This window comes from Anomalospiza imberbis, chromosome 12 (genome assembly GCF_031753505.1).
Source record: "Anomalospiza imberbis isolate Cuckoo-Finch-1a 21T00152 chromosome 12, ASM3175350v1, whole genome shotgun sequence".
Classification (NCBI taxonomy): domain Eukaryota; kingdom Metazoa; phylum Chordata; class Aves; order Passeriformes; family Viduidae; genus Anomalospiza; species Anomalospiza imberbis.
This window is the reverse complement of record NC_089692.1, coordinates 776,852-848,940: the sequence shown is the minus strand read 5'-3', so window position 1 is coordinate 848,940 and position 72,089 is coordinate 776,852. Positions and strand designations below refer to the sequence as shown.

The 72,089-nt window shown below is 41.9% G+C and overlaps 1 long non-coding RNA gene across 1 annotated transcript; it reads left to right on the top strand.

The window, feature by feature from the left end:
• Nucleotides 1-38,818: 38,818 nt before the first annotated feature.
• LOC137480945 (uncharacterized) lies at nucleotides 38,819-54,713 on the top strand. The gene is made up of 3 exons (XR_011003197.1): nucleotides 38,819-39,076; nucleotides 40,542-40,691; nucleotides 53,968-54,713. It is a non-coding gene; the product is annotated as an uncharacterized lncRNA (long non-coding RNA).
• The last annotated feature ends 17,376 nt before the right edge of the window (nucleotides 54,714-72,089 follow it).

The following is a 72,089-nucleotide window of genomic DNA, read 5'->3' as shown; positions in this document are numbered from 1 at the left end:
AAAACCAAAACAACAAAAAAAAAAAGAAAACCCAAAAACCCGCACATGCTACAAAAATTTTTAGGTATTGGAACATTAGGTCAGTTGTGTGCAAATTAATTTTTCTGGGGTTTTTTCCCCTTAACAATTTGTTCAGTAACAAAATGTGAAACTTCTTCCTTATGTATCTGAATCTTTCCTTTGCCATGCAAACCCCTCAGAGCCCGTCCCTCTCCTGTGCCAGGTTTGCTCCCTGGGCTCAGAGGGGCTGAGTGACAGCAGCACTGAAGGCAATTGGAGTGGTAGGGCTTGTCTGTCCCTGTTCTGGACTCATCCCTCCTGCAGCTCAGCTTTTCTGGTTGGCTGGGTTTCTCTGTCTTGTCTCCTGATGTTCTGCATGCAATATGTTGCACTTTTGCCAGACAGTCCAGGCTATTCCACCACTGTATAACTGTGCTTGACATTTAATTTAAAACCAAAGATACCATTCTGTAATAGTTTGTTAAGCTGTGCCTCGGTCCCAAGCGATGAAAGTCACCTGATTTTCAGTGGAAGAGGCAATTCACTGCTCTGGCTGTATTTTCAAGATGATTCTGCCTTGGAATAGGAATGTAGAAAGGTTAGGTGCCGTTCTCTGTCATCCACACTCAAAGTGAAGGCCCATGATTTATGAGTTGTCAGCACAAAACTAATTTCACTTCAAACATTTTCATTTCTTACTGGTCTGTAAGCTCTGAAAAAGCAAATGTGTGAATAAGCCTAATTATTATTCTGTAATTGTGTGGAAAAGAGATTTTTGTGTGAATAATTAACTGCATGGCCTTGTATTTCTAAAGGGAACAAGGAATCAAGGTAAAAATAATTAAATCCATATTTATACCAAAGAATTTTTTAAGCATGAACTAAGGGCTGGGTCTTGCAATGTTCACTTCAGTTACTGGCTGGAATATTTGTCGGAAATGAAGCCTTTTGTGCAGTTTGTTTGTGTATCTTTAGTGAAATAGAAGAGCCAAAAAATGTCTCAATTCCATGAAAAATGTGGTTGTATCAGACATACCTACAAGCTCCTCAGTGTTTTGTAGCCAAATGTCTACATTTATTATAGAGGGCGTTGCATGCTCACAGTTCAGTTGTTTCTTCCAGGACAGACAAAAAGCTGAGGAATTTCATATTCCCCACAGTGGAGCACTTTGCCTGTAGTGATTTTGTTACTGACCCCTGTGTAAGTTCCACTGTGACCTCAAGAAGTATTTCTGGGATGTACTTCACTCAAAATTATGAAAAATGGACATGAAATGTTGGTTGTGTCAAAGCAATGCTGAATATGGGAGGAAAGCTGGGCAAGCTGGGACAAAATTTCTGGATGTATTCAGGATAACAAATTGTTATCCTGTTTGTTAAACTGTTTCCAGGTTTCATTATTTAAAACATTCTCTGTGACAATATCTAGTCCAAAACACAGCATGTCCTGTCACATGAGTGTGTGAAGAGGCTTGACAGCATAAGGGGTGTCACAAAGCTGTACCTTAAAGAGAAGATAAGGACCTACATGATACGTGACCTGGTGGGATCTGAATAGCTGAGGAGGGTTGTTGTGCTGCTGATCACAATGCAGATAACTCCAGCTGCTTCCTTCTGTCTGTGTGGGTGACACTGCCAGCAGGGACAGGCAGGGAGCTCTGCCTGCAGCAGGGACCCTGGCTGATAGAGGCACTGAGGGAATTTCTTGGGAAATCATAGAATTGCTTAGGTTGGAAAAGGACATTCAGATCTTAAATTAACCCAGCACTGCCAAGACCATCACTAACCTATGTCCCAGGTGCTACAGCCGTATGGATTTTAAATCCCTTTAGGGATGGGGAGTCCACCCCTGCCCTGGGCAGCTGTGCCGGGGGGGAAAACCCTTTCTGTGAGGAAATTGTTCACAAAATCGACCCTGAGCCTGCCCTGGCCCAGCCTGAGGCCGTTCCCTCTCCTCCTGTCCCTGTTCCCTGGGAGCACAGCCCGATCCCCCCGGCTGTCCCCTCCTGTCAGGAGCTGTGCAGAGCCACAAGGTCCCCCCTGAGCCTCCTTTGCTCCAGGCTGAGCCCCTTTCCAGCTCCCTCAGCCTCTCCTGGGCTCCAGCCCCTTCCCCAGCCCCATTCCCTTCCCTGGACACCCCCAGCCCCTCAGGGTCCCTCTTTGTGAGGGCCCAGAGCTGGCCACAGCCCTGAGGTCCCCAGCAGGGCCAGCACAGGGGACAAGCCCTGCCCTGGGGCCACTTGGGCTCTGTCCAGCCCCTGTCACCAGCACCCCCAGGTCTTTTTCCTCTGGCTGGCTTTCCAGTTCTTCTGCCCCAGCCTGGAGCAATTCAAGGGGTCATTCTGGAAGAATGTCCAGCTTTCCTGGACAGCTGAAGTCTGTCCCAGCATTTGCATGTTAATTGTTAATTGTGAGCCAACTGATGCCTCCTGGTAATATCTCAGAGCAGTCTCAGCCACTGGGTGCTTTAAACCATAACCTACATTTTAGAAGTACAGTGTTTATTTTGGAACTAATGGTGAATCTTAAAGCATGTACCATTTGCAAACCTTGCTGGAGTGAGTGAAACTTAATTTCACATATTTCAGGCTCTCTGGCACTCTTGTGACTGATCCATTGTGCCTTGGAGGTGACTAATAGCAATTAAGAGCCAGAAGATGCTATTATGATGCTCTGTGAGGGGGCAGTCACTGTTGAAACTCTTTCAATTTAACCACTGAACCAGTGGTTAAAGCATAAACTGGCCCATTTTTAAGGCTGTAGTATTTAATGGCAGGAGTAGCTGTGGTGCTTCAGGGTTATGTTGCTGTACTCACAGGTCAGCACGTGCCAAAACACAAATGTGGTGTTTCTGGAAGGATGGGTTTGGGCTGCAGTGAACAGTGATTAATGTGAGGTGTTGCTCTGGGCATAATGGTTTGGATTTGGGGAGTGAGGAGGAGCCTTTCGGATTCATTAGGGTTGCTTTTTTCCTTCCCCTGAAATAGGCAGAGTACGGGCCCCTAAGCTGCTAGAAACGGGACCACACTCCCGGTACTAGAAGTGCTTTCAGCATTTATTATAACAAGAAGAAAGGCCTGAAGCAAGGGGCCCGCGGGCTGAGCAGGAGCGCTCCCGTCGCAGATGCTGCAGCGCCGGCGCTGGGTCTGCTGAGCAGCGACGTCCCCGACGTTCCAGGGAGAGCGGCACGGGTTCACTGGGTCAGATGCCCCTTTTTATCCTGTTTCGTGTCCCTTTGGGTTGGTTTCTGTTGGGATCCTTCATTTGCATGAAGGTTTAAGGCGCTTGATTGGCCCATGACAGTTCTGGCCAGGCTGGCTCCTTTCCTGGGGGTGGTGCGCTTTACTTAGGTGTAATACGGTGCGTTGAGTACCGTATTTCTTATAACTGAAACATAAACTGCAAGGGATTTAGAGATTTTAGAGGAGCTAAGATTTTAGTTAGAGATAAGCCTTACTAGAGTTAATTAAAATAAATGAGTAGGCCCTGATGAAGTTAAGAGTTAGTAGTTAACTAATAATTGATTGCTTGTCAACACAATGTTTAGTTAGCTGGGTTTGTAATGAAGAATATAGAACCTGACAAATAGCTTTTAGGAACATAAGACAATCGTGGGCCTTTTCTGTTCTGAAACCAATTGAAAACAGGGAATGGGAGTTCTACCAAGGTTCATTTGTCATATTTGCATTGAAAAGGTAGAAAGGTCAGAATGAGGAAGACTTCATTTACTTCCTCATTTTGGGACCCCTCCCCATGAAAGGGACCACCGACCCATTTCAAGGAACAAACTACGCATGCTTAATAGCTTTTGAAATGATTAGCATACGGAGCGAGGAATGAGATGTACCAAAATTATGACTATGCATTTGTATTTTGGGCATTCAATACTTGTATGCATAAAAGGACTCTGTAATCACCTGAAAGGTGCAGCGTGTATTTGGGAGCTATCCCGCATGCTGCCCGGCGCCGCAATAAACATACACTTTCTAACTTAAACTGTTAGAGAGTTTTTGTCCATCACAGGTGGATATCGGTACTAGATCAGTATCCATATTTCTTTAATAAATCATAATGACCCTTTTAACCCCTTTTACCATAACCAAACTCACAGTGCATGCTCAACAACTATCAACTGTTTTACAACCGTTTCTAACCTATTTTTAACATTAAATGGTTGGATTACACCTCTTTGGCATTCGTGTGTGTTGGCATTTGTGGGTTTGGGGTTTTTACCCCTGTCCCTGCCTGGGAATTGTCAGGACATGCTGCTGACAGCTGCCCAGGTGTTCGAGAAGCTTTGTCCTTTGGGTTGTTGGGCTGCAGCAGAACCTCAGGTTGCCCTGGAGAGGTCTGTGTCCCCACTAGGGAAATGTGCTGGAACTAAATTTGAATAAAAGCATAACAGAAGAAGTTCTTTTTGCCACCTCAATTGGCAAAAGTTACCTGTAATGTGTATTTTCAGATTTTTGAGGGTTTTTTGCTTGTGGGGTTTGTTTGTTGGTTGTAGATTTTTTTGGTTTTTATTTTTTTTTGCTTTTAGTGGGATTTTTTTGTGTGTGTGGTTTCTTTCTTTTCTTTTTTTGGTTTATTTTTTGTCAGTATTTTTTGTGGTTTTGGGGTTTTTGGGTTTTTTTTTTTTTTTTTGGTTGGTTGGGCTTTTTCTGCGGTGGTTTGTTTTTGTGGGGTGGTCTGTTTTGTTTTGGTTTTTTGTTTGTTTGTTTTGATTTTTTGTTTGGGTTTTTTCCATGTTTCTTTTCTTGGAAGAGGAGCATTTTGTTAGAAACCAGAAATCTGCTTTCTGACTGACTGATGAGGTCAAAATAAGAGAAATCGGAGCTCTGTGGAGCACTTCCAGAAGTTCTTCTTATGCTTTACCTTGATTTGAATCTTTATTAGAAACAGAATTTCTGGTTTGCCAGAAATTATGTAGAGATCTTAGCTTTGTCAGGCAGACATTTAAAACTAATGTTATAGCTGTGTTAGTTTGAAATATGAGGAAATATCTGGATGAGACATGATGGAAGCTGAAGATGCTGGAGGAAAAAGACACTGAAACTTCACACAGGAGTACCTCTTCAAAGAGTCCATTTCAAGGTGGTGATGGAATGGGGTCTTCAAGTAATATTATTCAAATAATTTGACATGAACTTGAGGAGATAGTACTAAAAAATCCAGATTTTAGGCTTAAAGGTCGAACACGCTGCATTAAACCCAGGAAACTAATTTATATGAGAACAGATTAAATACCTCCTTCCAGCTTTCTAGAGCAGGCCACTAAATATTTTTTAATTGTGGCTGGTCAATAGTTACTTAATCTGATTAATCACTGCCAGCCTTTAGCAGCTTCCTGCTGATGAATGGAGGTTGTTAATGCTTGTTTCTCTCCCTTCTTTTGCCCTGCCCTGCTCCCTAAGAATGACTGCTTTTGTATTGCCACAGGAAACCTTCAGAGGCTTTCAGGAAATTATCCCTGACAGCCAAGCTCATGCTTACAGTAACAAAGCCATCCATGGCCATGCATGTGAAAAATAATGTTATTTTTCATAGCAATTAATGTACAACTGTGGTGATTTATTGAAAATCACTATGAATAAACCTGCCCAGGATATTTGCTTCAGTTGAGATCATAATCCTCATTTTCTCCTGAATCAACAGATCAAACTCTTTCAATCCCTCCTTTTCTTGATGGATGGGATGTGGGATTCCTCCTCCCACTTCCTCCCCTCTCCAGTTCTGCATTAGTGGCTTTTGTCCTTTTTCTCCTCTCAAAAGGACAGTGGCTGAATTCTCTTTTATTTCAGGAGGTGTGGAAAGACAGAAGCTCCAGGTTCTCCATATCCAACAGAGCCAATGGCTGCAAACCTCATTTCTGTTAATGAAAACATCCAGATTTGGTTTTTAGAAGGCTTAGAAAATGTGGCTCTGACATCAGCTGAGCTATTTCTGACCTCAGGATACTGGAGGGTTCTTCAGAAGATTTTCCTGTCACCAACTTTGACTTATTTCAGGCTTTGCTGAATTGAGGCTGGCTCAGTGCATTGATACATACATTGAATTAATATTTTTGTAATTGCTTGGGAATTCTCTTGCATTTTCTTAAATGAATACTTCAGAATTCCATAAGAGTATATTAAAAAAGTTTCTTACACCCGTAACTGCTCCATTTGTTGGCATATAGAACAAGCCAGAAGATTTAACTGCTGTGTGCAGAATGTTAGCTACATAATGAATTACTAAAAAAAAACAGGTTTTTTCCTGGCTGTTCTTCCATTTGGAAGTGCTAGTGGACACTCATGCTTAATTGGAACTGGAAAGCAGCTTGCAAATTGGGTTTTGGGTGTAGTTTGGTTGTTAAGTCAAGCTTGCCAAATTATTTTGTTGCATTTTTTTGCTAAAATCTGGTGGTTTAGAATGGGTTGCTTTGACTAAGTAAAAAAAGTGTTGTAAAAAAAGAACAAAAGCAAATACAACCAAAACTCAACATTTGGTTGTTTTAGGGCAAAATTGCCTAAATGAGGGCTTTTAGTGCTGCTGTCCTGAAGGATCCCAGCACAGAGCTCCTGTTCCAGCCCACGTGGGACATTTCCTCTCCCCACCAGCACTGCTGCAGGAGTGACACCATTATTGTTTGGCAGGAAAAAATGGATAACACTTTGTCAGATCCCTGTTTTCTCTTTGGTAATTCTTGTTAGAACTTCTGGAGACAAAGAACTCAATTTTTTTGTGAACTGTTTTCCAGGAGCTTTACAAAGTGAGAGCTTTGTGTGCATTAAGAAAAGAACATTCTGTGTCACTAAATGAAGACAGCAATGAAGCTGGTTTTGAGAGGGTAACACCCTGTGGGTACACATTATTTTGGAGGTAGATCTTCCAGGATGGGAGCTTTTTTCCAAGGGCTGCTCCCCATCCCAACAATGTGGAAATCTTCAAAGGCGCTCCTTCATCAATATGCAAATCTTCAAAAGAGGAATTACACAATAACAAGAAAACTCTCAAAGGGAAAGCAGTTACCCAAAGATGTAAAAATCTTTGTCTGGGGACAGCTCCTCAGTGATTTAAAAGTTTTTCAAAGTGGAAATCACCTCAAGCAATGCAAATTCTCTCCATGCATGGGAAAACACTGTGTCATCTTTAAAGTGGCAGGAAGTGTTCTCTTGAAAACGCGTTTTAAATGGTATTTTTCAGAATTTTTGCTGTATGGACAATCCCACCACTGTGGGATACCTTGAGGGTGATGAAGTTTTTGAGTTTACCAGAGGAGTTCTGGTTATGTCTTTATCAGGCAGAGATCAGGCTGTGAAGCCACTTTGAGATAAGTGTTTTTTATTAGACTCTTAATGGGGAATTATGAACTGCTGGATGTGGTTCATTAAGCACCTATTTGTCAACTCCTTTATATTTGCATTAGATATATTATTTATGTTTATTTTGGAGCAACAAGTCCAACTTTGCAAGGACCAGAAGCCTTGCTGCTATGACAACAAAAGGGACAGCAGCTGGGGACAGAATTTGTGTTATCTCCTGCTTGTCCCAAATGTCTGGTGATGGGAGGCTTCAGTGTCCTGAGGGACAGGGAGGCACCCCTGGCTGCCAGGTACCTTATTCTGTGCACCTGGCAGCTTTTTTATTTCCTAAAGATCAAGATATGTTCTTAATAGCTGTAATCCAAGGTTTATTCTGTAGTTTTTGTGCAGCTGAACTGCACTAAAGTTTTTTTTTTTTTTTTTCTGGAAGAGCAGCACAACACTCATCCTTACTGCAGCCATGTGCTTAGTACTGAGCCTCTTTTGAAGATTTCAGGTCCCAGTCCTTAAAGGAAGTAAAAGGAGCCCTGCTCTGTCCAGTCCCTGAGGTGGTGTCAGGTGTTGACTGCGAGTTTGTCAGAAAATCATCGTGTTGTCCCAAATAAAATGAAGATATTTTAAACCAAGTCTATCCCAATTAGCCAGACAATTTTGGCAGCCACCAGAGGTCCGTTTTAGTAGCTGTCAGCTCCTGAATTCTGGAGCCCTGCTTGCTGTGCCTGCCCTGAAACCTGGTCCCTTTGCTGAGCTGTGAGCATGGAAATGGCAATTTTAATCCGAGGTGTAAATAGCCCAGCTGAGCAAGTAGAACTTCCAGGGAAAACTGTATTTATTTAACTGGCTCTTTGCTCACTTGTTGAACCTGGTTAATCATATTTTCAGAGAACAGCACCAGCCTCTCTATATATGATGACTGCAACATATACCCTGTATTTCAGTTTGATTTTGAAATATCACCCAGATGATTTGTGTTTGCTCTTAAAGCTGTGCTGAAGGAATATAAAGGAAGTCATTATTCTCGTTCTGTTTAAGCTGGAGATTTACTCCATTTCCATAAACCTAAGATGACAGCCTCTTTTCAAGATAATTCACATACTGTGCATTGCAAGCTTCCTGCTTATGATATCTGAAAGGGGAACAGTTAGAAAAAGAAAATAAAAAGCAAATATTTTTCACACAGTAAGTAGATTTTCCTCCACATATCTGGAAGGGGTGATGCTGCTCTCAAATGACCTCTTAGGTTTTGGGGTTTGCTGCCATAAAGTGAAATACTAAAACTTTAATTAATAATTATTAGTAATGAGGAGAAATTTTAGGAGTCTATTTTAAGTAGCAGTTATTTTATATCATAGCATTGATATGTTGAGGACATATCCTGTTCAGACATGATTTTGTTATTTTAGAAAGCAGTTTATGGATTCTGTGCTTGGAAGGTGACCTGGGGGATAACATCTATTACAGTTCCATATTAAAAACTCAAGCTGGCTTGTGTTAAAGGAAGCTGTCGTTCTGCCCAGGAAATGTGGGCTCTGCTAGTGGGAAAATACAGAAATAGACCCTGCTCTGTACCACACTCCTGTCATATTTTCCCTCTACCTGGCAAATTCCTTCTGTTTGCATAAACACAGTTATTGTGGCCATTGTATAAAACCACGATCCACACAAACACAGAGCACTTTCTGAAATGGGTTCACAAGTGTGGTAGAGGCCTGGGGGAAAAAACCTGGCAGCTTTCAGCAGAAGGATATTCTCTATCAGGTTATAATATTTCCAAAACACTCGTGTTGTTTTGCTCTGTAAACCTGAAAAAAAGCAAAATAGAAATCCTGTGGCACTGCACTGAAAGTGCAGTGTGTGGGTGGGCATCCCAGTGCTGAGTGCTGGCAGATAATTCAGGCAGTCCCTTGATGACCTTAGCCCCAAAAGCAGGAGTGGAAAATGGTGAAAGACAGGGAGGCGCAGAGGAGCTTCAGAAGGTGTTGCTAAATGCACACAATTCTCAGCAAAAGAGCTTTTAATAAGATGATAGTTTGTTCTTGAGCAGCTGTACAAGCTCTGCCCATAGCTCGGGGTCTTTGGGCAGCATGGCTCCAGTCTGGTGCTCCCAGGCAGAGGAGGGAAGGAGGACATCCCCTGGGAGAGCCTTGGGAGCAGGGATGGCAATGCTCCTCCATCTCAAAGGGTGAATTTAGTACCTTCCAGTGACTGCAGAGGGGTTTGTCCTGTGGGTTTCAGGAGAGGCCTGGAAGGTGAGGGGTGGAGGAGGGCTGACACAGATGTTCTAGGAGGTAAAAACTCTTGTATTGCTTTGATTTATAGCAAAACTACATTAAGGAACTTCTGGGATTTTTCCTTTCTTTGTCAATACAGATATGTTACAGTGAGTTTAAAAAGAACACAAAACATCCAGGTATCCAAGCTGAGAGAAATTGGACTTCATAACCGTCACGGTTTGACGCTGGTGCAATGCCAGCGCCCCCATGAAAATACACCTTCCCAAAATAAATACTGTGAGATGTGATCAGGAACCGAGCAGAGCAGGCCCAAGCTTAATAACAAAGGAAAAAAACTTTATTAAACTACTACTACTATAAAAGACACACACACTAAATCCAGGATGAAGATCTTCCAAAACACTCTTCCTCCTCCCACCCAATTTCCAACAAACCACAGTGAGACACCACCCAGGATTCCTGATCAAGTTGCCACCCTCCAGATAATCAATACTCAGTCCCTCAAAGGAGAGAGAAGTCTCTCTTCCACCATAGACACCCCAGAAAACACAGTTGTTATTTTTTGTGTTTCCATGTCACACATGGCACCGCCCAGAGAAAATCTGCCATGGTGACACTCTCCTTTTCATGTTACAGTGCTCTCACCACCGTGCATGGACAGACTGCTCATAGGGCTCCTTTAAGGATGCTTTGCCAAGGACCAAAAGAGACAACAGTTCAGTTTCTCATCTTGGGACAATAGTCCCCCCCCCCATTTCCTTCCTCCCCTGGGGCCAAGGGTCTCAAGAACAGAGATCATCTTCCTCCTGAAGAAAGAGGGCGTCACCACACCCTCCTCAGCTTTTCTCTGTCCTCTCCATTCCTCTGTTGGTAGTCGCTGAAAAAGGTCTCTTGGCCCACCACTGCATCCCTCTAAAATGCAGGAGAATTTAGTTCAGTCTATGGCTAAAAAGAAAAGTCTGGCCACAAGCCACTCCATCATCTCCTTCCACCCAAAAATTTCCTCTTCCAACATCTCGGATCCCAGACTGTCTCTCTTCTACTTCAAATCGAGGAGGAGTAATATTTTACAAAGCCTTCATTTCCCAGGAAAGGGTTAAAAGTTCAGACTCCCAGACGGCTGAAATCTCTGCCCAGAACTTTAACTCCCACGGCTGGGCACCTTCCCCCCACCTTCTCCTTCTCCTCTGCCAGAAAATTTCCAGATGCTGTCAGGCTCTCTGTCTCTTTCCCTTTGGGGAGGGGAACAAAGACCTCTCCGTTTCTCTAGGGGAGACCCTGCAGTCTCCGACGGACCAGAACCAAAGAGACAGTTCCCCTGGGAGTTCCTGCTTTTAACCCCCTGTGTTCTCAGAGGCATATCCATACCTTCAGTGGTCACACCAGGTGCCAATATCCAAACCTGACCACTGATTGGTTTGACCCAACTTCCTGAGAAAATTCACTTCTGTGTCAATAGCATCTAAGCATTCTTACTTAAATTACTTTTTTTATTAAACATATATATGTATATATGTATATATTTATATATATGTGTCTGTCTGTTTATCTATCTATCTATCTGTCTCCAATCCCAATGCCATGAGAGACATTAATTTAGCTTCCCACTGGATTTTCCACTCCAGGCTGACTTTGTGGAACAGACTGGTTGGAGTGTAGTAGAACTGTCAGAATTGGAAGGTACAGGTTCCATGCATAATGCTGTTTTTTCATCCTATTTTTTGCATATTTTTCATATATTCTTCTCATAGGCAGTGGCAAGATGTTTAGAGATGCTATTTTTATATGAAAAAATGAACATGAATTGTTGTCTTATTTTTACAAATTGTTTCAAAGTTCTTTGCATGTTATTAGAAATAAGAGCAAATGTGTTCTGCAGTGCACAGGTGGTGTGAGGGGAAGCTCTTCTCCTCCAGTGTGAAAATAGACCCTTTTTGTCTCTGTATCAGACCTATTGTGGGTGTCAGAATGGTCTGGCTAATTGAGATAGAATCTGTTTAAAAAATCTTCCTTGAATGTGGGACAACATGCTAATTTTCTGCTGACAAACTCGCAGCCAACACCTGACAGGTCATAAAATTTTCTTTTATTTGCATGAGTATAAGTGATGGGGCCCTGACAGCCACAGGTTCACATCTGCCCACAGTCAGACACAGGAGTGATTCTAAATCACTCTTTAAAAGAAATATTCTCCCCCGGCTTGGGCCAGGACTCTCAGGGATGAGTGCAGGAAGTGGATTTTCTATGCAGCAAGGAACATGTTATTGGGTCTTCCCTGTGCAGAGGTGACCAGAAAATGTGACAGAAAAGGTCTCTGGATGTTCTGGGTGCAGCCCCACCTTGGGAGCCTTTCTTAGGGCAGCAGGTGATGCAGCTCCACATGGATATTCTAATCGAGCCTGGTGGAGCAGTTGGAATTCCAGCTGGAATCAGTTTCCTGGAGCTGACTGGGTGGGTTGGGAGAAGGCAGCGAGCCCTGGGTGTATGTTTGGGTTCTCAGGGCACTCAGTGACCCAGAGCACAGCCAGTGCTGCCCTTGGGCCTTTCACTCCCACCTGTGCAGTGAGAATTGACTCCTCACTCTCTGCTCTCAGAACCGGAGCCTCCAGCCTCAGCTGGAGCTCTGATTTCTGTTTGCAAATGGGAATTTTTGGAACCCTCCACCAGGGTGCAGCAGGGCTAGTTGGTGCCTCTGTTTCCCTTCCCTGCTGTGCTCTCAGGTCTCATCTCTGTGGAAGGGAGGAATTTGCTGCAATGCTCAGCAGGTGAGAGAGGCTGCAGAGTTGCTGACCTGGAAACACATCTTGTTTGCTGTCCAGGGCTCAGCCAAGTGTCAGTGCTGGATTTAAGGCTTGCAGTGACTCTCTCATCCTTCCAGTCCATCTTCAGCACCCTCAGATCTACTTCTGGTAGGACTGATCTGAGGCCCTACAAGGATGATCAAAAGTGTTTGAAAACTACCTTTGAATAAGCAATAAATGCAGCTTTTATTCACAGTGGGTTATAAAACATTACTGATACAAATACTAATGTTTAGAAAATGGGTTTGAAAACAAATGAATAAAATGTTTTCCACTTAAGCATTGGGGTTTTTTTTATTTTTCTTCTGTGTGAGATAGTATTTGTTATGTATTTAATGTAGAATTTTCTTTGAGGAGACTGATTTAACACGAATCTTACTCTCTGAAGTATCTCATTATTGTGTTTCTGCAGAAATGTCAGATGTTTTGAATGGTCTAAAAACATTTATAGAATGTAAATTTGGTGTACTTTAAAGTCTGGCAAAGAAATACTTAAATACCTAGGGTACTGTAGTCAATACCTAGGGTACTGTAGTCCTTGGAAAAGGATCTTGTCTAATGCATGTGTGTGCACATGAATGTTGTCACTAAATAGATAAATACAATTTAGGCTCTAGGCAGGAATTTTGAACCAGTGTTTCTGAGTTGGGTGATTTTGGGGTTTAGGGATTTTTTTTGTTAAAATTAGTGTTTCATACAAGTTTGAATAAAAACTTTGTAGAAATTCTCCAGAGAACAGTCAATGAAAGGGGAAATAATATCCATGTAGGTGATGTTCTTTTCCTTCAAAGGGCTGCATTGCACTTTCACAGTAAAAATCATCTTTAGATTTTAAACCTGACTTTGTTGTCTCTTGGTATTTGAACACCAGGGTGTTAAATCTGATTGTTGCTTATACAAAGTGTTTTAAAATGCTAAATGTCCCAGTAAAGAAGGAACCTATTAATGAGGTATTATCATACCTACAGTTTTGTTCAAGCTGACGTTTCCTGTTGCAGAAAAGCCTGGTCTGCCAGTGACTTTGGGAGTGCTCAGACATGTGCTTTTGTGTCTTCCTTGTTCCCCATGCTGGCAGGGTAGTTCATGGCATTGATGGGTCTGGCTCTTTATTCTGCATCTGAGCTCCTTGCAGCAGAGCCTAATGGTGTATTCTGAATTTACTCAAACATGGAACCTCATCTAGAAGGGCTCATCCTGGAGGGCTGCTTTGCTTAAAGCATTGGCATGACTTGGTTTGTGGCAGCGTTGCTATTTGAACTTGAGAAGCTGAAGTTGGGATTAGTGCATTGGGAATAGTGCATTTGGGAATAGTGCATTGTTCCTTTGGAGTAGTGAAACTGGGGAATTTCACAGCAACATAAAATACCCCCCAAAATACAAAAAAATAATGACAGCTTTATGAAAAACAGATCTGTCTCACAATTGACTTAAAAATTCAGCCAAGAAGAAAGGCTGTAATAAGGAAATCTCCATATTTGTTTAGCTTTTGATTTTTTATTTAGCAAAGTACCTGAATCTCCCTTTCTGCTGGGACAGGCAGGTGATGAGAAGCTGTGACTCGCTTGACTCTTCTGTTAATTCAAGTAAGCACTGAGTGATCTGAGCTATAACACTGGTTCCACTTTGGCTTTCCCAAGTGCTCAGCATTGGCTCTGCTCTGCCCCTGATGCTTTTGTTGCAGCTGTTGGGAGTTTTGGGTGCAAGGGGCAGCAAAGCTGCTAATAGGATTCTCACTATTTTTGTTCTTTCTGGAAGCATTTGTTTGCAAGGTTGGGAAAGTGAATTGATTTGCATAGTGAAGGTTATTTCTCCACTGAAGAGAGCTAGTTTCATTTTTGAATGAAGGTTTGTTTTGACAGAAAACAGTTATATGAGGAAAATGTGAGTTTAAAAAGACCTTGGCAAGCATTTGATTCTTATTCTCCTTTTCCCTTCTACTATGAAATGAAATAACTTTCCAGGTATGGCCATCCTGGTTCTCTTGGCAGCTGACGCAAAAGGAAGTCAATTTCCCATGTGCTGTGATCAACTGAACTTGGTGTTTGCTGAAAGATAAATACAAGTATCAGAGGCTGTGCAAAAGCTTCATTAATCATCCCTCTTGCTGAAGTGGGGAGCACTGTGAGCACAGGGTAGGAAATGTAGTGGCAGCAATTATTGACTTATTGTGTTAATGATATGACAGCTTGTTATAAATTACCAGAGGTTAATGGGATAAGGGGTTGCTATAAAACCTCTTGAAAACTGATGATGTATTATTTTCTTTGCTTTCCTTCATAAATATGTATTTGAGGCCATAGCAATAACTTTGCAGTGCTTTATTTGCAGTTGCAGTGTAGGGATTTATCAGTGATTGGACATCCCATGGTGACACTTCTGGGGTGCTGGGGTGGAAATGGAACTGATATCTCATTCCCTTGCTGTTCCTAGTGCAAAGCTGTGCCTTGGCTCTCCCCCATGCCCTGTCAGCAGAAGCACAGAGTCATTGGCTTCTCCTGAGCCTCCTGACAAGGGATTGTTGTTTTGTGTCCTGGATATGGATGTGCTGCTTTCTGATCACACCGTGCTCTGCTCTGGGATTTGAAGTTTCTCTTGTTCCCAGACTTCTCCCAAGAGCTTTGCCTATAAACCCCACCAATTCTTGTTCTTGGGGATTTGAGAGCTGGTTATTTGCTGCTCTCTGTGCAGTGATTGGGCATTACCAGGATACAATAGGTACTTTTGTTATAGTCTGAGCCCTCCTCTTTCAGGAAGGGAGATGCCTTGATCAATACAACATGTTAAAAACACATTGCAAAGAGTAAATAAACATGGATTTTGTCCCCAGCATGATCTGTACCTGTAAACCAGCAATTACTGAATGTAAGGTGGAAGTGACCTAGTACTGGGTGCTCCAGCCTAAATGTCTTTTAAAATTTTTTAAATTCATTTTTTGTATCAAGTTTATGGTCTAGAAATATTCACTGTAAGATTTATGGGTTTTTTGTGATAGACAGATGATCTGCTGGTGGTGACAGATTCAGATTTGGCAAATACATTTAATTCTGAAGCATGCTTCTTGCTGATAAAACAGGATCAAGGCATGGCATGAGGATTAGCTCAGGATTTGGGAACACAGGCACAGGACATAAAGCACTATTATCCCTGGCAACATGGGCTAAACTGTAACTTTAATAATCACAATACTAGAACGTTTAAAACCATACATTTTGCTGGTCTGAAGTTTTTAAATGCTGTTCAGTCACTTTTAGTCTAGGAACTTGGTTATTCCTTACTTCCCTCTGGATTTTAGACCTGCTAACAACAATTTTGGTTAGAGCAGTTGTCCAAAGCAAGGTTTTGTAACCAAATCCACCCCTCAGGAAACTTCAGTTCACAGGTTCCCAGCACTGCTGCTGGATCCAGCATTTGATGCTTCAAAACCATGAACAATTCCTTTATGATAGTAGAAGAGACCTTGCCTCCACAAGTTCCTTTCTCTTTCACTTATCTGTATATTTTTTTAAAAAATTAAGCCTTTTTATTTTTGCCAAATTCAGACAAAAGTGATTCTTTGCCATCAGGATGCCATTTTACATCTGGCCACCACCACCAGATTGCTTTTAGGGTAGTTTCTTTTAAACTCTTCCTCATTTCAAAGGGTCACATCTGCCAAAACATCTTTTGCTCCATATGTTGGCCAGGAAGTTGTGTGCCAGACCTGTGTGTTTGTGACAGTGAGAAAACCTCTCTATCCTCAAAAGGCTGCCTAGAATATATCTGAGGTGGGAAATCTTTTAAACAGGCAGCTACAACAGACAATCATTTGAAAAAGCATCTCCTATACACTTTTCACAGTCCTGTTGTTGCTAACTGGTTTTACAGCTGTCTGCTCAACACCTAAGGATGATTGCTGTCACCCTGTGTGAGAAATGAATCCCTTCTCTTCATTAGTCTTCAAAATGCACCCATTAGAAAAAAAACATTTATAATTAACCGATGCAGAATAGAGCAAAAACTTTCAGTGTTACAGTGCGTGACATTGTTGGCTGAGTCACATTCCTGGGGAGATAATTTCGTGCCTTTATTGAAATGCATTAAATGTGGTTGAGTAGAAGGGAATGCATCAGGTACTGAAGAACAATCAGAGCACATCTTGTAAATCATTTACAGAAACAAGACAGCCTTACATCAATGCTAATCAGTTGAGACCTTCCAGAGTTTTCCGGAGAAAAACTTGGTGTAAGCAAAACCTGAAGACTTTGATTTCTGGAAGAATGGATGATAAGGAGGATTCAAAATATATATTGGTAAGTTAGATTGCTATTGACTGTGTAAAAAACTGAAAGATTGCTGTCAGAAACCTGTCAGACTATGTCAGTAAACAGTAAATTTATTACAAATAAATTTTAAAGCCCTGTAAAACCCCCATATGTCCCTTAGGAACTGTAGTGCAAGGAAAGGTGTCACATGCTTGCATGGAAATCCTGTTCTTTTAGCTTGAATTGGTATTTCAAACCTAAAGCATCCCCTTCTCACCTGTCTCCTTACATCTCTCTTTAATCATGTGTTGGAACTTATTTGGATTTTATTTTCTCAACCAAACCAATGGTCTCAGCTACTCATCCTGCCTTTTTAATCTTCACAAGGACAACTCTGTAAATTTGTAGGGTGGGAAAAAAACCCAAACCACAAACCTGTAAAATATTAGGGAGAAACAACTATAGTGGCTGTCTTCATAATTGGTTTTCAGTGTTAATAGCAAGGAAAGGTTATTGTAGGAACACCTCAGCAATCAGGAAGGGAGCCCCAGCAAGATCAGTTTTTAATAGTCTAGATAGTTTGCATGCCCTCTGGGGTTTTCTTGCTTAGATTTACCTTGATTATAAGTTTAGCAGATGAATTTCTGGATGAGCCCCTATTAGAGACTATGGTATTGCAGCAGGGGAAATGAGTTTTTAATACCCTCTAAGTGCTGGTCTCTCCAGGTGTGAGAGGAAAGCATCCCTGAAAGGCTGCACAGGCCAGGCCGAGCCATCCTTGTACGTGTTTTGATGTTTTTCAAGAGATTGAAGCACCCATTGGCTCTGTCACAAGCAGAGGAGTAAAGTAAAATTATCTCACAGGGAAGGCAGGTGCCAGACAAGACCATGGGTTTCAGGAGACTCGTGGTTTGGCTGTAATGCTCCTTAACCCCACTCCCAGGGCTGCCATGGCAAGGGAATGTTCTTTTCCAGCAGGAATGAGTGGTGTGGGGTGTGGCCCTTTATTATGGTTGCAGAGAGTTGTTAATAAATTTGGTTTTTGTGATTTTGGCAGGGTTCAAAATCCAGCTCAGTGCTGAAGAACCTGGGCATTCCCCACGTCACTTTTCTTAAACATGTTTTATAGGTGCTCATTATCCCCATTAATTAGTGCTTCCTCAGCTTGGAGCAAGAGGAGCAGGCAGGAGTGACTCTGCCTGAGGGAGGATGAGGTGACAGCGTTGTGATTTCTCCTGCTCTTGGTCAGGATGAGCCTTCATGGGTTCTCACAGACATGGGATACCCTGAACTACAATTTCCAGAAGTTCAGCTCTCTAAACCATCAAAGATACTTGTTCTGAAATCTGAATTTATCCAAGGGCTTTATCCCTTCCTCCCTTCATGTAGTTTAGGAGACATTTCACTCAAACTGGAAGGGAAGGTGACTTCTTTTCCTACTTTTTTATAATTTCTCACCTCTTGTCTTGCAGTGGGATACAGCTGGTGCCACTCTATTTAAATTTATTTCTGTATCCAAGATAAATTCTTGAGATGCCACAGACTGATCTGTATAATTCCCTCTCTTGATGCCTTTTAAGGAAATTATTTGTGTATTCCTTTCTAACTCACTGTCACAAACCAAAATTCAACCACCCAAACTGCACAGTGCATTGCTGTATTCAGCAGATAACGGTGATACTTGGTGCAAGGATTTTTTTTTTTTTTGCATGCTCTCTTAGCAATCTTTTCTTTCTATTCTAATCTTTCTAATCTTGACCTTATTACGAATGTGTTCCATCCCTCTTCCTAACTTGGGAAATTGTTCTTGCCTTCGGATTGCCTCAGGCCAGCAGAGAGGAACAAAGGGCCAACACACACAATCAGCCCTGGAAATGTTAATTGATATTTTAGCACTTCTGAACAGTTAAATCCCAGGATAACAAACCACAATTCATTAGACTATTTCCACATTTTTCAAGATTGCCCAATGCTGTGTCTGAGGACAAAACCAGACACTTTTTGTGTGCAGACAACGTTCCTCACATCCTGCCTGTCCTGGTTTTTGAGGATTCCATGGAGCTGGAAGCATTAGTGGACATTCCTCCACTGGAGCTGCCTCTCCAGCATGGATTTTCACGTCAGGTGAGTAACTCCCATAGAAATGGAATTGAACAGCTGCAACTCTGATATTGGAGTTGCTAATTTAGGCTCTAATCCTGGAAGAAGCCCTGGATAAGGGACAAACCTTGCGCTTGCAGAATTCTCTGATGTCACTGCTTGATATAGAATTGAAGCTTAAGCAAATGCTTTATTTTCAGAAAATACGGACTAAGTTTCAGTCTAAGAGAATTTAAAACTGAGAATTTATATTTGTAGGGATGTTATCTAAAAGCCTTTTTGTTGTATTTTGGTTGTCACTTATTACAGGCCCAGAGTGTAAGTAAACTCTGTTCCTTTAAATAATGTGGGCTAAGAAACAAATTTTAGAATCTTTTACAATTCTTAGGAAAACAGATTCATTAAAAACAAACACAAATAAAATCCAAAGCAAAACAAAAACAAATGAAAAGGTCTCAAAATGAAAACCCCAAACCAACACAGGGGCAGAAAGATGAGAAAAACTAAAGGTTTGCTGCTCTAGTGACTGCATATATTCTACAGTCCTGACCAGAATTTTGATCATTTTACCATTATTAAAGGTGCTTTTTTAGTTTTGTTACTTGCCCACACTCACAATGTTTGCTGGCAGGCTCTTTTATGCCCTGCTGCACAGCACTACAGGAATAAAAAGTGTGGGCTAATAATGGTCGTGGACCTTAGCTTTGGAATTTGCATAATGGAAAGAGATCCTGAAAGCAAAAATAATCTTTCTGTGAGTGACCTCTTGCCAGTCTGATTCCATTTCACACAGGAATTTAAGTGAATTCTGTGAGGGCTTTGGGGGGTGAAGGGAGAAAATGCTTATTGTTCATGGGAGTCATTGGAAAGGGAGCCCAGCCAGGGCCAGGCTGGGTTTGGGGCACAGCTGGGATCACCCAGATGTTGGAAACACTCTGTGTGTGGCAGTGGCAAAGCTTTGAGACATCATGGCTTTTTGGTATCCAGGAGGGCTTGAGTTGAGCTGATGATAAATTTTTAGTGGTTTTTGGGGCAGGGAGCACAAGTGGGCACTGACTGAGGGCTGAGGCTGCTCTCACTCTGCAGGGCACCTTCATCTGAGCAAGGCAGCTGCTGGGCTCCACCAGAGCTGCCCTAACTAAAATTCCTTTTTGCATTCAAAATATTTCCCTAATTGCCACAATTTATATCTGAGTAATGTGAAAAAATTCAATTAGCAAGTTTCCCTGATTATCCGTGAGCAGAGGTAACTATATAAGAGTAATCTTAAGAGTCCAATAATCTTTCATAAAATTCAGATAAATCTATCTAAAATTCTTGCACAGAAGTTGCATACAAATCCAAGCTTTTAGGATTTTCAACCTCTATAGATCTTTCCCACTGTTTTTAATAGACCATGCAGTTCTGTCACAGGGGGAAGAAGGAGATAAATGAAAAAAATTGGTGGAAATATCCATGAAAATACACACTGTAATAATATTGAACTACAACCTAAAGAACCCTTTCTATTTGGAAAGTATTGTGAAACAATGATTACCCTGCTGTTGCCAGCACTGGTGTGGCCTCACCTTGAGCACTCCGAGCAGTTCTGGGCCCCTCCGTTTCAGAGGACGTGAAGGTTCTTGGGTGCAGCCACAGGGCAGCAGCAGAGGTGGAAAGGCTGCCAGGACTGTCCTGTCAGGAGTCTCTAGAGGATGTTCTGTAACCTCTGCTGGCTGTGGAGGCTGTCACCAGGTTCCTCTGAATCCACCACCTTTTTTCCTAATTAATTCTTCCACAAATGGAGAACAGGGTTGTAGCAATTTGTGCACTTGAAATGAACCAGGGCATCCTCACTTGCTATATATACATCTGTATTTATATTCATATTTCTAAATTTTATTTATGCATCTAATTTTATATTTGTGTTTATATTTATATTAATTTATGTATATTTATATTTAGATTAATTATATTTATGTTGAAAAAAAGCCTAATTTCATTAACCACAATTCCAAATGTTTCCTAAGAACAAGGGTTGTGTTTGAAATGAAGTGTTCATTACTACAACATCAAGGTAAGGGGAATATGTTGAGAACATCCATCTTCTTCTTCTGTGGGCATGTTGCAGTGATTTAGTGCACTGGGTTTTTTTCCCTATGTAAATACTCCAAAATTATGTCATATTGAGAAGAGCTGCATTTATAAACCAAAAATATGTCCTGCCTTGTAAACAACATTCACTGTGGAACAGCAAAGGAACTGAAGAACCAGCTGTAAAACCCAGTGGAGTCACCAGATACCTTTGCATTGATCTCACGGGATGTCCAGGCCCTCAATTAATTGATTTTATGTGTTCTTGGGGTATGAAAGCCTGTGGAAAATAAATTGGTAGTTGAGCTGCCATCCGGGCAGCCTGACATCAGTCTGACTGCTCCAAGGAAAACCAAAAAAACCTCGTTCTCATCCTTAGTATTATCTCTTGGAAAGAAATTTCTGGGAACAATTCATTTGCTTGTGCCCTGGGTTGATGATGTATTTCAGCTCTTTTTCATGCTGAAGACCAATTCTTCAAATCTTTCCTGCTGTACTCGGAAAAAGCTCATCTCTAATTAAATCTGTTAGGCCTTTTACCCATAGCCTTGGAAGCCCATCTCTGTGTAAGTGGAGTAATCTTGGCTTGTGATGTTCCCCAGATTCTGCTGGGTGGTAGCTGGTGTTGGTTCTTGGATCAGACATCACCTCCTTCAGTTTTACTCTATTTGAAGGCAGTTCATTCCTTTGGAGGATGCAGTGTTCTGCATTAATGATAACCCATGATGGGCACCTGAACCCAATTTTGGGGCATTGTTTTAACTCTAGAAGAAATGTGGATTTCTCTTTCTGCCTAGAGGCACAGCCAAATGTGCACATGTACTTCTTGTTTGGTGCTGTGTTGGGGGTTCTTTAACCCACGCAGAATTTCCATTGTTTAATTGTGTGAGTGTGTTCTTGTTTGAAAGCAAAACCGGTGAGAGGCTCCAAGTCAGAATACAATTTAATAGAAAAACAAAAAAAAACCCAAAAAAACATGCAGTAATACAAAAGAAAAACCACTGACAGAGTCAGAGTACAACCTGACACCCTTTTGGCCAGAGTGTTGGCAGCAGTCCAAATTGGAGTGGCTGCAGTCCTCCTGGAGTGGCAGATGTGGTTCTCTTGGAGCAGTGATCCTGTAGAAGGGTGTAGTCTTCCTCTGAAGATCCAGTGGAAAAACCCAGCTGTTCCTCTGGGAATCCAGTGGAAAAGCCTGATGTCCCAAAAACCCAGATTATATCCAGTTAGGACTGCTTGGCTCCTCCCTCTGGGCGGAGCATCTCACAATGGGATGCTGTAACTTTTATCAGTCATGCAGGGACATTCAATAGGCCATTAACAGCAGATGTCTCCCCAGAGGAAGGATTGGTTTGAGGAAAAGATAAAGAAAACTGCCCAATTAACAGAAGATAGCTGCCACACCTTTAACAGATGGCAAATAGAATACATCTTGCCTTGCAATCTAGGACAGAGTAGTAAAAAAGTAAATATAAAATCTGGGGGTTGAGCTCAAGACATGCTCAGCTATGACTAAAGACCTTAGCACACATCTGTGTAAGACTTTGAGGCATGTGCATCCCACTTAGGGCTATTTTGGCAGCACAAAACATGAGCTCCTCGTTGAGCAGGTGGCTGAGGGCTGCAGTTCAGGTCAGCCCTGCTCTCAGGGTGGGCAGTCCAGCATCTCTGCCTTCCCCCACGCTGCTCCACAGGCTGTGTGCTCTGAGCTCACCCTCTTCTAAAGGTCCCAGCATCCCAGAGTTTTATGTCTGGCAGATCCCAGGCTGCAAAAGAGAACTTTCAAACCATAAGGAGAGGGCTTGTAGGTGCTAGGGCAATTTCCTGACCCATTCAATAATTCTCAGGAAGAACAAGCAATGCAAAATAACTCAAGATCATCTTACACCTAAAGCCAAGGGCAGCAGTGGCTGCTAAACCTGGCCGACTGTGTTGTAGAGCTCTGCTAAGGAGTGGAGCAGAGGAAGAGAACATTACCCTATAACCTGGTCAAATCTAATTAAAAAATCTGTGCCACTTTGCCTGCTGGCTGTAGTGGGGGGGATGGGAGCGAGTACTGAAGAATGTTCAAAATCAATGGAATACAACAATGCAACAATTGAAATAGTCCTGCTAGACTCAGCCAGCTTTCCTTATTTGTCACAGAAATTTGCAACCTTAGCAAATGTAACTTGCTGTTTGTTTGCAACTGCTTGCTTGAAATAGTTTGTAAATTATTACAGTAACAAGAGTTGCCTAAACTTTTAGAGATATTGGGCCACATGAGGTCTGCATGGTAAAAATATATCATTTGAGAAGCTTTACTTATGAATATGGAAAGAGATGGCAGAGGAACAACTGAATCACACTGAACCTCTTGTTCCTTCCCATCTGGAGATAGCTGTGGAGGTTATGCTGGAGAAGCAGAGTCCTCAAGTGCCGGTGTCCCCCTGAACATTGCCAAACGCTGCTGGGGCAGACACTTGTGCTGAATATTTCACAGACTGACCTGCACTTACATAAGATAAGGAACACTGGGGCTTCTAACCTCGAACTGGGGTCACTTAAACCCCCAGTGTCTGAACTGTGCTCGGTCCTGGTGAAAAACACAACTTGTTAGTGGCAGTGAGGTGGCAGGAGGGCCCGTCCTGCAGCTCAGCTGCAGCCCCCCTGCAGGTGCAGCAGCCTGTGTGAGCATTCCTCCTCTCCCACCTCCCTTTGCCGTGTCCCATCAGCAGCAGCACGTTTTAATTGCAACCAAACCTTCGTGCCTCCTCCTGGGTGTGCTCACAGTTCAGCCAAGTGGCAGGGAGCAGTTTGAGCAGTGATATTATTCCCAATTAAGGTTTGTAAGAATCAACAGGAGAGAAGTACTGCTGGCAAGAAATCTTCTATTTTTCTGAGAGAATCCTAAGCAACCACTGGTATTTGTCTGCAAGGAATAGGTTAAAATCAAAAGGAATGGAAACCTGTCAAGACAGCCTTTTATTTTGTTGGGGGAGAAAAGAGAGAACTAAAAGAATTAACTTTTTTTTTCTTTGTTCCAGTTCCCATGTTTTAGTATCAAAATCTCTACATTATGTGTGGGGTTTTTAAAGGGTTATCTAAATGGTTTTGGACAGGCATCTGCTGACTTAGCTCTGGCAATTTGACCCTTTCATTAGCTCTGAGTGCTGCAGAAGGCAGAGAGAGCAGAAGTTTCACTCCCAAGGTTTGGGAGCTCTGTGGTGAAGGTGCAGCCTGCTCAGCTCTGGGTTCCACAGTGCTGTCCCAACAGCCCACAAAAGGTTAATCTCCCCAGAGCTGTTCCCATACATCCAAGACTAAACAAGGAGCAGACTTTAAAGACTTTAGGTTGGGCTGCAGTTAACTGCAAGCAGCTGTTGGGACAGAGCAGAGTTTCCACTGGAGCAGGAGCCCCTCTGCCCCTGCACAATGAGACCATTCTCCAAGTGCTGCTTGGAAGGAGTCAGTCCTGTCTGGCAATAATCAGAATTAAGTGGTGGGGGTAGGGGAGCCAGTTGTTGGATCTCACTGCCCACACTGGCATTTATAGAGCAATTCTGCTTCTGCTACCGAAAGCCAAAACATACAAATCCATCTTATCCAGACTATTAAGAAATAAGGAGTGATTATTTTTTTCCCTTCCATTCTCTTTGCTGCCTCTATTCTGCATCAACATTTATTTGAATAATGAGGAAAGAATGATATTAGCAAACCTTCATTTATCTTTTAGAATCTAGGAACATGACATTGGAATTAAATCCGAACAGTACCTGGTGTAAATGTACATCTTTAGAAATTCTTCTAGCTCGTTGAAGCCATACTGTAAAACATTAAAAGTTCTTTTGTTTTACAACTTTCAATAGACTGGAATGTCAGCAGCAGTATCTTTTTGAGGAGAGATCTCAAAGCCAATTGGTTCTGTTCCAAATCAAAAGTAAGAAGGCTATGAAAAGATCTAATTTGAACACTTCTTGGCAGTTAGTGATTTGTTAAATAGTTTGTTTTTAATTGCTTTCAAAAGTGAAGGAGAAGGAGAAATCTTTTGTAATTCACACTTCTAGAGGGAAAAAAAACCCAGCAACTTTGGGAGATCAGTCTGTTAATATTTGAAGTTACACTGTGGCTCACACAGTGCATAATCTCTGCAATAGTACAAGCAGAAGAAATGGAGACAAAGAACCAGATGTGCAAACTTCCTACCAGTTCAATTCCAGCTCTTTAATCAGCAGCAGGACTAGTCCTTTGTTCCATATTTCCCAGCTCAGACTCAGATCAGGAGTAGGTCACGAGGAGGCACTTCAGGAAAAGGGCTTTTGCCATCTGCAGTCAGCGAGTGCCTGGATGCAGCAGCCTCCCAAAGCTGGCACAGGGACGTGAGAGGGGTACCCAGAGATATTCCAAACCCTGCAGCCTGGCTAGGAACTGCTCCCTGGCTGAGCCAGGCACAAACCTGGTGTCTGACTTTGTAATCACCCAAAGAGCTTTCTGACTGCAGGCAATAAGGGAGAGTTCTGCTCCTCAAAGCAAAGCCAACTTGTAGGTTGTTAATGTAATCAGAGACTGGGATAATTGTTCTGTGACTCCCTCATCCTGGGAGACATCCCTCATGCTCTGTGGGTGTGGAGATACTTCTGCCTCTGCCAGAAGCAAAAACTTGCCTCTGTAGTCAGCAAGTCAGGATCCCCACAGGTGGGGCCGAAGCGTCACCAGTCCCTGCCCTGTTGCTGGTGTGGCAAAAACCTGCCCAGAGCTGTCATCCAGCATCTCCTGCAACAGAACTGAGGCTGCTGATCCAGTGCTGCTTTTTATACCTTTCATGTGAGCCTGGACTCGTTGGCGCTTCCCATTCAAGACTCAGGGGCTGAAGGGTGCTGAGTAAAGCCAAGAGCTGTGCCTTTTCCTTGCTGTCTTGTCAGGCTGGGATCCTGCACGAGGCTGCAGAGCAAGGTAACCCTTGTCAAACCTGTTTCGTTCTTCAACTTTCACATGGCCTCCATTGTAGAGTTGCACCTTACATTAATAATTTGGAAAACTCAAAAAGTCAAAGCTGGCCTTGAACTGGGGGTTTTGTGGGATGGTGTCTGACTGAGGATGTGTCTCTTCATGCCGCCTAAAAACCTGTTAAGAAAATTAAATGCTTGTTGAAAAATTGTTCCTGGCTCATTGTTTGCCAATGGTTTCCTTTATTGAAACTTCCATGTTGTAATTATAAATTGAATTTGTTTTTAAACAGAACTCATCCTGATGTCTAAGTGGAGATTAAAAATTTGAATCTTGAAGTAATTAATCAGCAGTGTACATTATCAAAGTAATTTTTAAAGAAACATTAACAGTTAAAGTGCCACCCATTTGCTGCACAAATTTTATCACTTTTCGTGGCATTACTGTAGGGCTAAAGGAAATTTGGCAGGATTTCTGCTGAAACTCCTGGTTATTTCTGTCACACTATAATATGCAAGCCTGCCACCAGACTGTGAGCCTGGAGTGCTGGATTAAATTGTTCAGTCCTGCTTTAAGAACCCAGCTAGTCCCAGGGGCTGTTCTAGCTCTAGAAAAGAGCTTTTAAAACCAGCCCTGATTTACATCATGCTGCTAAAAGTGTGAACAACTTTCTTACTGATTTAAACCACATCCCAAATCACTGCTTATGGTCTGCACCTCAGTTCTGCAACCTTTAATTCCTTGGTATCACCAAACAAAGAGCCTCTCCCGTGGGGAAGGGTCCCCATGCACAGGAGCTCCACCATCACCTGGCCAGCCAGGGGCTGCAGGTGCTGTGCCTCTCCCTGGAAGGAACAAGGCACCCCCATCCTTTGAAACTTGGACACTTGGACTAAATTGCTTGAGAAACAAATGGACTGTACTGATATGCTCAAACAGAGATTCAGGCAGCTACACAGACTTACACCAGGAGGATATCTGGGTCTGGATGATTTGGGCATTTTCCCAAATGTGGGAATGCTACCAATGTAGCATGTGTTCATGGTAAAGAGCCTCTTGCACAATTTATAAATACACAGCAGAGACCAGGTGGGACAGTTCCTACAGCAGCCCTTGGCAAGCACTGTGCTATCCTTTTAATTGTGATTACAGCCATCACATCACATCACATCAATCACATCACATCACATCACATCACATCACATCACATCACATCACACTTTGGCATAGCCTGAGAGACACAGTGGAACTCATTGGAAGTTGCTGAGTTCTGCTCTGCAGTAGCTCAGCAGGATTTCTGCTCCATTCTTCCTGAAATAGTGGTACCAGCTAGGCTTAGAGAGATTTTCTGTTTGGCCTTGTCATGAATGGTTTCATTTTTATTGAAGGTGTGCATTGGTGGACTTGGAGGATGTAGATCAATTTTGTTTAATGAAGTTTGTGCCCATTGTGCACAAGTTGTAAAGTGTTTAGTCATTATGAATCAATGAACGTTTATATATATATAAAAATATATCTGTGTGCATATAAATGTACATATATATATATTTATATATACACATACTCTCCCACATAAACACACAGAGAAAAAAAAGATCATAAAAAAGTCAGAGACTGAAGAATGTAAAACAAGTAGAAGAAGTTTCCTCTGCCAAATTCAAAATTTGTATTTTGTGTAGTTGTGCAATTTCTGGGATCCTCACTCAGTCTTGCATTGCGTGCAGCAAGTAACTGTCTGCCTTAAAAAGCTTTGAAATCTTGTAGCCTAAAAATGAAATTTCCACAAGAATAGAAACAGTTTTAGAATTAATTGACACTTTGTGTTTTTTTAGCAAGTGCTCATTCACCTAAATAATTAATACATTTCATTTTCTGTATTTTCATCTTCCCCAGTGTAACATTTCTCCACCAATTTTTGTTAATACAGTGCCTTTTTTTAGATTACCATTCTTTCCTCTGCTATTGCTCAAACAGTAGCACACACTGAGCATCTGAATCCTTGCCAAATCTGATTTGTCAGCATTCAAAAACTTTTATCCAGGTCAAGAACATAGAATTTTGCAAAGGAAAAAAAAGGCCACGTGCTTTTGAAGAGTCACAGAGTCATATTTTTTCTGTGTTGGGTTGTGTGTCATCTTTCCAGGGATTCTCATGGTTTCTGTGCATGGAAAATGCCTGGACTGAAAGGTGGGATTAGATTTTCATGTACTGTTTCTTGCTCTTTTATTTTTATACTTTTTTTTTTTCTTAGTAGAAAGAAAAGATCCCCTTTGTTTAATGGCCTTGAAAACATGCTACAACTCAAGAGTGTCTTGCAATAAAAGTAGCCAGGCATTTTGGAAGAAATGGCAGAAACTGGGAAGTCCCAGTTCTTTTCAATTTTCACTCTCATCAGGTAAAGACTGTTAAGAATTATTTCCTGCTGAAAATTCTGGGTTGTATTAATAGATTACAGAGAAACAATCAAAATAAAACAATCAAAGAAATGAGAAGAGCTCTGCTTCAGGACTCCTGGAAGGATGTCTTTGCAGGATTTATTTGCTAAATGACAATAAAGAAAAATTAACCCCCAAGCCTGTCGGATTTCCTTGTTCTTCACCTTAGAAGAACTTCAAGCTGCTTGGGGTTTTTTGCCATCTCTGAATAACGATTTCTTTTTGGATAATTTGAAATATCTTGCCAGTGTGTGTTAAAATGTGTGATTATCCCTGGCAGTGTCCCAGGCCAGGTTGGACACTGGGGCTGGGAGCAGCCTGGGACAGTGGAAGGTGTCCCTGCCATGGCAGGGGTGGCACTGGATGGGCTTTAAGATCTCTTCTAACCCAGTGCTTTCTAAGTTTTTCTTGCAAACAAATATTTTCATGCACATAATTAATCTATTTTTTTAATTAGTGTAATCTTTCATGTCCTAAACCTCTTGCAAAACCGGGATGTTTGCAGCTGTGGGTTGCTGCCACAGCAATGGCAGGAAGGGAACCAAAAGCAATAATCTTCCCTGGTGGGGAGAGACTAGAAGCCCTCTTCAAGGGAAATGATTTCAAGGCCTACAGTCAGAGGGTGCCAGCCACGCCGTGCCTGGCCCACAGTGACCTGGGGAGCTGAGCACAGCTCTCCAGTCCAGCCCCTGCCCTGCCCTGCGTTGCTTTCCTGTGGTTGTCCTTCCTGACTTTATTCAGTCTGAGACGCTTTCCTGCATTGGGAACTTGTAGGAGATATTGCACCGTTGGTTGCATGTGGAGACCCTGCCTGCCTTGGACACTGAGATGATGATTTTGACAGACAGTAAGAAGCTGCTGCTGTTTCCTTGGGTTGTTTTGCCCTGTCCTGGCTCTGGCAGCGAGGGGGTCAAGGCACAGCTGTGCCAAAGGCTGGCTGCAGCTCCTGTGGCAGAGCTCCTGCATTCCACCCTCTTCTCTGAAGGGCTGAGCAGGGGCTGAGCCCCAAGAGCCCTTCCCTCCCCATTGCAAAATCTGCTGCCCTGACCTCTAGGGTCTGGGGGAGCCACAGAATCCCCGAGTGGCTTGGGCTGGGAGGGACCTTAAATCCCACCCAGCGCCACCCCTGCCATGGCAGGGACACCTTCCACTGTCCCAGGCTGCTCCCAGCCCCAGTGTCCAACCTGGCCTGGGACGCTTCAGGATTGGGATATCCCCAGCTGCACTGGAAGGCCAACATGCCCTCCTTCATTTTAGTCTTCCTTTAGTCGCATACTTTTTTAAAAAATTTTATTAATAGAAGTTAAAACTAACACATCTTTTCTCTTACATGCCCTAATCTCTCTGAACATTTGTTTGCTGATTATTTCCTGTTCAACTCTTTTGTGCTGCTTTCAATCAGAATAATTTCTATCAAAAATGCGAAGCTGATGTTATTTGAAACTTTGCAGGCTCTATAACTTTAGCAGAAAGAACTCTTTGTGCCTTTCAGATTTCCTTCATGCATGGTTTTTTTTGGCTGCCATCATGGGTGTGTGTTTGCGCACTATTTTTCACTTTTAGTGAGACTTTATCTCAAATCTGATGTGTTTTTAAAGTATTCCTAAGCTGTGACCTTACACCTAAATCAGAATATTTAAAAGGTGCTCAAGGATTTCAATTATTAGCAAAATTTGGTTTAAATCTTAAAGCACAGCTGAATGAGTGCATTCCAGATTAGAAGGTGTTTTTCCCCCAATGTATGACCTCCTACCACTCACAGTTCAAAATCTGATTTTATGAATATGTGAGATCAGAATAGGTTTCCAAAACACAGCCTTTGCCACCCAGTAGGGTGGGTGGGTTAATTTTTTCTTTCTTGCCAGAGTATTTATTTTCAAGACTTTTTCTAGGTTATTTCTCAATTGAAGATGGTAAATGAAAATAGAACCAACAATTAGAAAATTTGAGGTGCTGAAGTAGATTATGAGATCTGGTGCCTTTCTGTTTTGTTACCACAAGACAAAGTTTTACTGCATCTATCAAGTTCTATTTCAATATCTGGAGATAACACTGTCATAAGAACTATGTCAACACTCCCCTTCAAATCCCCAGTTGCCTGACAGAGCATTTTCTCCTGTCTCTGAGGGTTATTTGGCTGTGATACTTTTCTGGAAAACGTTGTTATATTTGGCTTTTTTGATTTTTGCAGCTTGTGGATAAGACAATGTTAGAACTGACCTTCAACTAAGAGGTCAGTGTCCAAAAGAGAGAATCTGTTGTTCTGTAGATTGAGGGAGCAGAAGAGAAGTGTTAATGTATTTAGTGGTTGTAAATGAAAGATTTAGTGACTTGGTTAAGTCACTAAAATGGAAAATGGATGAAAATGGAAATGAAGAGAGTACAAAAAAAAATGTAAGAAGTGCTTTAGTTTGTGGATATAAATTCAGAAACACATAAGGACGGAAGCAGGTAAAATAATCCTTTTTTTTCTGTCTTGTGGGGACCAGCAATGGAATTACTCTGTGCTATGTTTGGGATCTGGCATTGGATGGCAGGGAATTGGAATTTCTGTCAACTTTATCCCTTTTGGAAGCAGCTTTTGGCTCTCCATGGGACTCACCTTGTGCCTGCAGCCCTGGCCCTTCCCTGGAATGAAACCACCCTGCCTGGAGCCAGCTGTGCTTGTCAGAGCCTTGGGATGATTTGGGATTGGCCACAAATTAGTCCTGTTTTTAGGCAATCTATGAGGATTTAAACATAATAAAAACTCTGCTAGATTCTTATTTCCTCACTTTTAGTTTGGTCATTAGCTACTGTGTTAATTGCTATTATTTATTATTAGAAAAAACCCCAATATTTAACAAATATGGCAAATTTGACAAACCAAAGATGGTGGAGGACTGAGGTGCTTAAGGAAAGAATTGTTCTCAAAATTTTCTTGGAATTTACAGCAAGGCTGTTAACTTCTGCTAGTTCAGCTGGTAATATTTTATTTTCTGTTGTTGTTCTGCGTGTAAAGTACAGGAAATAAAGGAGACACTGGAGAACCTTTTGGGAGATTTTGATCAAACCACTTAGTGTCCAAAAATGTTTTAATCACTTTAAGCTTTCGTGGGAGGGAAGGAGGAGAGAATTTTTATCAGCTGTTTTGTGAAAAGGCATCCAAAGCTAATTAAATGTTGATTCATCTTTTTCATTTCACATTAAGGATATTCTGAAGATATAATTCACCAAGATTACATTCTGATTTTTATTTATTCATATGATAAATAAGTTTGCATATGTTCTATGCACAAAAGTGTGGGTTTTTTTCTGTCAATTGGTTGTTTTATATTACTTAAATCTAACTTCAGTAACTGAGCAAACAGAATTATCTGACATAATGGCACCACAGTCTCCTCAGTAAGGGATGAAAAATTAGCTTATTAATTGTGTTGCATTTTGAAAATAGTATTAAAACAAACCACTTATACTACTACTCTTGCAATTGTTACTGTCAGAGTAATGGTGAAGCTGATTTGAATGTTGGCAATTATTTTTCAACTCAGAGCAGTGGCCCTGCCTGTGAGTGTAAATTCAGCAAGTTTGGCTTTCAAGGAAAACATCCTGATTTACACTAGGTTGTCCCAAATTTGAGGGAGATCTCTCACCTGTTCCTACAGAGGATATCAAAAGGGGTTAGAAACCATAATTTGTCTGAACTGTGTTTTCCTGTGAAATTTTCTATGGGCACTGGGTGTGCTTTTCATGGCTCAGAAGAGGGGGAACAGCTGGATTTGAGGGATGGAAAGGAGGCTTTGGTGTCATTTGGAAGACTGAGGGTGTCAGAGGTATGATGTGGATACCATGTTACTGGGTAAGTGCTGTATGACTTCATTTTATGAAGAAGATTTTCTCTGGTTAAATTGAAGTTATTTAACTGAAGAGAGGCCCCGCAGGACAAAGTCAAAGTCCCTGCTGTGCTGGTGGCACTGGGGAAGGCCATCCCACACTCTCCCCAAATGCACGGGGCCCAGTGGTTCTGCTTTACTGCTTGAAATATTCCCAGGGTGGGAATAATTCTTGAGACTGTCCTGGGCAAATTTAGGAAACTAACCCAGAGGAGAGGCTTCTGAGAGTGCACTGAGCCCTGCTTTGCACGGTGTGGTGGAGGCTGGGGGCTCGGAGGCTGCTCTCCATTTGGCTCGAGCTGAAAGACCCCGGTGTTGTTTCATTTCAGTTGTTCTGGTCTCCAGAATTCAGTGAGAAATGCATTTTATCTGCACCTGAGGAATGCAGCAACTCCGTACCAGCCTCTTTTAATATTAATGAAGAAATTGGGCTGTCAGTGCTCTCTCCTCACATCTGCTCCTCAGCAAGGAAAACCATTCTACAAGCACTGGGGTCTGAGCACACAAATAGATTTTTAAAATGAAACCGTTACAGGAGCAGAAACCTAATCCTTCAGTTAATCACCAGCAACATTTGAAAAGAGAGGAGCTGTTGTGTGTATGCCTCGCCTCCCCTCAGGTGAGCAGCAGGAAGAAAGCACATCAGGAAATGAAATGTGTGTAAACCACTGAAAAGGAGAAGTTGGCCAAAGTTGCATTTCAAGGCATTCAAAGAGCAGGAGAATCTGGATGGGAGGTGGAGAAAAAACCTGTTCAGCTGCTGAGAAATGGAAAACATTTGTTTTATGTTCCAAAGGTGACTTCTGCACTAAGACAAAAGGGGTTTAATCGGAGGGGCTTTTAAAGGCAGGCATCCTTGTACGCATGATTCCAAGAGTTTTAACAGAAATAGAATGATTCTTTCTCTTAAATTCTGACTTCTGAGAAATTTGTTCTCCAGGTAAAGAGGCAAATCTTTCTTCCAGTCCTAAACTGTAGGGAAATACAGGCTGTATTTCAACTGTTTCAGTAGAATATCACCAGATTTTTGGGTATGATTTCGAGTTTTTTTTTTAATATTTGCTCTGTGTTTGCTCTGAATCTCAATATAGAGGGTGATTTTTTGTTTTTTTTTTCCCCCGGATCTGAGGAGTGCTTGGTTCTGTTTGCCCATCTGTGGATTGACAGGATTTTAGGTGTCTCACAGGAAAACAACAGCTCTTCAATGATGCATTCCCTGTTCCTGACAAGTTCACTGTTCATGTGAACAGGGCTAGGAATGAGATACAGACACATCAATTTATCATGGAGAGTGGAAAAAAAGGCTGCAGTCAATAGGACTGGAAACAAACAGCACCTCTCTCCTGCTTTTTAGGGGTGGTTTTTTTCCAAGCACACATCCAGACTTTAAAACTTGCTGGAGACCTATTTTAACTTGCTAGAATTTGGGGTCGAGCTGTCCCTAGAAGGATGTTTTTTATGGATGCAAAAAGTGCAAATTGAGTGAGGTCTGAGCTTTGGTTCTGCATGTTTTCCATGAGATTCCTGAGTACTTAGTGTGTTAATCAGTGAGAGTCTGCTGTTGCTCTCAGCCTTGTGGGGAGGATGTGTCACAGACCTGCAGCTCGAGCTGCTTGTGCTGCCGTGGGCTGGGTCAGACCTTGGGACACTGATAGATCCCAGTGGGGCAGCCTGAAATCCCTGATATGGGATACTTGATGGGTCAGCCCCTCTGACCATAAACACCCTGCCTTGTCCTGCTTCTCCAAGAAATCCTCCTGCAATCCTGCCCACCCACTGACCTGGGAGAAGAGAGCTCAGTGGGTAGAAAAGCCATCTTGTGTTTAGAACATGAAATCTAAAAGTGCAAATAAAGCTACACACATGCCATGACTGGAAATGTGTCTAGTTCCATGGTGAAAAAGGGATAAGGGTTGGGTTTCAAGTGTTTGGGTCAGGTTGTCCTTTGCTGTGGTCCTGGGTGCCTTCATGCTAAAAATTGCTTTAAGAGTTTCATCTCACTCTAAAGGAAAAATTCCTTAGGTGAAAAGTTATTTAGTTATGCGGTTTCTGCACGTGCCATAGGGAGAGGGCAAAAAAGTGCAGAGGCTCCTTGTGAATGAGCAGCTTTTCCTTGGGTTCTCCCGGGGAAAGATTCTTCTTTTCATCTGTCTGCTTGGCTGTGAGCTGAACACAGCAGCTTTGCAGACTTGTGTCAGGCTGTTTTTGTTTTAACAAGTCAAACATTAAAGAGGCTGTGGCTGTCTGCAAAAAGCCTCCATGCAAGAGCTAAGCTCCAGGAGTGCCTGGGGCAGGGGGTGGAGGTGGGATGAGAGGTGGCAGGGCAGGGCTGCTTAGGAGGGTTTTATTCCTTCCATCGTGGAGATGGTGCTGTGTGTGTAAATAAAATAATGTATTTCTTCTGCCTTTGGCATTTCTGTGTAGACTGTTGCTATAAAGGCAAAAACCTCTTAAATATTTTAAATTTTTTGTTTGTATTCAGAGTAAGAACATTTTGTTGTCAGGGGTTATGTGGTGGGAAAAGTATTGAATATTCTTAGTGTGGGCCACTTCCACTGTAGGAGAAAGCTCAGAATGTGTCTGGTCTGATGAAAGAGCATCTTGCATCTTTCTGCAAAACAAGGGAAGGCCAGTGGTTCCATTGCAGCAGCTAAGAGGTGAGAACACTATAATAACTTAAGAATATTAGAATATAAGAATACTATAACAATTTGTTCTGCAAAGCTGATAGGCAAATGCAAAGTTAGCCTTTAAAAAGGAAGGCACAAGTGTTGCGAGTGTATTGCACTGGAATTCTACACTTTTGTTGCTATTACTTGGTCTTTTCCCACCCTATTCTAAAGAGATATGTACAAGAAGGTTTGAAGTGCATAATTTAGAAAATTCTCCTTGCATTTTTCCTTGTGGGCACACATGTGCTGTAAGCTGTATGGACTTGGATAATATTTGTGTAACTTATTTTGTGCATTAGGAGTTGGGCTTGTCCCGCGTGTGTGCAGCCAGCAGAGCTGAACGCCTGAGGCTCTCAGGGCCTGCCTGATGGCCCTTCCATCCCCCTGGCCCCTGCTCAGCCACCTGGACTTTCCCTCTCTGAATGCACTCAGCCCAGCATCCCCGGGACAGCCTTGGAGATGCAGAGGGTGTCTGGCTCAAGGGTTCCGCCTGTGCACACCCAGCGCTGCTGAGGCAGCAGGGGAGAGAGGGAAATGGGAGTTGGGCTGGTGGGAAGGGAAGGCATCACAGAGTCCTTCAGGGGGGTGTTCAGGGGTGGTGGCCACAATCTCACCTTGGTGCAGCCTCTGTGTTGTCATGAAAAACAATATGGGGGGCATCAGACAGCAGGGTCTGGGGACAGTGAAGTGCGGCAGAATTAGCGCTGTTGTGCACAGCTGAATATGGGAGAATAAAATATTTCCCTCCTTGAGGCTTGCAGGTACACAAGTAAATCTCAAGAGACATGTTAATCTGAACCAGTAATTTGTAATATAACTCAACTAAGCATTGACAAATCCATTTGATGCAGGCCTGATAAGATTATTTACTTTTTTTTTTTTAAATTTTGAGTGCTTAAAGTGTTGTATGCACCAAAGCTGATGTGTCAAGATAAACGTGTATAAGTTATTTCCCTTTCCTTCCCTGTTTATCATCAGTGACTGGAAGAATAAAATACTGTTATATGCTTCTGGATCTTACAGTTTTCCTTTCTTTTATTGTGACATCTGTCACACAAAAAGTTTTATCCTCCTAAGCATCTTACAAAGAACTGCTTTTTTCATGGTGAGGACTTAATCTTTGATCATGACATATTTTAACCAAGATGTGTCACTTAGACACTGTTTTCTTCAAAACTGAGGAACTCTTGGAGGTGTTTACTACTAAACAAAACTTTGGGGAAAAAGAGCATATAATTTTTTTGTGTCATGAAGAATATTATGATGCAAGTGGGAGCAATTTCAAAAGAAGTAGAAAAGAGGAGAGGTATAAAACCTCGATAACAAGAGAATGTGTAAGTCTTCGTTTGTTCCATGCTATATTGATTTTTTTTTCTTTTGCATCAAAAAATGGCAGATGTCTCATGTATAGCAGCTTCATAAAAACAGGCTTAGTGGCGCTGCTTTGAAAAATGTGTGACCAAATTCTGAGTTCAAATATAAGTGACAAACCTTCACACATGTCACTGAAATTTCACTATTACACAACAGGAGACAATTTTGTGCTTCAGGTTGTATGGGTCCCATTTAGTTTGGATTTCCACCCGGAATCATAATCATTGGATACTTCTTCATCTTTGTTCTGAATTTCATGAAGATTAAAAGCAAAAAGCAAAAAAAAAAATCCTGTGAAAAATGTTTAAAAAAGAAGACATTAGCAGGAGACTTCAGGATTTCCACTAATAAAAGGAAAAAGTGGTTGAATAATTCTCTTTATTTTCAGTGCTATGTAGGTATGCAGTGCTGTGCAGTTCAGTGTGTGCACGTGCGGTAACGTGAAAAGTGAGGAGGCAATGGGAAGGTTAACCTCTCCTCCAGCACCAGCTCAGAGCTGCTGCTGCTGGAGGCACAGTCTGGGCTCAGTTCCGAAATGGCTGCAGAAATAGCAGCAGTGAGTGCATTGATCCCTCACAGCTCCCCAGAGGAGTTCAGCTCACTTTTATCTGCCTTTTTGGAGGGGCAGTCCCTCTCCTAGAAGCACATAGCAAATTTCTCAAGGCACTTTTAAAACACCGTTTGAATAATGCAGCCTGGACTGTTCGCTCCTGCTCTGAGCAGACACAAGGGGAGGCAGCTTTCCTTTCCTTTTCCTGGAGAGAAGGGGGACATTGGGCAGGGTGTGCACAATTCCTCCCGCAGTGGGAGCCACGCCCATGGAGCACACCTGGAGACAGCTCCTCCCCTCCACCAGGTTGTTCTGTGTCACACGGGTCACCTCTGGAGCTGCTCCTGTGGGCTTTCCTGGGGAGGAGCAGCAGAGCTTCAGTTCCCAGCCCAGTTCTCCATCTCCTCCTGGAACAATCCCTCCTTAATGGTGGCCACAGCTCCTGCTTGGGGCATCTGCTGCTCCCTGGTAGCTGTTCCTGGGGTCAGAGCTGGTTTGCAAAGATGGGGATGTTCCAGCTCTGCCTGGGTTTGCCCTGAAGAAGGGAGAAAAGCTCTTTATCCGTGTAGAAACACAACAGTGCAGCCACATGAAGGAAATGGGTTTAGTGGGGGGATTTTTCCTGCATGTCAGGCCCCAAGATGAGGAAGCAGAGGGGGAATTTCAGTAGGAGCAGCAGTTTCTGCCCCTGCAGTGGCTTGTGGCAATTCCTGAATTCCACCCTGCTCTGAAAAAGCATTTCCCTGCATATTTCTGCCTGCTTTTCCCAGCCCTACAGCTGCAATCACAGAATGGTTTGTGTTGGAATGGACCTGAAAGGTCATTCCACGCCCTCCACAAGACCAGGGACACCTTGCACAAGACCAGGGACACCTTGCACAAGACCAGGCTGCTCACAGCCCCATCCAGCCTGCTCCTGAGCACTGCCAGGAATGCTCAGATCCCAAAACAGCACCCATCCCACAGCAGCCACTGTTCTGGGCATGGATCATTCACAAAGCAGATTGGAGCGCAGCCATCAAACAATCTCCCCTTGCAAAAGCTGCTGTTTCTGTTCATGATTTAAAGCACCTGAATGCAAACCCACAGTATCCAAAATAGATAAAATCTATTAAGGAAAGATATCTGGGAGGAAAGGTGTGGAATCAAATGGTCACTCCATGTAAACAGAGCACAGACATGTCCATTGCATCTATTGGAGGATGTGAGAAAAATTTAATTTACAGATTTAAAACGTGCAGTATTTGAAAACAGTAATTATTGTCCAGAGTTACAAAATGGAAAGATATGATAGATTTTAGGGTATTGAAACTGGCTGTGTTTTCTGCCTGTTTTTCCCTGCAGATTTGTGTTTGAAGAGCTGTAGATTGAGGTTTTGTCATAGTTCCTAAGGTTAATACGGATTCGCTTGTAGTGTCTGGCTATTGATCTCTGCTTCTCTCTGGTTTATAAGATATTTTGATTGTCATCTTGCTCATTCACTGTTAAGGTTGCAAAATAAGATTTCTGTGTATTATTCCATGGCATAGAAGAGTCAAAAATATCCTTTTGCTTCTCCATCTCCATCTCTAAGTAATTTCCATGCTGTAATTTTTACTTTAATTTTCCCCTTCACTCCCATTAGCCTTTAATTGTTGTGAGTGGGATTTGGGGAGTGGGATTTATGCCTGGGTGTTCAGAAACCCCTCAGCATGAGATCAGCACACCTGTCTACAGCTCTTCAGAGCTGCCAGGAGCATGAAATATGAATTAAAATGAGTAATTAAGCACATAAACAGTTTTAAAGATGCTTACAGTAAGTGGTGATGTACTTCAGTCATGGAACTGCCTTCCCCACCCAAAGTGCACTCAGAGAAGGACAAGTCTGACATTTTTATTCCTGGGAAAAGCAGTAGTCATTGCAATCAGCTGGGCTAGCCTGGGCTTTGCCTTACTTTTCATGAGGTGTTTCATTGTAGATGAAATTATAGTGGTTTGTGAAGTGATCTGAAGGTAAAGAAATGGTGGCTCTGTCTGAATGGCTGAGCTCCATCATGTCAGCAAGGACTGGGAATTCTCTCCTGAATTTTACATCCTATTCTGTCAAGCCTGCCCAGGTAACTTTCTAATATCAACAATTCACTTTCTTTCCTATTTTCAGTGTAACTTATTGACACATCTACCTGAAGGTCTTCTTTTAAAAGAGAGAACTCTCAAATACATCTGGAGTATTTTAAAGTAACGAACCCTCCAGGAAGAGCTCAGGGACCTGTGAGGGGGCTGTGGAGTGGAGGTTCAGCTGCTGGCAGGGGCAGCTGCCTGCAAGCCCTGGTCCTTGCTCTTGGCTGCTCCCTGAGAGCAGCCAGCAGGGAGGAGGAAGGGCAGGAAGGGGAATTTTGGGAGCAGTGGGATATGTTTGTGCCTGTCTTGGCCTTGTCAGGGAGAGAAAGAAAGTGCTTCCTTGAAGGCTTTTTTCCCCTCAGTCTTTATGGAATGAAACAGCAGGAGCCCATGTGTGTGAGTGCCTGTGATGGGAAGAGCCCCCAGGGGAGGCAGTCCTGCTCCCACTGGTGCCTTTTTGGGACTACCTAAAAACAGAGGCCAGACAGAGTTAAGGGGATAAAAAGCAGCTCTGTTTATTGGAGGGCCTTCAGGCACATTTTGGGCAGAGCCCTCCCCCAGGGGCTACACCCAAAATGGACCACGGGTCACAGCTTTGCACACTTCTGTAATCTCGGTCCATCTGCACATTGGGGGTTAACCCCCAATTACAGCTTCAGCTAATGAAGGCATTGACCCCAAGTCTGCCTCCCCAGCTCCCTTTTGTTTCCATCTCTCGGGCTGAGGCAGTGAGGTGTCCTTGACTGCCAGGCCTGGAGAGGAATTGTCGTGTCTGCCCAAAATGGGGAAGCAGCAGCTCACACTGTGTGTGGAGTTTAGAGTTCTACACTGAAGAGCTGCAGGATTACAAATGGATGGAAAATAGAAAAGCTGAAATCTTAAGGCATCACCACACAGAGGTGGAGTTTGGGAATTCTCCCTGGGATGCAGGAACTGTGCAGAGGAACGGGTCAGTCTGGCAGGCAGCACTGGCCTTCCTGAAGTAATGCTTGTTCCTGAGTGATCATTTGTATTTATCTGCTCAAATACAGTGCTCAGGACTTGTTTTGGTTCAAACAGCATGAGAGCACTGGAGTGAATCAGAGCAGTGTCTGCAGGGATGGGCAGGGCTGTAGGGAACCCTGCAAGAGCAGTGCATCAGCACCTTCCCAGCTCTTCCCATGAGCCTGCCGGGATCCCTGGATTTCCTGACTCAGAGGTGATGTGTTGGTGCTCAGCAGCCTTTGATAATTCCTCCAATGGATTTGTTTCATTGGCCTCTGGGTGCCTCTGGGGCCCTGGTGTGCTCAGAGACACGATGGGAAAATGCACACATTGTTAAAAGTTATTGATTGCTTCCTGGGCCTGGGATATCGGCGCTGATTTCCATGTGAGTGCGCTAAGTGTCCATCCACATGCATCAATCACTGGTGGAGCAAAGCAGAACGATCCAGAAATGCCTTCCCAGGCTGAGCTGACTTGGAGGTGTTCATAAATAACGCTTGCATGCGCTCGTGAGGTGCTGGTTTTATTGGGTTTAAATTATTAATGGCTGCAACATTATTATTGGTGTTTGCTCTGCATTGGATTGGATTTCTATGCTAATAATGCTGCTGCCTGGTGCCCATGAGGGGCTGGGGTTGCTGTCAGCCCTTGTTTGAGGCTGCTCTCCCCCTGACCTTTCTGCAGTGCACAGGGAGGTGCAGACCCTGCCCAAAGCCACCGTGCAGGAGCTCTCGGGCAGGAGCTGCTCTTGAGCTCTTTTCCTGGGGAGGGAGAAGGGCTCTGCTGGCTCTGCACACTTTGCAGCAGCTGTGAATGACAGAATGTGGCTTAGATTTAGACAATTTCAAATCCAATTGTTCAGTGACCTCTTCCAGGTATTGCAACAAAACATCCCTCTGCACACAAGGCCAAGCCAATGACACAATCCTGTCCCTGAATTGGTTTCCTTCTCGGTGCAGCAAAAGGGAAAAGAAAAGAAAGAGAAGTGCTTCCATGCTGTGCACTTATTAAAGTCACATTCAAAGGTATGTTTTGACTTTGTCTCTTCCCTGCCTCCAGCCTGGCCCTACTCCTTTGTGTTCCTCTCTCTGGGTCTCGATTTTATTCCACTTAAAGCTCTCCAAAGTTTCCAAGTTAACTTGACCTGAAACAGTGTAAAGCCTTGAGCAACATTTGAAGTGAAGGTCATGAAGGAATAAAATCTTTTGCTAGATCAACTGAAGTAGCATGAAAGCAATTAGGGGAATTTTTCCACTCATCTGATCAATTAGTTTAATAAAAACAATGTATGCCTCTGCAACAAATTCTCCTTTTGGTGTCTCTAAGCCACAAAAGCTGCTCAACGCCACTCTGTAAATAAATAAATACAATCAGGGCTGGGCCATATTTGTCAAGCACCCTGGAAGGTGTTTGCTCTTTCAAATGCCTCCCTGCCTCTGGATTTGCTGTCCATGTGTTTGGAATGTGACGTTCCCACTGAAAAGACATGTTAAAATTAGCCTTAAAAAGAAACAAAATGCAACAAAAAACCATTGTTTTTCTGAAAGGACTGCTGAGAATGGAGTTGGTGATAAGAACCTGGCACATATTCAAGATGATTTAGTTCATTTCTTGGTCTGGTTTCCTCCTGAACAGAATTAAACCAGAAAAACCCAGTGCCTGTGTTTTCCAGGGTTTGTGTCACGTGCTCAGTTTATCTGATATTGATGTCATAGGAGGTTGAGGGCTTTTTCCCTGGAACAAATCTGACTTTCAGACAGTTCCAAAGTGTGTGTTTAACCACACCTCCACTGACTCCCTATCCCATCATAACAGCTGAACCAGGATTTCTTCTGGAGCAATATTCAAATCAGTTTTTAATGAGCTATGTAATGAAAGGCTAATTGAGGTGAATTCATTAAAGGTTTCCAAATTATGCTTATCGGAGTAGCTATGTTTTAAGTGTTAAATATTTATTTTATACTGCATTGTTTGATCATGAAAGCACATCTAAAACTTTTAAAATGCCTAATTAGGCTTTCTATCCACTTTCTTTAATACCCCATGTTGAATTTACCACGTGTGAATTTAATATATTGCTGGTGTTTACCTAACATAATTAACAAAGCAATTGAGGGGCGTTTTTAGAAGCTTAGATAATACAGAATTAGAGTACATTGGAAATAGTGATATTGTTGGGTTTTTAATTAATCTCAGTCTCATTCTGGATGGATGTTAGCTATATTTAATGCTTATTTTCTTAATCTTGAAGCATTTCCTCGACATCAGGCTAACTGCATGGGATATTACCACATTATTATAGTATAATTTTATTTTAATTTTTTTCAACCATCAGTTAATGAACAAGAACATTAATTAATCAATCTGGTAGATTTCTCTTTCTGGGAGTACTTTCCTCTCAAATCAAAGTACATTTGGAAAATAGGCACTCAAGTTGACTTTAATCTTTTTGTCATTGACAGAAATACCAAAGTAGTTGACTGGAAATGTGGGGGAAAGGAAGAGAAAATAGAGCAAGAAATCTGAGGCAGACAATTCCCAGAGTTAATCTACATTTCCTGAGCTCTCAAGATTTGCTGTCAATAAATGGGTCATCAGGATAAAAACCTCTAAGGAAGAGGGCCACAGAGACCTCGTGGAAATAAACACTTTTTTCCTCCCATGTTTCTCTTTTGTTCATTTGAGTGGCTGGAGGTGAGCAGCCCAGTCAGCCTTTCCTTGTGTTTGGTACTCTTGGGATCCAACAGGGCTGCAGGAGGTGCACAACATTCCTGCAGCTGAGGGTTGGGAAGGGCTCATCAGTGCAGGAGAGCAGCAGGAGCTAAACCTGAGTGAAACATTAGTGCTTATAGATCCACCAATTTCACCCTGCACTGGTGACCCTGGGACTGATCCCTCTGCAGTGTAGGCTCCCAGGCTGGAATGTTGCAAGTTATTTTATGGTCTTGTACTCTTAGTGGGATTTCTCCCATTAGTGCATGAATGGTCCATTTCTGTACTGTTGAGCACAACAGGAACATCTCTCCTGCAAGAGGTAAGAATTTTTTGCAGGAGAGTTCTCTCATTGTTAGGGTGGTGACAGAGTTGTCACTGCACTGTGCTGTGCCCTGATGGAAGATGGAGTCATAGTAATCTCAACAGTCGAAGTGTTTGAGTGTTTATTGCTCAAGGATTAGAGAATTTCTGCCAATGAGAAGCTTTTTCAGTTTTGCCAGACAAACTGAAATATCAGTGAAAATTTAAGCTTTTATGTTCAGGGACATGAAATGAGAACAAAGAGATTTTTCTTCAGACTTTTGCAATCCCATTTTAGTTTTTTACCAAGTGTTTCCTTCAGGTGGCCACAAACATCCCATCAGTCTTAAAGTATTTAACACAAAAATATTTAATTTAAATGTTAAAATGTTTTACATTTCCTCTCAAACTGTTTGTGAAATTAAAGTCATCTTAAATCTGCTGAAGAAATTTCTACATCCCAAGTGGTTGCTGGCATTGGGTTTTTTTGGTAAAGTGATATATCTGAACCAGAATCTTATTTTCTGTGTGTGTTGGACATTCTGAGAGTCTGAGACATTAATCACAACATTATAAGCCTCCTTTAGTTCCCTGTTGTACACTCTGTAAGCTGAGGGCTCCAGGCTCTGCAGGTGATGATGGGATGGCTGGAGGAGGACAGCAGCTCTGCACCCCTGTGTTCACCAGGGTCCTGTCCCAGTGGGGCTGACAGGATGTGACACCTCTGGGGTGGACCTGTTCCATGGCATTCTCCCAGCTCCACCAACATATGGAGCAGTTGCTTCCAGTGCTTTGAAGGTGGACATTCCCTCCAGGAATTTATCTAATTCCTTTTGAAAAAAATTATACTCTTGGCAGAAGCACCATGCTGGGGTAATGAGCTGTATGATTTAATTATGAGTTGAGAAGGAAAAGTCCTTCTTCTTGGTTGTTTTGAACTGCTTGTTCATAATTTCATTTTATTCCACTTATGTGTTGAAAAATGGCAAATAATGAAAAATCATTGCCTATTCACTATCTCTGAGCTGCTCCTCGTTTTATAGACCTCGATCATATTTCTCCTCAACCACTTATTTTCGAAAATTACTGCCTGGATTGGCTCTCTGTGAAATCCATTCCATTCCTCTGATCAAACTCTTTGTTCTGCCCCCCCGTGAGCTGCTCCCTGGGTCACTGGAAGCTGAGAGTGGTGATGAGTGTGAGGTGCTTGAGGCGTGGGCACACAATGCTGGGAGGCCTGAGTATGCTCTGTGTTCTGCCCCCTCTGTCTTTCCTGAATTCCTGATATAACGTGGGATGTATTCACAGCCAGAAAGATGGGGAGTTGATTCTCTTTCCCAAAATGTGATAAGGGTCTATGCTTTTCATGCAAAAAAAGAACTTGTTCACAAGGCAACCAGAATGAATTTATTTCATTTTCACCTGCCATGGTACTGTAATTTCATATATCTTCTTGTAGATCTTATATGCGGTGATAGTTATAATTGTTTAAAAAAAATTAATATGCAAAATTTTATATATTTTAATGTAATATACATTTAATTTGTTTTCTCTCATATTCTTATATACACATTTCCTGATCACTTATTATTATGTTGAACTGAAAATATTCTAGTGCAGGTTATTTAATATCTGCCCTTTTTTCTTCACTAAGCAATTTTGACTTTTCAGTATTTCTTTCTTGTATGGATTTAATTTTGCTGGTTGTCTGCATGTGACCATTTTATATGGTCTGTAAAAGAAGAATTTTTACTGGCCTTTGCTTCCTGGATGTCTTGTTTAGGCTTAGGTGAGACCTTTTTTAATATCATTGATAGCTTAAACAATGAGTTTCCTATTTTAGTCACTACTTTAATTGCCCTGTATTAGAATTTGTAGGTAAATACTAGCTAGACTCCGATTATTATTCTTTTTCTTCTATACTAAATTAATAGTTTATTTCCTAATTAATGTTTCTTAAATTTTTTTTTTTGCTCTTCTGGCCTAATTACAAGTGCAATGTACTTCCTGTTATCCTAACACATACATGCATACATATATTTAATATATTTATCAGTCCTTTGTCAGAGCAATAGAGGTGTCTTCCTTTCCAGCCTCAATATGCAGACAGGTTTGCTTGAAATGGGAAGAACTCTGGAAAAAAGTTGGGAAGAACTGACATAATTGGCAATTGTTCATTTTAGGGGTGCACAGCAGAAGGATTGCTGCTGTTATAATTGTTTGGCTTGCTGTTTACTGATTTTTTTTTTCTTAAAAGAGTTGCATTCAAAGCAAAAGTTTTGGGGGAAAAATAATTATTGAGTATTACTGAAATAACAGGGCATATTTCCTCTTTCTGGCCTTTCAGCGAAGCCACCAAAGGAACACATAAAAGTGGATTTAAGCCCATTTTAAATTGAAATATTATCAGGTAGAAGAGAAAGATGTTCATGATCCAACGTGAGGGGAGGATCAATACCATAATCTGTGTGTTTCTAAATATGTTGCACTCCCTGTTACCAGCTGTGATTTACAAAAGGCTGGGCAGGGAAGGAGCTGCAGGTCAGTGATTATCTCTCCCACTGTCTCTCATGACAAGTTAGAACTTCAGGAGCTTGGATGATGGACAGCAGATTAAAACCTCAGCCTGGGAATTGCTTTATTTTGGGTAGCAGGAGCTGGGCACAGGTAATTGCCTGTGCCTTATTGCATGAGTGCATGGATCTGCTCAGCTTCAATGCCAAATTCACCCAGGACCACACCACAAAAATACTCAGTGTAAAGTGAACTTAGATAGTTTTCCCTCTCCTGTTTCTTTGGCATCAGGTAGAATATAAGCCAAAAAAAACCAAAAAAAAACAAAAAAAAAAACCCAAAAAACAAACAAATATATATATATATATCAAAACAACAACCAAAAAAACCCCTCCAAAACCCAAAAAATCCCACAAAAAAACCCCACCGCCCCAAAAAAAATAACCAAACCAAAACCAAAAAACCTATCTTGGTAAATAACTTTGTGCTACAATTAAAAACAAAACTTACAACAACAACACTTACAAGGCTCTTTCTCAAAATTATAATGATGAAAATAGAGAGATTGACTTTGTTGTTCAATTTTCAATATTCAGCTGTATTTCAATAGGCTCTGAGGCCTGTAAGCAGTGGCATTATAAGGTAACATTCACTATTCATTGACTAATCAATGCTTCATTTGTAGAAGTAGGAACACAGGGAATTTTATTTACTTTATTGGTACATCAGAGTACTCATCACTGCCCGGTGCTTTGGGATGTCTTAGGCCGCCCTGCAGCTGTTTGGAGCAAGGCTGGGCCTCAGAGCTGGTCAGGATTTTGTCTAGAGAAGATCAAGGAGATCTAACTTTAATGGAAATAGGTGTCACAAAGGTGGACATGTGTAAAAGAGCTCAGGCACAGATGATAAAACTCGATTGTTTAAGGGAGTAAGTCACTGTTTGGATCAGAAGCTCTGATCCCAAAATTCTGCCTTTATTGGTTGTTTCTAATATGTGTTGTCTTATTTGGAGGCTGGTTGGGATATTCCCTTCTGCAAGGGTTCCCCAGTGCCAAGGTCCACCTGAATCACTGGATCACTGAGGCTGGAAAAGCCCTTCCAGACCATGGAGTCCAGTCTGTGCCTGATATCCACCTTGTCCCCAGCCCAGAGCTCTGAGTGCCACCTCCAGCCCTTCCTGGGACACCTCCAGGGATGGGCACTCCACCCCCTGAGTGGTGGCTCTGGAACCTGGCCAATACTCTGTGACAAAGGTTATCCATGAAGCAGAGCCATTCCAAAAGCAGATTCCCATGTGAAATCTCTTGGGAGCTCTCCACCTTTCTGGGCAAATTGCACAGAAGGACATATTCAATTAGTAAAATTTGAGAAATTGAAATAATTCTATGATTTTAAGAGGATTAAAGTGTGAAGAGAGAGCACTGAGGTCTCTGTTTCTCCTAGGCAATAGTGGAAGAATCAGCAGGCTAGAGATGTGTTAATGCAGCACCAGGGGTTATTAAGAGGGAGGCATGGGGCATCTGTAACTAATTTTGTGCTAGTCAGCATAAATCCAGGGAGATCGTCCGTGCAGTGTTGGCTCAAACAATCCTTTTATTGGGAACAGAAGCTGTAATGCACAATGACACCAGACAAGATTAAGGGGGGACATAATGAAGTTTGCAGTGTCAGAAGATAGGATGATTAAATACCAGATGCCAGGCACAGCCTTCCTACACCTCCATCTTATGTTTTCTTGTTTTAATGAAAAATAAGTTTCTTAAGGAAAAAAAAAATGGCAAGGGAAGCTGAGCTGGGATTGTCATGTTATTGGAGGAGAGTTGAAAATTATGCACCTATGCCAGCCTGTACTTTCCACTCTTCCTGCTAAAGATCACTCTGTTGAAATCACCACCCCCTCATGCTGGCCCTTCTGTGCTCTTGTACCAGTTTGTTGTGTCCTTCCTCTCTGATTTCCTCACGTAGGACCTCCTTTCATTCTTTCTCAATGCTACTCTACTGGTTAGGTCTTTTCTCCCAGATTTCTTGCTCTCACTCTGTAGTGTGTAGGTTAATAATTGGATATTAATGGGACAGGATCTCCTCCATTTTGGCTCCCTTATTTCAAGTGTTCCTCCTGTGATCATTATTTACTCAGAACTTCTCTGTAATTCAGAATTCCCCTCCTTGATCTCAAATGGGTTTAGCAAGACCAAGTGGTTTTTTCTCTGTCCCTTGCTCTACAAACCTCCTTTGACTAATTCAGTACTTTCCTGGATTACAAGCTCTTTTCAAACCTTTGTCATTAACTGCTACTGAGGACTTGCTTCCTCTGCTCAGCTTCCAGTTCTTGTGCCACCAGCTGCCTTGAAAAAGCCTCTTTGCCTCTGCCTTTCACTCATTTGCTTTTCACACTTTTATAAACCCATACAAACTGTACATGAGAAATTATTGCCCATTATTACAAAAGAGGTGAGGAGGAGTTGGATGCAATTATGTGCAAGGCCTGCTCTGTGGTATTGAAAACATTAACACAAATAAATATCTTCATTACATTGTGAAATACAGTGCAAATTACTTTTTCAAAAGCTATTGTTCCCTCGAATGCCTTCTGTGTGCAGACACAACACCTTATTTATATATATTGCACAACATTTTGGCTGAATTTCAAGAGGAAAGGTCTCTGTCTTTCACTTTTGTGGCCTTGACTGTTAGAAATGCCCTTAAATTTTTTTACCTTTCTTTCTAAAAAAAGAGTTAATAAGGAAGGATGCTGAATGCATTTATTTTTATTTTAAAAATAAAAATAGCTTTAGGCTCCAAGACTATTAGTTGTGGTAAAATTATGTAAGGTAGCAGAGAAACTCTAGAACTGGAATCATCTGCTGAGTGGAAGAATCCTTCCAAAAAAGCTGAGGCAGAAGTTTGCAGCTCTCAAGTTGAATGTAGTAGAACATAACCAGAATGTGTTTGTGTGGCATCTAATTCAAACCTGTGACCCAAAACCACCAGTCTGACTTTGCAGAAGTTTAGAACAAATCTTGAAGAAAAGAAAATAACATAGGAAATGTAATAATATATTAAAATACCATGTGTTCTTATTTTCTACCTGCTGTGGGAACTTGGCTTGAAAGGGGTTAAATATCTGTATTTGTTTTTGAGAGATAGGAATGTGAGAGTCAGGGGAAAAGTGGCTGTATTTCTGCCCAAGGCCTTCAATACTTTTGTGCCTTCAGCTTTTTTTGTGCATTTCAACACAATGTGAATTTTCCTTTCAAATGTGGGAATTGTGCTGGGAGATGGAACTTCCCTCCCTGACCCACTTCTCTTGGATTTGGTGTCCTGATGAATCATTCCTGGATGTAATGATTGGTTTAAATTGCTGAAAACCAGCACAGTGGCTCTGGCAATGTGTCCTTGCTACCCAAACTCTTCAGGACTGTAAGCAGGATTTTCAAGCCTAAAGGCTTGATGGAACAAGGAAACAAAGATTTCCATCTACTTATGCCTCCTGTTTTGTTGCCTAATTATCTTTCATTTAGCCTGCCATAAAAGTCATCCTTTACCTGCCTTCTGGTTGCTTTATGGCTGCTTTTACAGCCTTTGGGGGACTAAATTGAAATATATGTTCTCCATGTGCTCTATCCCTAAAATAACTGATCAAGTCAACAATCTGTGTTTTATTACCCAAATGATCTAACAACCCTCATGTTACAAATGGAAAATGGTAAAGAGGGTTCAACTCTGTCTGCTGAAGTCAGCAAAATCCTTCTACCTGTGTTTTGGCAGAGTCCCCTACAGTTGGAGGCATCCAACCTCCTCAAAGCAACTGGGAATTAGGGATTTGTTCCCAGCTGCTTTAAATACAAATGCACAAATAGGTGCATGAAAAACCACTAATATAAAATATTAATAACTACAATGATTGCTGTATTTTTGGACAAATTTTTGGGGGGTGGTTTTTTTTTTTTGTGCTTCAGCTGGTTTGTTTTCCTGCAGGCAGGTTTGGGGGAGCTGAGGCTGCTGCTGTGGGCTGTCCTTTGCTCTGTGTCCCCAGACTGCACCAAGCCCATCACGATTTTTGATGGTCTGTCAGTCAGACATGCTCCAATTTATATAAAATAATAAAAACTTGAGAATTGAGGGGCTTGTTGCATGTTCAACTTTACATAAAATGTTTGGTTTCTTTTAGTTTTATCATATAGTAGAGTTAAATTTAAAGACAATCCTAGCATTAATATTTCTCAGAAAGTCTGGGATAAGCTCTTGATTTGACAAATTTACAAAGAATCAGCAGAAAGCAAAAAATGTGTGTACTGACAAGTGCTGGCGCTGCGTAGGATTCCTTGGATTCACACCCGGGCTGCAGAACTGAAAAATTGTTCATCTTTACTCTCAAGGCCCTCCAGAACCAGCCTTTAAATTGCCCTGGCATGTGGCTGTACTGGCTTGACAGGGTGGGCAGGGAGGCTTTGGGAGCTCTCTCTCCATCCCTTCTCCATCTTTTCTCTTTCCTGCCTCAAAGTCCGTCCTCCCACCAACTGGAGCTAAAGAACCAGAACTCCTTGAGCAGATATTGCTGTTAATGCTGCATTTTCCCCTCCTGATCTGTCATCTCTTGTCCCTTCCTTCTCCCATTGGATGTCAATGCCTCTGCCTGTGGCACTGAGAGCTGTTCCTTGTAAAACAAACACCCAGGGCTTACCTGGGAATGTGAGGAAGGCAGGTTGGGAGACTTATGGTGTTCCAAAAATTGTCTTTCATGCATTATTCTGAATCCTTACGTGCTCCCAGACCCATATTTTAGCTTGTTTTCAATTCACTGGAGAACACGAAGGATTTATTGATAACATTGATGTTGGCCTTCACATTTCAAGCATGTCTTCCCAAATCACTCTCTACAAACTCTTCTGAACAATTCCTAATTAGTCATGACAAATTTAATAAGCACCCCGAAGCATGTACTGAGCCGTGTGTAGTTTGTAACGAATGATGACAATAATACTTTTTATAATATGTTAAAATATGTTCTCCTTGTTTCCTCAGTCTGGGTGATCCTGTTTTTAAAAGTGAGTGGTGGGCCAGGCAAGGGTTTGCAGTGTCTTTGCTGGTTTTGCTTGCATAGATTAAATTATTTGAAGCCTTTGTAAAGCACAGCCTTACAAACACAAGGTAGTCTGGAGCATCTTTAGCTCTTTATATAGCTGCTGACACTATTATTTCTTGACATCTTCCTGTTCTAGTGGCATTTTGCCATCTGCTTCTAAGATGTCATTATAATGCAAAGTAAAAATTTTAGTATATTCTTCTAAAGTCTCTGCTTCTCTTGCTGTGCTATTCTAATTCCGTACAGTCCCCGTTGATGGATTCCTATTTCTCTTGGCTGATAGCTGGTTTATTTCCCTATTATGTTCTGCTATTCAGCTTGCATAGAAGGCATCAAGATGCCTTCTCAATTTAAATACTCGCCTTCTCTTCATTAACAGCAGTGCCTCGTCTGCCACCCAGACCTACTGTTCTCCTTTCACATTTCAGTTGTATAATTTGGTGAAGCCTGCAAAATCAGGGGATCTATCTACAACCTACTTTGGATAATTTTCACTAGGATTGATTGCATATAGAAGAGAGAATGTGTGCAGACTGTCTTCTGGATAAAATAATTGATTGAGAGAGTTCAGTGTGTTTGGGAATGGACCCACCAAAATAACCGTGCTGGTCTGTGCTATAGGCTCTGACTGCTTTTAATCTGAGTTTGCATTATGGCATGTAAAGCTGAATTTCAGCTTTTAATTTTATAGTTGGAGCAGTTCTGTGTCTTTTTGCAGCACACCCTGACACTTCAGGAAAAGGCTTTGTAATTTTAGCAAACAGAATAAGGAATATTCCTGTTACAAATGTATGAATCCATGGCTGTCCCTCATGCTGATTGCTATTTTGCATGGAATAATCCACAATTTGTTAATTTTATAACCAGTCTTAGTATGTAAAAAATTTAAAAATCAAGCAAACAAATCGAATAATTTTAACACTACACAGTTTGCTTTTTTCCCACCAAGGCACATTTTTATTGGTATAGCACATATGTGTTCTTTCATTTCCCCACCAAATCCACAACTGAATATTTTAAAAATTTCAAGAGTTTTAATCTTGTTTTTCTTCTGTAATAGACCCAAAGAGATGTGTTAGCTTCAGTCTTGCTCAGATTGTCTATGTGCACTTGTATGATTTTTAATCTGATGTTACATTTATCAAAATTTGCCAGGGCAGACAAGCATTTCCATGCTCTCACTGGGACAGGAAAATATCTTGGTGTAGAACACAGGCCGTGATGGAACAGAACTAATGCCTGTGGAAGATCAGAGCCATCTCCTGAGGAAAATGGCACCTTCTCCAACCTGAAGGCAGCAAAATGGAGAGGAAACTTATCCATCTGGGAAAATTATCCTCCCCATCAATGACATCTGGCTTGGCATTTTGTAGTCTCCGTGTTATTAAATGCTTTGCTGTATCATGCACAGGTTCATTAGTACCAATTAGGTTCTGTTCACATTACAGCGGGTAATCAATTATATTGGATGTGAAATGTCTTCTCATAAATCTGAATTACACTTTTCCTGGAGCCTGGGCTGGTGCTTGGGCTGGTGCAGACAGGGGAGAGCTGACAGCCCTTGCTGCAGATGGGGTTTGAGCTCTGTTTCCTCTGTGCCAGGGTTCTACCAGGTGCAAAATTAACTGTGCCAGGGCTGCCTGGAGCTCCTGGAGAGTTCCACCCTGCAGAGGTTCAGGAGGGATCCAGGCTGGAATCTCTGTTACACTCCAGCTGCTGATGGTCGAGGACAGGGACAGGGCAGCAGAGGAGGTCACCTGTGGGCACTCACGGGCTTTATTAACTGAGATTTGCACTATTCAGCTCAATGTCCTCTGAAAGGCAGCTGGGATCAAATACTGGCACATCAATTTGAGTTAATGTATCAAATATTTTGTGTGCTGGTTCCCTCTGTGATGTGAGGTATTTGCTGTATTGAACTGAGTCGGGTTGAATTCCTTGTGCCATGAAATACTGCTGAACTGGGTAGATTTTATTTACCACAATACAAGTTTCTACTATAAACATTTTATAAATTTGCAGCCTGGTTAACACTGAACAGGGCAGCTGAAAGATAAATGCATCCTAAGAGCTGAGATGTCCTGTCATAATCTGAAGGAGGAATGTGAGAAAAATTTATCAGAAGTGTTTGTCTCCTGAATCCCACTGAGCTTCTGCTTTTGCACAAACGAGCTTGGGACTTCTGTTATTTGTGGGTTTCAATGATCTATTTCATTTTTCTTTACCTGCTCATAATTATTTTTAATTTCTTTTAGCTAATAAATGCTTCTCCAGAAAACACCACTTCTAATTAAAAATCCAGCATGAACTCGACGATCAGGATCTATAGAAATGGTGCTGCTGCTGTAAATATTTTAAAGCTTCTGTGCATTTGCTTCTCCAGGCTTTGTGCTTGCATTGCATCTAGAATAAAGAGTGTAATTACCTGCAGTGCAGTTCTGGGGAAACAATGCTAAGGATAATTTGGGCTCAGTACTGCACATTTTTTAAAGCCACCCCACAAACTCTGGCTCTGATGACCAGCAGTTTATGACAATGCAGATAATAGCAGGTTTCAGGTTATGTCTGCCTCAGCCTTCAAACTTCAAGTACCTGAAGTCTCTGAGGTCTCTCGTTAGCATTTGAGAAACTTCTCCTCTGCTCGAGCATCAGTTCTGTCTCCTTCTGGTCCTGAAGTTCTGAGTCAAGTCTTTTTCTTTTCTGGGATTGATGGCTGCAATTCTCTGTTTCCTTGCTTACCCACCTCTGTTAGAAATAGGCTCAAACTGCTGCGGAGAGATCCTACAGAAGTGATTCCCAAACCTGAGTCCATCAGCACTGTAGCTTTGAGCTAAATGCTTTATTGATCTTATCTGAATATGGATCCTGTCTGAACCTTATTTTTTGCCTATCTGAATAGGCCAGGAAGAGTTAGGCAAGGAATGTCATAAGGATTAGTTTGTCCTAGTGAATGTGCACCCATGTGACATTAATTACCTGCTGTTAGAAATCTGGCACATTTGTTTCTAGCACAACTCATTATTGTCTGTCCAGTTCTGGGCCTCCACATTCAGGAAGGACATGGAGGGGCTGGATCATGTCCAGGGAAGGGAACAGAGCTGGGGAAGGGGCTGGAGCCCCAGGAGCTGGAAAGATGCTCAGCCTGGAGCAAAGGAGGCTCAGGGGGGCCCCTGTGGCTCTGCACAGCTCCTGACAGGAGGGGACAGCCGGGGGGGTCGGGCTGTGCTCCCAGGGAACAGGGACAGGAGGAGAGGGAACGGCCTCAGGCTGGGCCAGGGCAGGCTCAGGGTGGACACCAGGAGGAATTTCCCCATGGAAAGGGTATTCAGACCTTGGCAGGGGCTGCCCAGGGAGGTTTGGAGTGCCCATCCCTGGAGGTGTCCCAGGAAGGGCTGGAGGTGGCACTCAGTGCCCTGGGCTGGGGACAGGGTGGGCATCGGGCACAGCTGGGACTCCATGGACTGGGAAGGCTTTTCCATGAATGATGGAATGATTTCCTGAATGATTCTGGGATTCTACATCTCACTTCTTACTTTTACCTCTCTACAGTATATTTTGAGGGACAAAAAGTAATGAAATTTTTCTACAGTTGAAAAATCTTCACAAGGTTTATTTTTTTCTGTTGGGGACAATCTACCTCACCCATTCCTTAGAATTCTCCTGACAATCCTTTACTTTTTTCCCAGCTCTTCAAAGAAACTTTAATATTAGAAGGTGGATATCAATGCCTCTCCTGGATAATGCTTTAGCAGGAAGCACAGCTGACTTCCATGTCAGAATATGTTAGTAAAAATGGATGCTGAAAAACAACCTCACATTACTCAATATAAATATTTCCTAAAAGCACCAGCTTCTTTTCCTAGAAGACTACAAATAAAATTTCACAGCTGGTCCATCATTGAAAGTACAAGTAAGGTGCTATTTAAGTATTGTCAGTAAATCAAGGGGCTCAGATCATCAGTCTCTGTTTCTGTTTTATAGGTAAAGAAGTTCCAAATAACCCTTCCATTTCCTTCCTTTGTTGTCCTATAAATAAATTCTGTATGATGCTTTCTTAGATCTTTTTCTTGTTGCTTTGTTTCCTCTTCAGTCAGGTTTTTTGTGTAAGATGCTATCAAGTTAAACCAGGTGTGAATGCAAAAGGGCAAATGTATTTGTGGAAATGACTAATGCTGGAAAACACCAGTGATAAGATATTGAATATTTCTCCTTCAATGTGCTGAATTCAGACCAAGGCGGCAACAATCACAAATCCTTGAAAGGAAATAAAAGTTAGCAGTAAGTATGTTAGAGTAGCTTAATGTTTTTATAATATAAGAACTGTCCCTTTAATAAATAAAATAAAGCACAATAGCCCTAGAATACTGGACTTACAAGTTTAGAAACAAATCTTACCTTGAAGACTTAATCTCTTTCATTAAAAATAAATATTTCAAGGTTTCTAAGTCTCTTCTGTGAATCTTATTTACATTTTTATTAAATGAACTATATTTACATAGCTGTTTCCATAATGTTTCTTATGCTTTTTTAAAATCTGACAGTATATAGGTCACTAGAACCTTGAATTCCTGAAGTTACTTTTTAATGTGATGCTCTTAGGCATGAAAAACCTCAGTAAACCATTTTTTTGCATCATATGACATGAAATTTTGAAAGGCAGCCTGGCCTTACAGGCTTCATTTGGAAGGGTCAGAAGGGTTTTCCTCTGGAAGGCAAATGTGGACAGTTTTGGGGAGTTGGAGAGAAAATCCTAGGATTCCAGATGTTGTTGTGATTAAAGTGTGCACTTCTGCAAAGCTCTGACCTGGAGTCCTTCTGCTGGACTGTGCCAGCTCCCTCTGTTTTCAGGTAGAAATCCTCTAATCCTGGTTCCAAGTTCCTTTAGACAGCACTTAAGTGGAATTAATCCTTGTTCATCTATGTGCAGCAACACAGAGCTGTGGTTACCACTTAAGGAATGGAGGGGGGAAGAAAAGAGGAGTGTTTATGCTCCATTAAATATTTTCATTATGCATCAGATGTTAAGAAATTTCTAGTAGGCCTGAAGCATCTCTGGCACGACTGTTTGGAAAACAGACACAAAACCCTGTGGTGCATGGCAAGCAGTGGGGCTTGTTTTCATACTTAGAACTATATTTTGAATTCTATATGAGATGCAACATAAATTTAGCAGGGCTTTGGCACTTATTGATGCTCACAGAACAACTGAGATTTGGAAAACATTATTTCTATTATCAGTTAAAGTGTTTTCTCTTAATTGAATGGTGTGAGCAGGCAATAGCAGGGTTGGACAATGTGGATGTGGACTCCAGGATTTTTCTCCTTCTTAGCCTTTTGTGCTTGTTCGGAGGAGTCTTGGTGGGCTTTGGGGTGGGTTTTTCAGTGAGCTGGTTCCCTGTCCGGTTTGAGTACATAAATCAGATTTCCTGTGTAAGCTGGAGTGCAAAGGAGCAGTGGGTGCTGGAAGGAGAGGCTGTGGCTGAGCTCCAGCACAGAGCTGTGCAGTGCTGAGCCATCTCCTCCCTTTCCCTTGGCTAATTGGAATGTTCCAGCAATCCAAGTGGATTATGTTTGGCTTTCACTCTTACCTCATTTGCCTGTGAGAGCTGAGCCTCTCCAAGCGCCTGGTGTGTATTTACCAGGCTGTCAGAGATCCTGGGGAAAAGCTGCGAGGTAAATACACACCAATCCAAACACTTTAATTGCTACCTTAATTCTTTAAACCTTTAATTGCTGCCTTAATTCTGCAGCAGTCAGCTCTCTCTCAAGGGTTTGCTCATCACAGCTTCCTTCAGCTGTGGTCTTCAAATACTGCAGGATCAACCCAAATATCACATTCATGTCTTTGATGGCATGGAATCGAGGCTTCAGCAGAGCAACTGGATTGAAGTGAACACTTAGACTTGAGTCATTGCCTTTCCATGCAGATGTGCCAGGGGAAGGGAAATCCTAGGGGGAGGCATGGAGGTGTGTGAGCATGCTGGGAGGCACCTGGGAAAGGCTGGATGCTGCTGCAGAGTGGGCTTGGGGAGCATGGAACCAGGGTTAATTCTGTTACCAGAATTTTCCCATGCCACAGATAAAACCAGTTAGATCTTTCTCATCAGTGGTTATTACTTTTCAGGTGTTTGCTAAAATCAGTGCCCAAAAAGTAATTGCTTTTTGGTCCCACTTTCCAAAAGGAATAGTACCTTGAGTCTCCTGCTGCCAGACTCTAGCATCACAGTTGGGGATTGATCCAATAAAGTTTCATCCCAAGGTTCTGAAGCCATGGGAGTCAATCCTCCCTCAGCTCTACCCAGTAAATTAAGGTAGCAGGAAGACAAATGTTATTGATGTTCAAATACTTTGTCTCCTTGAAGCACTCAACACATGCAAATAGTATAAAGAACAATGCTGGATTCTTGCTACTGTCATGAATCTCTGAGCCCGTGTAATAAATGTTGTTGTCACATTAGATGGGCTAAATGACTAATGATGGAAGTGTGTTCTTATTCATGCAAGCAGCTGCTGAAGAGTGTGTTGTCCTAAAATATACCTTCCTGTCTGTGGGGCTGACAGCCATGAAATGATGGAATCAAGATCCTGTCCTTCAGTGTTGCTTACAGTGAAAACTGTCACAGTTTTTAGAGAAGTCTGTCAGAGAAGGAGCCCCAGATCTGATTCAGTGTGGACAATACACCCTTGAAATGCTTTGTGCTGTGGACAGTGTTAAGTGCAGCACCCAGGTGCAATTTTACCTTTCTTTTCATCTCCCCTCTCCTTGATGATTTAACTCCTTGTGCATTAGAGGGCAATTCACAAATGAATAAGAAAAAAAGAATTGGTAAGCCCAGATGTTACAGTGATCTATTTACTGTCTTGCCTCTGGAACAGGCCCAAAGGCTAGAAAGATTTTTTTTTTTTAAATTTTCCTATTACAAAAAATTGAAGTGTGAAAACTTTTGGGCACCTTTGTCAAGCTTGCCATCATGCACTCTGACCCTGCAATTTTTTCTGTCTCATTTGCATGAAGAGGCTCTGGTGACATAAATTTCTTCCTTGAGGACTGAACCTCAGGGGAAGGATGTGAAGAGTGAGTGTGGCTTGACTGCAAAACTGAACTCCAGAAACAAAATGCCACCTCTTACTGCACTGTTGTCTTTATCCATGAAGCCCCTGATTTCACCTGCACAACACATTTGTTTAAGAATTGATCTAGCAAAATATGTCCTGACTCCTTCTCATGCTGATGCACTGTTTTGCCAAATCCATTCAAGCTGGGGTTTGTAGTGCTATTTAGAGACCTTGGTTTGGGGGAAATATTGACATTGTGCTGAGAGCTGAAAACACAACTGATGAGGTGGGCTCTGCCCTGGTGAGTCCTCCAGCCAGAGCTGACGTAGGTTTAATGAGCAAGTACCTAATTAGGGAAGCAGAGATTATTTTAGATGTGTTCAGTGTGTCACAAACATAGAACTCAGTGATGAGAGGAAAAGAAAAGAGTTCAATAATTTAATCATGGTTTATTGGAAGTTTGTTAAATTAGCAGTTAGGAACAGCCACCAGTGGTCACCAGTAAACACAAGCTGATACCTCATTTAGGATAAAGCTTTTTCCAGGTCCAAATTGCCACCACGGGGTGGATCTTGATAGCAAGCAGAGAAATGACAAAGGGATGTATTTTCTTCCATGGTAGAGATTTAACAGCACAAAGCAGAAGAGCAGAGAAGAAGGAATTTTGAAAGCAGCTTTTGCTGTGCTGGGAAGGTCCCTTTGTGTAACACGGAGCTCTCTGGTGGTGAGGAGGAAGCAGGAGAGGGGCTGGAAAACTGGAGTCCTGTGAAAATGCAGAACACCAGGAGCTCCTGGGCACTGAGGGCTCCCCTGGGAGCAGCACATGGAAATGTGGTCCCTCTGCCAGTTCATTTGAAGGAACATCAGCTCTGTGCCTCAGCTGAGTTAACCTGTTGTAAAGGGTGGCGTAAAGATACTCAGTCTGCATGGCAAACAACATTTCACCCAACACATCCAGAAGAAGAATGTCAGAGCACTGAGCTCAGCTTTGGGTTTGTGCAGCTTGCTGAAAATGATCAAACTCGAACCTTCATCTGCTTGCTTCCAACTTGGCCCTGTGTCTATAATAAATAACTTGCAATCATTTAATATGTAATTGATTATTAAATCAATATCTGGCTATTTATATAGTTTGTAAGTCAGAGCCATGAAGATGTATTTATTTAGCTTCAGAGAGGCTAGAAATTGGATTACTAAATTAATTGGATTACTTAACAAATATCGATTAGCATTTTTTAGCAATTAACATAGACATGTAACAGAGCACTATCTTTTAAAATTTTAATTAACTGTTTAAACAATGCTTGGAAATTTAAAGTTGTTGAGATTATAATTACATTATTGCCTATGCACTTTGGAGTTAATTATACTGCATTTCTATAGACTTGATAAACTGCAAAATGTATCCCCTTAACAATCAATCGGTATTAAATTACTTTCAATTACTTTTTATTAAAACCAAATTAGAGCCTCACTTGCAGCACAGTAAGAGCAGTACAAAATCTCAGCGCTCAGCCATGATTTCTGCCACACCTGCTGGTTTCCACATGTCCAGCTGGTCAGGTGGTGGCCACACTTTTAAAATAAAAATTACCCCAGCAGACACAAAGCAATTCAGAGCTCTGGTCTTCAAAAAATTCAATGTCTAATATTGTTTCCATAGAAATTTATACAAGTTTTGTTGATTTGTGTGTGTGGGAGAAAGTCTGAGACTGGGATGTTTTGTGTCAAGTTTTATAGCTCCATTAATTGCCACAGCTTTCTGCCCTATAATTTTGGACATTTCTCTGATCCCAATGGGAATTTTTGTGGTGTGTGGTGGTATAGTATGGTACTTGATGAGAATATCCACTTGTTTACTCAACAAGAGCCAAAATTAATCTTGTAGGCTCAGGGCTTTAAAGAAGCTTTCTTTCAGCTAGTGATTCCCAGATTACTTAGGGTTTAGATACTTAAAAGCTCTAATATTTGACAATAAAATACATTTAATCTGGTATCAGAAAATATAATACACTGCTTCCTGTGGCATCTTTTAGCAATTTATGACCCTCTTTGTTTATCATGTAATTTTTTACATTTTTTAATTTTGCTTTCCATCTCAACCTTTTTTTATTCTGTTTCCTTCCTGTGGCATCTTTTAGCAATTTATGACCCTCTTTGTTTATCATGTAATTTTTATATTTTTTAATTCTGCTTTCCATCTCAAGCTTTTTTTATTCTGTTTCCTCTTCAGTGTTAGATGTGCTTCATTAGCTGTTGAGTTTTATAAAGCTGGGTACTGGGTTTAAGTAGGCTTGTAGTAGCAGCACAGTAATAACCCCCAAAGGATGTTACAAAAGATGTTAGTTTGCAGATGTAAACTAACCCTGCAAATCAAGTGCTGATTGAAACCCTTGGATGCCTCCTGGAGACCATGGGATAACATGAGGAAAGGCAGTGCCTTTCCACAGCACTCAAAACATGGCTTCCTCATTTTTCCCCCCAAACTTACATGTTTGCTCAGGGAATAAAAAAGTTTTGTTTAATTCAAATACCAACAGAAGGAGTCATGACTCCTAAAAATTCAGGATTTAATACAAAACAAGAGTGGACTTAAGCAAGGATATTTTATGTAGAAGGCAGTGGTAACAGCTCTGGGCAGCCTTTCCATGTGCCTGTCAGGATTAGTGAGAGCACCAGCTGGAATGGGAGAAGGGGCAAGGACAGCTGGGGGCCCCTAAAGCCACCATCCAAGCTGGATTTGGTGGCTGATGCTTTGTGTGGGCCACGGGGTTGAGCCAAGCCTGACGTGTCAGGGGACACCTGGCAGAGAGAGGCAGCCGGCTGAGAAGGTGGCTGCTGGAATTTGGGTGCTGATGGATGTTGAGTTGTTTGATTGTTCTGATGGCTTAAGTTTTTAACTTTTCTATTTTTCAGATCCTGTACTGCATTAGTGGATAACTCTGAACTCCGTGCAGATTGGAGTTTTCACATTTTGGTCAGACAAAACAATCCCTCTGGGCCTGAGAACTAAGTTCACCATCATAGCCTGAGGCTCCAAAAAGTATAAACAAAAATGAATCAGGGGGAAACAAACTGGAGAATATGACTTCATCACCCAAAGGTGCCGTTGGATAATTAACCCCTGCTATGCAAATAGACCAAACTTATAATTGTTTGAAAAACTGGTGACCATCATCCATCTTGGGAGTAGGCCCTCTCGGAGGCCTTTGACTGCCCGAGGAGTATCTATTGAAGGCCTTTAATAAATATCCACTTTATTCTTTTAACTCTGCCGAGTCTCTGTTCTAGGTAGCCACTGCAAGGCATCAGTTGCCACCAGCTGGTAAAAGCCTTGTGAGAAGCTGCACCAGGCCTGGCATGGGAAGAACCAGCTGCTGGTCTGGCAGATTTTGGGAGTGGCTCAGAACAAAGAAAAAGAATAACCAAACAGAGCCAGACTCCTCAGGCTCTGCTTAATTTCCTGAATGATGTATCTTCTAACTGATGTTTACCAAAGTCCTGAGCAACCACTGATTTAATGAAAATTTACACTGAATGGATTTTTAGAGCTAGTCACATACCACAGATGGAAAGAGGTGAGGATTTACTTTGGGGCAGAGGAATTGGGCAGGTACCTGTCTGGATTGGAAATCAATGGGGCTCAATTCCAGCCTCCTTTAAACACTCCCTTACACCCCCAAACATGTCCTCCATCCTTTGGCTCTAAAGTTCCTTTGAAAAAATAAGCACAGACAGTTAATTTAACCTCAAAGCATTGGGGTGTGACTCTTCTGCCTCTCCGTGGCCTGGTCCAGGGAGAGAACAAGCCCTGCAAAGGTGGGAGTTTTGTCTGGACAGCTGGTGGAACTGGGGCAGCTCCTTTGGTGTCTATTGGATTGCTCCAGTTATATTGCAAAGCCAGATCTTTGGTTAATACCTTGAGAAAATACAGGGTTTTTTTGCATTTCTTTGAAAGAGTAGAAAAATAACTATTTCTATGCCTGTTTGTTTATGCTGAAGTACATATATCCAGAGGCATCCTGGATGTTTCAGAATTTCACTGCCTTCAGCACTGACCAAAAAGGAAGTTCCTGTTTTCATGCAGTTTATAGTCCAAGGAACTTCTGTGATTGTTCTTCTTTTGCATTTTACTCACTGGCTGACACAGCAATGGGCAAATCATAATCTTTTTTTTACCTGAGTTTTATGGCAATTACCTCCTTCACAAGGACGTGAAATTAAATTTTCTTCTATTTCTTTGTTGTTGTTTGATTTTGTCTCAGGCATCATAATGTGAATTGTTTTATTGCAGCATTTCAAGATTAGTGTTATTTGTATTGGAATGAATGAAACTGCATGTGACTGAGGGTATGCATATTTAAAAATTAAAATCTGGTGACTCTGCAAAGATAACTTTGGTCTACAAGTTGTCTTCAAGAAATAGTAATAATGACAATATTACATTGTGTGAGAGAGTAAACTAAAATGTCCCTGTGGACACATTTCTCTTCAGTCATTAAGGAGAAAATGACTGTACTCTTTATTTGGAATAATGAGAGCTGATACTGGTTGTCTTTAGAGTATGCTACAATCAAATGTTAATAAGAAGCAGCTTGAGAATACCACACTAATGCAAGGCTTTTTTTAATCAAATTTTTGGAATTGATTGCCTGTGGCAAAAGAAGCAAAATCTTTAATATGATATAATGATTTTTATGCTATCTCTGGGGAGAAATGCTAGCTCTGTTGACTTCTTAACCTTTTTTTGGATGCAAACCACATCATATATTTTGTCCCAGCCATTCAAAGATTGTGTTTTGAACAGATATAGTCATATGAAAAGTTTGATAAGCACAGTCTATGGTATTTTTCAAGCTGAAACCTTTGAGTAACTGCATGCTACTTTCTAAAATGTGACTGTAATGATTGGTACTAATCTTAAATCTAAGATCCAGTGAAAAGAAGAGTATTTTCAGGTGTCACTGAACTATCCATACAGATTCTGTCTTTTCATACAGTGGTATCTGACACATACCAAGTTATTTTCTTCTAATTAGAATATAAGCCACAAATACCACCTAGAAATAAATATGTGGAAAATTAATTTTAGGAAAGAGATGGCCTCAAGTTTCTTGTTTTACCTTTAATTCCAAACTCCCAGACTTCTCAGCAGTTTATTTCTCTGCAGACAGAATATGCTTCAAAGTTTTGATCTCACCTAAGTGTGCGTATGGGTGCAAAGATTCCTCTCCTGTAACGTTTGTGCTTGCAAGGAAATATGGGTGTGAAATGAATTTTGTCTTTTTCACCAGGAGGAACACAAAGCAGAATGGAGAGGAAGATAAAACTCATTTCAATATGTACAGAGAGAGCATTTCTTATTTCTGCTGATGGCTGCCACATCTTTTCAGTGGGAACAGCTGCTATCTAAATGGCTTCCTCAGCTAAAACAATGTCTATCTCACTTTAAAATTTCAGCAGGAAGCTGCTGCTTCATCATTTAGTCATGTCACATATTTATAGTGTTGTCTTTGTGTGGAGTGTTTGAGACACAAAAATGAAAGAAAATTGATGCTGTGTACATCTTGGCGCCAGTGAACATAAAGTTATGGTTTGTCATAAAAACCTGTAATCTACTGCAAGGGGGAGCAACCCAACTCTCAGCACTGTAGTGAAACTTTTAGAAAGAGAACAATTAAAAAGTGTAACAGGAAAGATGGGCCATGCTCAGCAATCTGCTCCTGATCATCACTAAGTGCAAACACATCAGCAATCCTGCTGCAGTCCTGGAATCTCCTTCCTCGTTACGCACCCGTTCGAGTACCTGCAGCCTGCGGAGCCGAGGTGAGGACGTGTGCTCCTCATAAATCCTCATTTAGCTGGCATATTGTGTCCTCTTGCAGATTTCAATATGAAAATAAAAATGGAAATGGAAACAAATTGAGTTCCAGGAAAAGGATTAAAAAATGTATACAGGATGAAGGATAAATCAAAAATAGTGTCAGTGTTTACTGACCATATGAATTCAACTGCGTTTCTTTAGTTTTCATTTTTCCTTGTTATAGTGTTTATAAAAGAGAAGTCAATAATGCTGTTTAATAAGAGCCAGTTCTGTGCTTTTGAAATGGAAAACAATGAAATAAGTCTATTCATTCAAGCTGTGAAAAACTAGTTTACAAAAATGGTATTTAGTTTTCTCCATTAAAGCTTTCTGTTCTCACCATCACATTAGTTATACACATTCCATACATTGTTTGGGAATACCAAGTTCAAAAAGCTCTTAATGTAAATGAATATTTAGAGACAGGGCATGGGAAACACTCTTCTCCTTCATCCCTTGTCATCAGCGAGACTGCAGTCGTTGCACCCAGAGGTGACTCTATTTAAGGATCGTGCTTGCCAAAGAACAATTGACACAAGGTCCCTGGGAAAGCCATCCTGTGAAGGGACAGATCAGCCAGGCTGGGACACCCACATCTGCTGCCTTAATGGAAGTAGCAGCCCTGGAGGAGTGACCTGTGCATCCACATAACATTTCAAACACTGCACACACCACACCACACCAAACCAAACCAAACCAAACCAAACCAAACCAAACCAAACCAAACCAAACCAAACCAAACCAAACCCCCTCAAAGCTTATGAGGGGGGACAGGAATTATGTTAAGGCCTGTTTCCAATTCTGACACAAATAATGAGGCTTCCTCACAAGACAGGCAGGTGCTGTTTGCTGCAGATGGAAAATTTCCTGTCAGAGATCCTTCCTGGCTCAGGAATATTGTGTTGGGCAAACCCTGTTTTTGTTACTGGGTCAGTTGTAGCAAAAGCAGGGGAACCCAGCCCTTGTGCTACAGGGTGTGGGTGCAATTTCTGTCAGCTGAGAAAGGTCACAGCAAACCTGGTTGCAATTCCTCTTGCCCACAGGTGGACTGAACTCACGAGGCCCATTTTCCCTTTCCCAGCTGATCCTGACCTTTCTATGGTGTCATTTCTTCTGTCTAGAATTGTTTTAAAGAATAGTTATATTTCATGATCCAAGAGCCTTAAATGTCCTGGATATCCTGGGAAAGACTCCTCAGAAGCAATCTTTAGTTTTGGGTCCTGTTTAAATTTTTTTCTTTTAAATCAAAGTCCTTGTGGGGACAAGATGTAAATGCCAAGAGTTAACAAGTGTGGGTCAGGCCTACTCCCTAATTTTCCTTTTTTCCTAAATGGGAGCTACTTTTACAAGATAAATGCTACAGTGCCTTCCTGGGTGAGCAGTAGAAAAACAAAACCTTCCTTGTACTCCAGTTTTCCCTGGTCCTGCACCACTGAAGCTTCAGGGCTGTGTTTATAAAGGGAAAGGAGTGTTGGCTGAGCATCTGATAAGCTGGAGGCAGCTCCTTAAAGCTGCTTCAGGTTCTTGCTATTTTTAATTCCTCTACTGGGTTGAGGATGTGGCTTCAGCCACGAGCCAGGGATTCTGTGCCTGTGAGGAGTTAACTTTATTTGTTATATTTACTAATTACTGCATATTTGTGGTTCAATTGTGTGGAGGCACAGCCCTGGCTGGAGTGTAGGAGAGGAGGACAGGAGCTTGTTTTCATTTTTGAGGTCTTTTATGAGCTTGCCAGGCAGGGGCAGTTACAGCAGCTGGAGGGAGAGGAAACCTAGGAATGCCACTCCAGGAGAGAGGGAGGCCTTCCCCTGGCAGAGAGCTGCCATTCCCAAGGTCTTGCTGGCATCTCCTTGTGCAAAAGTTGCTCTGCTGCTCCGGGGCAGTCAGCATGGAGAAATGGCCTTTGGAGCTCCAGGCGAGGGGAGCAGCACCGGCAGCACCAGCACAGGGCTCACAGCTCCTCACTGGAGCACTGCAAGAGTGGGAACCACGAGGCATTCCTCTTCAGGGGAACAATTTCCTCAGAAAAGTACTCTGAGCACAAGAAATGCATGGTTGTTACCAATTCCAGACATCTGCCAGTAACGCTGTAAATTCCAGTGACGTGAACTAATTGTGCTCAGCCAGCAGAGGAGCAGCCCTGGTCTGGCTGGGAGGAGGTGACCCAGGAGGATGGTGGGGATTGTGTGGAGGAGGTCACTGTGCAGGAAGACAAATCCAGACCTGCAGCACTTAGCTGGATGCATGCACATATTATGGTAATTATTTCTGTATATAAAGTTCAACTTAATAAATCTTTTTCCTCCTGCGTTTTCACTTCCCTGCTCAGTGAACTGTACAGAAACATTCTGCTTGGCCATTTTCACGAATCATTTGATTAAATGTATTTCAGTCTGATATCTACTCAGTGGCTAATGTGCAGAGAGAAGAGCAACTTGCTAATTTAATAACCAGCATTTCAAATTTCTGACTTAAAGTAAAAATCCTATATCTATTTGTGGAGCCAAGTGAATGTTAGGGAAACTAAAAAAAACCCAGTGAGATTCCTACTTAACTATTAGTTTGTAGATTATTTGAATCTTGGAGATGCTAAATGGAAAGGGTATATTAATTATGGGATCATAAGTGCAAGGCTGTATTTAAAAGCTTATTTTCATGCTGCCTATGTCTGCCAGGAGGTTTTTAAACATGTCAAAATTCTGGCAGTGTCTGCAGCTAAGCACAGTGGTCTAGCTTTGAGAGAACCTACAAAATTTCACTGCTGCACCTTAGGAATAATTGGACACAATTAACACCCTGTGTCTTCCCTCTGTAAGGTCCCAGAGGAGCTGAGAACCATTCCATCCTCTCTTTCCTTTGTTATCCCCCAGGAACCACCAGCATGTGGGATATATAAACCAAACTGCTGGCATTGCTGAGGAGATGGAGAATTATCTCCATTTCCTGATAGTTGCATTTGTTTGGGATATTGAGCAAATACATGGATATTTATCTCCCTGGATGAACAAGTACTCCTGGCCTCAGCCTGCTGTTGTCTCCCTATTTGCAACATCTCAGAATTGCTAAGTTAAGCACTATGTTCACTTTTATCATAACCTTTACTTATCAAGTTGAATCTTATCTCCTCCCTCCTGATTTGCCTGCTTGTCAAAATGTGCTTCATCTTCTTTCAGGAAAATTAGTTTTTGGCGGTAAACTTTTTAGGGAGCGATATCATTTGTTAGGGTATGACTTTGTGTCCAGTGAATGGTGATTTCTGAAGTGATAAGGAGATAATAACTTTTTGCTATCCCAGTACACGGTGCTGAGGGAATTACTGTTGTGCTTGGGATCTTGGGAGCAATTTGAACTCCAGGCTGGGAGGTCCCGGCTGGGAACAGTCTGGGAATAGGTGGGTGTAGCTGGCAGCCTGTCACATTCCAGTTAACCAAAATAAAGCTGAGGCTTCTGTGTTTAATCTGTGCCTTTGTTTTGTTTTCTGTGTGAGGGAGCGGCACAGAGATCTTCACTTCATCAAATATATGTACGCAGCCAGAAGGATGAAATAGGTCAGCACTGGGGGTTTGGGGAGGGGGGAAATACATCCTTCTACTTGGTTGTGTTTTTCAAGCTTGCTGGTGGCCCCTTCTACGTGCCTAAATCACTTTGTGCTCTGCCTAAAATCATACCAAGAATAGGAGCTCAGAATGTTGTAATAGTGACTGTATTTTTCCTCAGTAAGAAATAGCAATAGGTCAGGTACTGAAACAAAAAAAAAAAAAATTAAAACACTATAATTAAGTAGCACCATGTAAGATTGTTGATAGTATTTAGCTGAGCTTGTTGCTAGTGCTGTAGTTAGACTTACCAGGCTAGAAATAATTTAAAAATCTTTTCCATTAATAATCTATATATTTGGGATCAAATGCTGCATGAAGGCAGCATTTTGAACCACAGTGTTCATTTAGACATTTGGCTTTAGGAAAGAGTACTGCCCTGCTTGACTCTTGTAACTGAGTCCTGAGCTATTTAATGCTGCAAATATTTGCAGTACACTCAGCACTAGCTGAAAATCTGTATTTCGGTCAAACAATTGTTTTTGTTTCTTAATTGACTTTTTCTGCTGAACTTAAGCAGAGGGAAGGGATTTTGATGAGGTGGAGATTACCTGTTGGGACTGCATGTCTATAATTTTACAGTTCTACTATAATTTATGTTGGATTGTTTTACATTTGTTGTTGCTGCTCCATTTAGCTGGAGCAGTTGACCACTCTTCCTGGTCTTTTCTACATGAAGAAAGACCATGGTGCTGTCTCTGATCAAACCTCATTTTCTTCCCTGTGCTGTGCCTAAAGTTTCATGAGCTGCTGTAGTCACTTCTCTGGTGCTTCTCATAATGCGCTGCCAGAAATTAACCTGCACAGAGTAAATTCTGTGTGGCATTCCAAGTAATTCCATGGAGCCAGGCATGCTGAAGAACACGATCTGGTTGTAAGCTGCAGTACCACCCCTGCTACAAACCCAAACTGTTTTGCTTTTGTGGTAACACAGAAGTGTCATTCTCAAATGTCATTGATTCCTGCCAAGCAGTGGAATCCCAGAACAAGGACAAATTCAGCACTGTGTGCACAAATGACACTGCACTGTGCTGGATGTGAGGTCAGCTCCTGCCACATTGTAATAACCAACAAAATCAATTCCAGCCCCTTCTCAAGGTGAGCTCTGCTGCCTTGGGGCTGCAGCCCTTGAGCACCAGCAAATTCTGATCAGCAAAACCCGATCAGCAAAGAGAATGTGCAAAGTGGAGCTGTTATCTGGGCAAATTGCTGCCCGAGGAATGATTTCCTGCTGGATATCAGCTTTTAAGACCAACTTAGCCCAGATGACAGTCACAGAAAATAAACAAAATTCTCGAACTGCAATGATGGAAGCTCTAAGGGTCCGAGGAGCTGGAGGTCAGGAAATTTCAGGACTTCTTTATTTCAGCTCTAGCAGTGGAATAGCACAGTGGTTCACACCTCTTATTAACCCAGTAGTAGGCCAGGGTAACAGCCAGTTATTAAATCTCCATTTCAAATCAGAGCAATTCCCTGCATTGTCTTCCTGCCTTATTCAATGTTTGGGGGGAGGAGGTAATGCAATGTCAGAAATTCAGGGTGACATCAATGGACTTTATTCTTTTGTTTTTCTTTCTCTCTTTTTTTTTTTTTTTTAACCAAGAATTGTTACTTTGGTTTTGACCATCTCCTCAAAGAGTTGCATTTACCCACATGAATACACCCTCTCAGTAAACAAATGACCTTTTTTAGTATCTTGTTTCTTTTATAGACATTTAGGAGAGAGAAGGGAGATGCAGAGAGAAAAATTCTTTCTGACCTTTAAGCCTGTGCTCCTCTGATCATTTGAGCTTCCTGAATATTTACATTAAGTTTCATTTGTTAGAGTTCAGCTCAGAATGGAATCTGGTATTAGTGCTCTGTGAGGTATCCTACAGATGTGGGAACCCAGGGAAAGTTCTTGTGGAAGGGACATCACTACAGGTCTGAACTGTTTGCTTTATTTTTCACTTGCTGCCTAAAAGAGGGTGTTTAAATGTATAATATGTGATTATTCAGTGATAAGGAGAAGGTGCATGTGATTCCTACTACTGCTTTAGGGAAACAACCACATCCTTATCTGCTGTTCTCTCAGAAGTTTAGTTGTTACCTGTATGGTTTTGCTGCCATGGATGTGATGGGTCACAGAAACCTTTAGAAGGAGGAGTTTTTGCTGTTCCTAAAAGAATAACCACAGAATCCCCTGAGCTGGAGGGCACTCACAAAGATCAAAGAGTCCAGCTCCTGACCCTGCATGGGATATTCCCAAGAATCCAGTCCTGTGCCTGAGAACATTGTCCAAGACAAAACTGCCATCATTGCTGAAGGGATGGAAAAGATAGACTCTTAATTGATATGTGATAATGATAGTTGTTTTTCTGATTTCTAAAAACACTAAATTAAAAATCTTCTCAATGAGTAGGGTTGTTTCTGAGGGCAGGTAAATAGTAACAATTGTGGAGAACTAACAGTTCATTAAAACCATCTTTCTGTTGTAGCAAATACTGAAAATGTTCATTCTTCATTTCAACTTAACCTGTACATTTTGCCAATAATAAACCAGTAGCTGTAGTATGGCCATCATAATGCAGGTACAATTTTTTGCTTTTATTGCAGTTTCACCAAGATATATGAAAATTGCTAAGGAAATTTTTGGAGACAGTAGATGACAGTGATTTTAGTAGAATATTTCCCATGCTTTTGTAATTCATAGTGACACTTTTCCCTTTTTTTAGTGAGCGACAGCTCTGATGCAAATTCAGTACCTATGATAAAGTACCTGCAACATGCAACCTCAATTTCACTGTGGGAAGGGAAGCCCTGGCAGAGTGCAGCTCATCCTTGCTGCAGATCCCCAATCCTTGCAGCTGGGCTGGAAGCCTGTGGTGGAGCAGAATGAGCAGGGGATTTTTTGGCACTGGGATGTAGCTGAAACTTCTTTTCAGCCTGACATTTATGAAAGGTTAACAGATATAAGACCTGATGAAAGAGCCAGCAGCATCAGGGGCCCAGCTTAATAGCTTATCTGCTCTGCTGTTTATTTTCCAGGGAGATTTCCTTGAACAAGAAGCAAGAAATGTTGCAATACTTGTCACGTTTTGGCCTAGGGTTTCAAAAGTTGAAGATTTCCTCGGCTTCTGAAAACAGCCTCTTCTGAAAACATGGTAACTCTTCCAGTGAACATTACTGGGAAAACTGCTTTCTAGCATGCTGCTTAGTTCAAAACCTTTTTGTAAATAAGCACACAAATGAATTTTTTTCTCCACCTTCACTTCTCAGTCCTTTTTAAGCCCATTTTGAAAGTAAATTAAAAAGAAAAATCCAGCTAAATACCACTTATTCCTTGAGTTCAGTGAATGCAGGATCAATAATTTAGTATTCCTTGATGTTTCTAAACATAGCGGCTGAGACAGCCTAAACAATGGATCCTCAAAGACTTGCTTACACTGCTCAAATTCCAGATATGATTTTGGAAGGTGTGGGGATAATTTAAGGGGCCAACTTGAAAGGCAAAATTCAAATTCTAAGTATATGAAATATGATCTAGCTATACCACTGCTCCTAGTTTACCTAGGAATTTTATTGCTTGTGTGTTCCATGGTTGAGACAGAAAACCGGGGGCCTTTGGGGCTGTTTACAAAGCACTTACAGCAGAACAGAGATTTCTGAATCAGCTTGAGATTGGCCAGCTTGGCCATTGGTCACAGTCTAGCTGACCTGGCGTGGAGGTGAGCTGAGTTGAATTTGCTCAGGGTTTTCTGCAGCTTTCCTGATTGTGCAGCACAGTTTCTCTTTCAGCTTTCCAAGGCCAGATTACAAATCCTGAGCAGCCCTTTCCCTTGTGTATCCTTTCGGTTGCTTCCTGGAGGAGTCTGCTTTTTGCCAAGAACACTGTCTAGGTGTAAAATCTTTGCTGCTGTTCCTTCCCAGCCCTTCCCAAGTGTTGACAGAGTGAGACACAAGTGCCTGAGTCCCATTCAGAGCCAAAAATGAGCATCCTCCTGATTATGTGTCTGGAAAACATTCTCAGATTCTGCTTGCTGGCTTGGTCCCACAGAAGGTGGTGAGGAGAGATTTTTCTCCTTTCCTGTGTGATGCCTTCAGTACCTAATAAAAACCAAAAAACCAAAAATCCCTGAATAGCCTTGAAGTTGTTAGAGAGCAGAGTTTAGGATGCATTTATTTCCTTAAGATTTACTGTTGCTGTATCTACTGTGTCTGCAGAGACATGATGAAGTGCAGCTCTCATTTTTGGCTGCCTGTCTCCTGTTGCTTGTGCATCAGCCTGGCCATGCCAGAAGCTGTGGATGCACTGCAGGGTTGATTCACTGCAGGACTGGGTGATGTAGTGCTCCGTGCTGTGCTGCTCCCTCTGAGGATGTAGCTCTTGATGTGCTGTGGCAGGAACATCAATTTGGGACACAGAGCACAGGGAATTAGGACAAGTTGCAGGTATAATTAGAAGAAGCTTATCTGGTGTATCCAGTTTTGAAGGCTGTTTTGGCTGACAGGGATTTGTAGTTTTGGTAGCCTTTCTTTCCAAAACATGTGAAGTTTGTTGGGTTTTTATGTGGATGACTCGTGTCATTGTTATCCCAGTGTGTAAAATCCCAGAGGGGTTTCCTTCTCAGAGTGCAGTTGGTGGCACAGAACAAGCTGATAGCATTGAACAATCAGCTCCAAAACACTGTAGAGGAAAAATCAGCTTCTGCCTATTAGGGAGAGCATTTAATTATTCCAGTATCCCTCTACCTCTACTACTTATTTTCCTTTCCTCTAGCAAGAGCATGTATAGAAGCATATGTGACAGTTCCTGAAATTGAAAGCTGTTTGGTGTCCAGTGTGAGTTTCTGCAACTTTCCATTCAGTGATCCATCCATATGCACTTTCCATGGCCTCAGAGCTGCTGGGAGAAATGCAGCTGCTACAGGAGTATTTTGCGTGCCAAGTGGCCACCTCGCCCACATGCCCTTTCTCTGCACCTGCACAGGACAAAGAGAGCAGTTCAGACAGCCAGGGTTTAACCATGATGCCAGCAGGGTTTTCCTGCTTCCAAAATATCCCTGTCTGATGGAAAAAAGCCATTCCTCCAAAATATCCCTGCCTGAGGGAAAAGAACCATTCCTCCAAAATATCCCCGCCTGAGGGAAAAGAGTCACTCCTCCAAAATATCCCTGCATGAGAAAAAAGAGCCATTCCTCCAAAATATCCCTGCCTGAGGAAAAGAGCCACTCCTGCACTGTCTTAAGCATTTTCATTTCCTTAGCTGGAGCACTGGCACTGTCAGTAAACAATTTGGTTAAAGTGATGGCAG